Source organism: Saccostrea cucullata, unplaced genomic scaffold, assembly GCF_032062105.1.
Source record: "Saccostrea cucullata isolate Sc308-1 unplaced genomic scaffold, CSIRO_AGI_Scuc_v1 ctg420, whole genome shotgun sequence".
Lineage (NCBI taxonomy): Eukaryota > Metazoa > Mollusca > Bivalvia > Ostreida > Ostreidae > Saccostrea > Saccostrea cuccullata.
In genome coordinates, this window is record NW_026930373.1 from 362,334 (window position 1) to 418,783 (window position 56,450).

At 33.3% G+C, this 56,450-nt stretch overlaps 3 protein-coding genes and 2 pseudogenes across 4 annotated transcripts; all 5 read left to right on the forward strand.

Moving 5' to 3' along the window:
- The window catches only part of LOC134228350 (uncharacterized), a 2,536-nt pseudogene extending 1,988 nt beyond the window's left edge, over nt 1-548 (forward strand).
- Nucleotides 549-7,199: 6,651 nt separating this feature from the next.
- On the forward strand, nt 7,200-9,789 carry LOC134228353 (uncharacterized). The gene is made up of 3 exons (XM_062710013.1): nt 7,200-7,952; nt 8,045-8,173; nt 9,357-9,789. The coding sequence occupies exons 1-3, from the start codon at nt 7,352-7,354 to the stop codon at nt 9,746-9,748; spliced, it is 1,122 nt and encodes a 373-aa protein (XP_062565997.1). The 5' UTR covers nt 7,200-7,351; the 3' UTR covers nt 9,749-9,789.
- Nucleotides 9,790-17,038: 7,249 nt separating this feature from the next.
- LOC134228352 (uncharacterized) lies at nt 17,039-20,056 on the forward strand (annotated as a pseudogene).
- Nucleotides 20,057-30,125: 10,069 nt separating this feature from the next.
- LOC134283896 (uncharacterized) lies at nt 30,126-32,349 on the forward strand. The gene is made up of 5 exons (XM_062766422.1): nt 30,126-30,859; nt 30,950-31,078; nt 31,167-31,237; nt 31,376-31,388; nt 31,436-32,349. Exons 1-5 carry the CDS (start codon nt 30,130-30,132, stop codon nt 31,747-31,749), a joined length of 1,257 nt encoding a protein of 418 aa, XP_062622406.1. The 5' UTR covers nt 30,126-30,129; the 3' UTR covers nt 31,750-32,349.
- Nucleotides 32,350-41,025: 8,676 nt separating this feature from the next.
- LOC134283891 (cullin-1-like) lies at nt 41,026-44,319 on the forward strand. Of its 2 annotated transcripts, none has more exons than XM_062766418.1 (5): nt 41,026-41,152; nt 41,520-41,772; nt 42,114-42,294; nt 43,544-43,711; nt 44,113-44,319. In XM_062766418.1, exons 2-5 carry the CDS (start codon nt 41,630-41,632, stop codon nt 44,302-44,304), a joined length of 684 nt encoding a protein of 227 aa, XP_062622402.1. In that variant the 5' UTR covers nt 41,026-41,152; nt 41,520-41,629; the 3' UTR covers nt 44,305-44,319. The 2 variants fall into 2 exon arrangements, with proteins under 2 accessions (XP_062622402.1, XP_062622401.1); XM_062766417.1 differs by lacking the exon at nt 41,026-41,152 and adding an exon at nt 41,175-41,383.
- Nucleotides 44,320-56,450: the final 12,131 nt, after the last annotated feature.

The window sequence follows — 56,450 nt, forward strand, 5'->3', positions numbered from 1 at the left end:
GCTTTACAGTTGGCGTTACAAGTCCCGACTCCACCTGGTCTGGGAGTACTCTAGTGTTCCCTCACGTTGTCTTCAATAACGGAAATGGATACAACCCCAGCACCGGGATATTTACCTCACCAACGGCTGGTACTTACGTCTTCTTTGTCACCGTTAACACTTATGGTAGTAATTATATTAGATTAAATATCGTTCTTAACGGGAGTTCAAAGGTCAGGGCATTTTCGGACAATTCAGCAAATTATATGACGGGCACAAATATGGCAGTCCTTCAATTAAGTAAGGGTGATAGCGTGTGGGTTAAACGTCACGATGGGAAAAGCTACTTTTCCCAGTCTGTTCCCATAACAACGTTCTCTGGTTTCCTCTTGTGACGAGAACAGGCCTCTGATCACCGTACCTAATTCTGTAATAAATGTCTCCATGCAATTTGGATTTCTATTAAATACCCTGTGTTTAAGTAAGGAATGGGTAGATTGAAAACAAACATCTTCCACGGACTAGATCGCAAATTCAATCTTTTGCGATAAATAAAGGATATTTCATGATTTGTAGTTGGATATGATATTTATCCAACAAGTGTGTTTTTTTAAAACACAAAACGAGAGATGGGAGATCATTTTTATGCCATGTTCATTTTATAGGACTCTGCTTCATTTTACTTCATCCCACTAATGCAAAAACAACGTCAAAACAGTGGAATATAAAAAAAATATCCACTGCGTCATCAAATACAGGACATAGGGTTAAACATGGGATAAAAATAGCAAGTAAAAGCACCCATTACTTGTGTAATAGCCTAGATATAAAAGTTAATTTTTATTATTATTTGTAATGATTCTTTGTTTGCTTTATTTTTATAAAAAAATAAAATTGCTCTAACAAAGTTGGTATTTTGCTTCTTTGAAACTGTTAAATAAATTATAAATTCATGTTATTTTCATATTATGAATAATGTATACAGGTCATACATTACACAAATAAAGTTCTTTATAATCAGGGGCATTGCAACGGGGGGGGGGTTGGTTTGGGGGTGCCCCCCTTTTTTTCCCAACCTTAATCATACCATAGGAAATATTAATAGAAAGCCTGGTTCCCCTCTCCACTTTTAGTGATGTACCGAATAGTATTAGAATTGGTACTGAAAGTAGTTGACACTGAGAAAAAGTTTAACCCCCCCCCCCCTCAGAAATAGGATTTTTGACTTTCGACAACTTTTTTCCGTTTTTTGTTTTTCTTTCTTTATGTGAGAACTTTTCATCTCATATTTACACTGTGAGAAGCTGGAAAAAAAGGCTATTCGAGACAAGAATCGGTAAACTAGAGTGAAATTAAACGCGACATTTAAGCTGCTGTAAAACTTGATAAAGATGCCAAAGAAATATATTTACTGAAATTTGAGAAATCTACAGGAACCAATGCCTGTTTTACAGGTGAATTTCAATGAACAATAATGATAAAATGGGCATCAAAAATGGGTACCGTCCTTGGCGACAAGCAATGTTTTGTTTTCAAAAATTAAACAAATTATCAAATGATGTTTGATTGACTTTAAAACACATAAAAAATGAAATAGGCATCAATTTGGGGGTCGTTCACACTTTTTAAAAAAAAAATTTGAGAGTAAAAATACTAAGTACTCAATGGTCACCCTATGTTTTGAAAAATGAGTGAAAACGGCAGCGTGTAAGAATGTCTAAATTATTATTTCAAAAAGGATATGGAGATAACGAACAGTATTCAATAGTATTCAATATCAAATTTATCGAACAATACAAAATAGGAAAGGAGCAAACATGTACCTCCTAAATATCAGAGGTGGGATCAGGTGCCATGGAGTAGTTAGTATCCCCAGCTGACGGGTCATACCCGCTCCTTGTAATGATCGGGAAATTACGGAAAAATCCGTCGTCAATTCAGTGTATAAATAATAAACAATCAATTTCTTATTCAACTTTTAAGAAAAAGAAATAACTGAAAAAGAATTGCAACTAGAAAAAGAAATCTTTATACTGGAACAGAATTTGTCGCAAGAACATGCTGAAGAATTAGAAAACAAACATGAAGAATTAGAGAATATTAGAAAAATAAAATTTAAAGGTCAATGTATTAGAGCAGAAGTGAAATGGATAGAAGAGGGAGAAAAACCTTCAAAATATTTTACCAGCCTCGAGTCTAGAAACTATCAGAGTAAAGTTATACCTATAATTGAAAAGGAAGATGGAACTATAATTACTGACCAATTTGATATTTTGAATGAAGTTAAGCTGTTCTATGAAAATCTATATAAAAGTAAAGAGAATGTAGAATCAGGAAATATCCATGAAAAATTAAAGATATATGATGTGCTGAAATTAAACAAAAAAGAATTAGAAAGTCTCGAAGGCCCTTTGACTAATTCTGAAGTTTTGAATTATTTGAAAATTATGAAAAATGAGAAAAGCCCTGGACCAGACGGGTTCACCTGTGAATTTTTCAAATTTTTCTGGCAGGATATAGGTGCTTTCATTACAAGAGCAATAAACAACTCGTATGAATTATCACACTTTACTGAATCAAATAAATTAGGTTTAATAACTTGCCTACCAAAACCAGGAAAACAAAAACAATTCTTAAAGAACTGGCGCCCAATCAGTTTATTGAATGTGATTTATAAAATAGCCTCAGGCTGTATTGCTGAACGATTAAAAACTGTGTTGAATAAATTAATAAATAAGGACCAAACTGGCTTTTTGAAGGGAAGATTCATAAGTGAAAATATTAGACTAGTTTATGATTTAATGTATTACACAGAACAAAAACAGATTCCAGGCTTATTAATGTTAATTGACTTTGAAAAAGCTTTTGATACTATATCATGGAAGTTTATATACCAAACATTAGACTTTTTTTAATTTTGGGGAATCCATTAAAAATTGGATACAAACATTTTATAATGGAATCAAATCATGTGTCATACAGAATGGAATTTCCTCTGATTACTTGTTCCCACAAAGGGGATGCAGACAGGGGGACCCAATTTCACCATATCTCTTTCTACTATGTGCTGAAGTTCTTGGGATTCTCATTCGAAATAATAAAGATATAAAAGGATTTGTAATTGATGGGGATGAATATAAACTTTCACAATATGCCGATGATACTTCAATTATATCTGATGGATCACCACAGTCTATGGATGGTATATTAAGAGAGCTTGATTATTTTGCAATTGTATCTGGACTGAAAATAAATTTTACAAAAACAAAAATGGTGTGGATCGGTAGTAAAAAATTCTCTAAAGAAGTCTTTCATCACTCTAGATGGAAGTTAGACTGGAATAATTCTACTTTTGATCTTCTTGGTGTAAAGTTTTCTATTAATTTAGATGAAATGATTGAACTGAATTACCCCCCAAAATTAAATGAAATAAAGCGATTGATAAAACAATGGCAATTAAGAAAACTGACTCCCATTGGTAGATTAACAGTGATTAAATCCCTGATTATACCAAAGATGAACCATTTGATATTGATTACTCCAAACCCCAATAAGGAATTGCTCGATGAATTTGAGAAAGACCTTTATTACTTTTTATGGGGAAGTAAAGTACATAAGGTTAAGAAGAGTGTTATAATCCAAGACTATAAAAATGGGGGGTTGAAAATGATTGATTATATGGATTTCTTATGTGCATTAGAATCAACATGGATTTGAAGACTAATCTACTCAGACACGAAATGGTTAAAACTTTTTGAATCAGAATTAGGAATGAAAATTGAATCTATTTGGGTAAGAGGTTTAGATTTTATAGTTAAGATGTGTAATAAAATAAGCAACAAATTTTGGAAAGAGGTTTTACTTAATTGGGTAAAAATCATTGACTGCAGTGGTAGTCAAAAAACATGTAATACTCAAATTCTTCATGAACATATATGGTTTAATCCAAGAATTAAAATAAATGATTCCTCTGTATTTTTGAAAAGTTATTTTGATGCAGGCTTTGTTTTCATAAGAGATTTGTTTGACGTTGAAGGAAAATTTATAAGCCTCGAGTACCTCAATAATCTGAATATACAAACTAATTTTCTAGCATATACCGGTTTAAAAATAGCCATTACAAAGATATTGAAAAGTATTGATATTGAAAAAAGAGAAGAAAGTGGACCTTTTATCCCAAATTCAATTTACATTTTTTATAAAAGCACAAATGGTTGTAAAGATATGTACAATATACTCATCAAGAAGAAAAAGCAAAGAATTAAAGCATTAGAAAAATGGGAAAATAATGGAATATCTTTTAGAGAGTTAGAATGGAACAAAATATTTGAACTACCATTTAAAGTTACAAAAGAGGCAAAATTTCAGTGGATGCAATTTCAAATCCTGCACAGGATTATTGCAACAAATAAATACCTTTATAAACTTAAACTAATTGATTCACCTGTGTGCTCATTTTGTAAACAAGAAGTTGAAACAATTGAACATTTATTTTTTGAATGTTTCTGTGTAAAAAGAATATGGTGTCATATAGAGGAGTGGTTTATAAAAAACTTCCATTTTACTATTAATTTTGATAGAAAAGATATACTGTTTGGAAAATACAACAATAAAAACATGTATAGATTACACAATATAATAATACTTAATGTTAAACAATTCATTTTTGCCAGTAGGTTTAAAAATATGCCTAAATTAAGTATAGTAATGCTAGAAAAAATAATTGTAGATAGAATACTGGTTGAAAAGGCTATTCTTTTAAGAAATTGTAAATTTTCAGAATATGAAAAGAACTGGAAAATTATTTGTGATTTGCTATAATGTTCTTCAAATTTATACTCAAATGTACCAATATGGTAAAATAGTGAAAACTGTTCCCCCACCTCACTTTGTTTTCCTTCCTCACCCCTCCCCTTTGTTTACTTTTTGTATATAAAGCTTTCATAATGAAGATTCATAATATACATGAATGTCATATATCTTATGCAGCTTTATGAAATGAATTTGTATTTAGCATTTACCAAAGAGAATTTGTTTAAAGTATTTAATATAAATTATATGGAAGAAAAATTATATAGTATATGTATGTATTGAATGTAAACAAATCTATTGTACATAGTCTGTAAATGTGAAAGCAAAAAAAATTCTATGAATTAAAAAAAAAAAATAAACAATCAGTATGAAAAACGTCAGTCAGCATTTGTCTCAGTGATAAATTGTATTTGCTGACAAAATCATTGAAGCGACCATAGAACTTACGAAATGATTACTTTAAACGAGACTGTTGATATTCTTGTTTCATCAACTTATTTGTCAATAATTTACCTGGTTTTAGAAATTGTTCGTACGTAGAGCATGTTCATGCTTATCTAATCCACTGAGATAATTATACTCCGTATGCAGGTGATGAAGGTATATTGCTGCATAAATAAGGGAAGTTGACGATTGAAAAGTCATCACGTTTATCATATAAAACAAAATCAGAAATTGAAGTCATCCACGTTTGTCTGAAATGCAAACAGATAATGAAACTTGAATCCATTGCTTTATTATCCTCAAACATTTTTACATTTTTACATTAAGATACACTTAACAAAAACAGAAAAGGTCTGAAACGAGCATAGAATTACAAGGGGAAAAAGACAGTTTTATATGCCAGTTTCTTAAATATTTGTGGTTATGTTTAAATTCCTATTCGGATAGGCTGCTCAATTTTTGGAGGAGTCTAGAAAGCATTTTTTTTTTACAAAAATTCGAAAGGTTTTTGAGAGGAAAGAACTAAAATCAGGCATCCAATATATTATATTTCTTCATGACAGCGTCCATACTATGGAGAGTAAGGGAGTTTTGGGGATGAACAGAAATGTGATGTTTTTCGAACAATAATATTCGCCAGATCTATCACCCTTTGACTTGGTTCATTTTCCAAACTTGAAAAAACACCTCTCAGAAAGAAGAAACAAGTCCAGGAAATCATACGATCAGCCATAATCCAGTATACGAAGGGTCATACTCAAAAATGAGCTCTAAAACCAATCACAAATTGGATAAAAATTGTATGGACATGTGTTTTAATTAAAAGAGAGTACTTAAGTTAAATTATTAAGACTAAAATATTGAAACGCATCTTTTGCATCTTTCCGAGCATCGAGGATATTATTTATTGAGCAGCCCTCATACAGGTATTATAAAACGTTCAAAAGAATATATTGGTTTTGAATATTTTTAATATCCAAATGAACCCAAATGAATTTTAACTACCATATAAATACAGGATTCCGAAACTTCATAAGAATCCTTACAAAGATATATAGCGGGTTCCAGTAAATGTTATAGTAGATTTGATCTCGTGCCGACTCCATGTCATATACCATTGACACTCGAAAAATGATATTTTATTACATATATTTTTATTTCTATTCACATTACAAAGACAAAATGTTGAATTTAGACTTTGTTATTAAATGCATCACAACGTATAAATACGTCATATGACGTCACAGTTAAGACTTTCCAAATGTCTTGGGCAGTTTGCTTTCCATGCGCAAGAAAGTCTGATCATGTGACCGACTGCATGTAATTGAAAATTGAATTTCATTTTTTTAAGTATTGTCATATAAGGAAAGACATTGGCAAATGTAAATATAAAACGTTAAACGTTCTCAATCAAGATCTGATGCTCTTCCTCTTCCAACAAACAAAATAAGCCTCATAAACCCGCCAAACTTGTAGTTTGATACTGGATTCAGTAGTTTGTAAGAGGTTATATATCTTTGAAAACTCTCTATTCGAAAGTAAAATAAACATTTCTTCATATTGTTATTCAGAGTATAACTGTGATGGATGTACTGACACATTTCCTTATGACCAACAGATTTGATTTAAGAAATAAAGTAAATAAGCTTGGCCTACATGATTCATACATAATATGTTTGAGTGATGTTATTATGTCGAATCTTTTTGAGATAAGATACAAAAAACAACTGTCAGATATACCTACTTTAAAGTCTTTGTGATGTCTTTGTAATAAAATTTGTAAATAACAGCTATAAAGAAAATGAAAGGAAAGATAAGTGTACAAAAGTGTACAAAATCTATATTGTAAGTATTGTTCTCCTCGACATACTGAAGCCCTTCTTTGACGATTTGCATATAAAAGCGCATATTTTTGTAGATTTAGCATCATAGCCATATGCAACGATGTTGTCTGCATGGTCTTCTGTTCACTGTGTATCACAGTCACGCACGGGTTGTCTGCTCGTACCGATGACGACATAAGAACGTTACTAGTTTGCTGGGACAGGAACCAGTTGGTGGGAAACCAAACACCGATGTCTTCAGACAGCTACTGAACCAGGAGACTCTGATCAGAATGGCGCTGGTGAAGAACGTCCACGCTCTGATGAAGGACATGGTGGAAATGAAACAAAGTATGGCTGCCAGCGACGGACGACTCCAGGACGCGGAGAAAGAATTCGTGAATTTAAAACAAGAGGTGCAGACACTGAAGTCTGAAAACCAACAAATGAAGGAGCAGGTTACTAAATTCGAACAAGGATTTACCGATATAAATACAAAATTCCTACAGGTATTTGGCGAAATTGATAAAAAGTTTGAAGAAATTGAGGAAAATTTCACTCTTGTTGCAACTAGTCGCGTAGAATATAAGAGGGAATTGGACTCAAAAAGGCAGGAATATGAGAAAAACACTTCCGGTATACTGGACGATATTAAAACAGAAGTTAGGTTTTTGTCAGTGACTCTTTTAAATCTAAATAAACACACTCTAGAGATAGATAAATCTATTCCAGTCCTCATCGACAACAAAATAACACTTTTGTCAGGAAAGCTGAATGTTTCACTTGAAATGTTGAGCGAAGATATTACAGCTAATTCCATTTATAATGAACAGTTGTCAACGAACGTGTCTACTTTGGAAAAGTATCACACAACCATTATGAGAATGATGTCAGGTACAGTATCTTTTTATGAAACAATTTAACTTTCAGAACAGAGTGTGAAACGGTTGCTTTCTTTAATTTTACTTTTGAACATTTTTTCATAGACGACCTTAATAAGACAGTTAATGGTTTGAAAGCGGAAGTAGAACAATCCCAGAATGACCAGCAAAAGTTGTCGTCTGCTGTAGCGTCCTTGGAAATTTTCAAACTGAACATGTCTTTGAACAGCTGTGGTAAGTTTTAAATGTATGAATAATTCACCTTAAAGAAATATTCTTTCTAGCATGTTACACAGTTCTTACTGTTTTACCACCAAGTTTGCTTTATCAGTAGCGGAATCAAGGGAGCGGAATCAAGGGGGTGAGGATTACACTGATAATTTTTCTCACGTTCAATAATTGATTGATTGTATACTGTTTAACGTCCCTCTCCAGAATATTTCACTGATATGGAGACGTCACCATTGCCGGTGAAGGGCTGCAAAGGCCTATGCTCGGCACTTATGGCCTTTGAGAAGGGAGGGATCTTTATAGTGCCACACCTGCTGTGACACGGGGCCTCGGTTTATACGGTCTCATCCGATGGACCGCCCCATTTAGTCGCCTTTTACGACAAGCAAGGTTGTACTGAAGACCTATTCTGACCCGGATCCACATTGAATTTTACAACACAAATTCCTAAAACAAAAAAATTGAAACATATGTCAATTACTAACAGATCACTTTCTGCTTTAATGTAAACCAACAACCAACAAGATGGCAGGGAGAACAAGAGTATCATGATGATTAATGATTTTTAAGCCTTTATTTTATACCTAATTTGACTACAGAATATTCCGCCTACCTATTTATCATATAAGGCTCATGGCGGTTGTTACAGGTCGATGCTGACCCTTCCATGACAGTCACACCTGATCCCACCTCCATTATCACATGTTAATTGTGTTGTGGACAGACTTCTATTTCTTCAAAGACCTATTATTGTTATTTCACCTTTTTACTTTACTTAATATGGAAGTGATGACCCAAGGTTTAGTTTTGCCATAACTATTCAGTGATATTTTGGATTCATTATACTTCATTGAAATATGTAAAGTATTACTTATTATAACCATAACAGTCAATTGTTTTCTTTGACTATTCACATGTTATGTGCGAATCAAATGTTTTCTCTTTGTCGTATTTCTTTTCGAAGCTGTCAGTGAAAATATGATTTCGTGGAGTTAAAATAGATAATTCTTACTATTAAGAGCATTACTTATTAGAATATTTAGCGGTTGCTAACCGATTAAAAAAAGTGTCGTTGTTTGAAAAAATACACTTCTTTAAATTGCGTATCTTTTCAATCGGTAATGTTCAAATTGCATGATTAAAAAACTTATACCTGCTTGATGATATATCTTCTTTATTATATTAGGTAAGACATCTCCTGTTGGCTTAACAGTTGGTGTGACAAGTCCCAGCTCCTCCTGGACTGGAAGTACCTTAGTTTTCCCTCATGTTGTTTATAATAACGGAAATGGATACAACCCCAGCACCGGGATATTCACTTCACCCACGGTCGCCACTTACGTCTTCTTTGTTAATACTAACGTTTATGATGATAATTATCTTTACCTGGACATTGTTCTTAACGGAAATTCAAAGGTCAGGACAATGTCACACAACACTGCACATTTTATGACGGGAACAAATATGGCTGTCCTCCAACTGGTCAAGGGTGATGGTGTGTGGGTTAAACGTGATAGTGGGACAGGTTATTATTCCAATACTGTTCCCATAACAACATTCTCTGGTTTCCTCTTGTAACAACAATTGTAGGCCTCTGATCATCTACCGTAAGTCTGTAATAATCCTGAATCTATATGCAATTTGGAATTATTTATTCAGATACAGTACATTGTAATTAAGTAAGGAATTGGTAATTTAAAAAAAAAACATCTTTCACAGACTGGATACCAAAATCAAACTTTTGAAATAAACCTCTGATCTTACATGATTTATAGTTTGGATATAATTTTCATCCAACGTTTGTATGTTTTTGAAAAACTCGCAAAGAATTGGGGAAAATGATTATTATATGACTACAAATTATTGGAAATTCTTTTAATCATATGTTTATACATCGCATTCAATGTCTTTAAGGTAGTCCGATCCTCAGGCTTATAAAATTAGCAGTTAAGTAATCAAAAATACTCACAAAAGTAAAAATACTCACAAAAGTACTGACAAAAGTACTCACAAAAATACTCACAATACTCCTCAAAGTTATGTAAATTTATCCAAAGTATTTCTTTAAAGTTAATGATTAAAATTAATAATAAAATTTAGGGAAAATTGTCAAATCTTCAATATTTTTGCAGAAAAAGCGAATTGGAATATGAGCAATGCATTTTCTAATTGCAAATTGATCAACAAATATATTTTTGGTTAAAAACGATAGGTATCCTGGCATTCGAAGAAATTTTTATGATTTTTATACTAATTTGGGATTTTTTGTCTTCTATTTCCGCCATTAATCTATAATACATAGCGTAAAAGGCTTTTGCTATCATTGCAAGACACCACAAATCACTTCTCATTTCATATCATGCTAATAAGCAATGGTATCCATGGCATGATTTACCGAATTCTTATTGCTCTAAAACTGTATTATTTTTTTCTCCTTTTATAGGGTAAAAATGTCAACTTTTATAGGACCTTTTTTAAGACTTCCAAAGACCTTGAATCTTATAAAGATGAATGAAATGAAAATAAAATGAAAATTGTTGCATGAAAAAATTTAATTTTCAATCTTCATTTTAAGAACCCTCTATACACTGACGAAAAATGTCTTTTGGACTTTGAGAAAATAATATAGTGTAAAGGAGGCTATTTTAAAATAAACTAATCCATCTCTAGTATAGGGTGCGTGCCTTCTTTATCCAGGAAAAATCTTTGAAGACAGTGAAGTAATGACAAAGAAAAATTGCTTTTGATTATTCAACTGGAGAAAATACATGCAAATAAAGTTTTCAATTACTCTATCTTGGTCTAACATAATATTTAGAATACATGGATTTATTTAAAATTTTACTATACAATGCAGATTACAATTTACTCTTTTTTATGTCAAATTGTGGGTCGGTCTAACTACACGGAAGTACCCTGAAATTAGGGTGTAGTGTAGAGAGGGTCCTTAATGCATTTCAAATTAAATATAAATTTTTGGAGTTATCCTTCCTGGCTGAGCATCGGATATCCTTAACTCTTTATCTAGGACTTTTCTTGCTATAATGCAAAACCCATTGTGACGTCACAATTATGGGACATCTGAAAATGTGAAAATGTCATGCTGAATATAAAAGTTACTTTATTATTATTATTTGTAATCATTTCTTTGTTTGCTTTCTTTTTATAGATAAATATAATTACTCTAGCAAAGATGTCAATTTGCTTCTCTGAACCTGTTGTAAAATGATTCGCTAATGTAATTTTTATTTTATAGACAATGTAAACAGACCAGACAATTACACAAATAAAGTTCTATTCAAATAGGCTATAATTAAACAATTGCTTGAGTACATCCTCTAACCCGTCATTCATGTATTAAAAACGGCCCGACATATTGCAGGGCACGATATATATTTTTCTTTTCGTTTCTCTTATCCCGTTAACAAATATGTTAATTATATATTTTTCTTAAAAAAAGATCCCCCGTACCTTCCGACCTAATAATTTTACCTTGAGTTGGGAGAGAGTATACTTACACTTATTATCTTAAAGATGTCCTTTTAAAAGTATTTAAAATTAGAAAACAAAGTTAGCGTGGAATTAATTTTTTCGAAGAGTTCCATATTCGTGGGCAATGTCAAGTTTCTTATTTCTGGGGGGGGGACATAATTTAAATCGAATATTTATTCTACAAGCAATAATCCAAATGAATACCTACCGATAGCTCCATTTCTAAGGATGAAATTCTTCAAAACCATGTGCCAGATGAGATTTTAATATGTTTAACAATCTAAACAACCATAATAGATTTGACTTACGATAACGATATTGTATTCCGAAACTCCAAAAAATCTTTTAAAGATATTTGTGAAAATGATCATTCAAGCTTCTTTCTTACGACTCACTAAAATATTCACGGCAATGAAGAAAAGACTTGAGGAGTATTGTAAAACTATATATTCCAGAAGTAGCATGAATCAGATGAGTACACTTAAACATTCCATGGCACTTTCAGAAAATTTGACAGCACAAAATCTTACCACAATTAATTATATCATAAATTTCTTACCCTGTTTTTTCACTTGAAAATTTTTTTGTGATAGTATTCAAAAGTACTCTGAAGTTGATACTAAAAGATACTTAAGTTTACGATTGACATTGTTTATGTTGTTTTTTATTAAACCAGGTCTTTTAACGATCTATTGGAATAAAATATTTGGAGCTAACGAACAGTATTCAAGATCAAAAGTCCATTAAACATTAATATTACAAAATAGAAGCAGAGCAAACTCTGACATGTCTCCAAAATATCAGAAGTCTGGTGCCATGGAGGAGTGAGCATCCCCTACCAACCGGTCACACCCGCTGTATGCTCCTTATCATGATCGAGATATAACAGGAAAATTCGTGGACAACTAAGTGTGTAAATAATGGCCTAACAATAAGTATGAAAAACGTCAGTCAGTTTTTCAGTGAATGGTTAATTTGGTGACAAACAGAATCTTTTTAACATAGTAATTTTGAAAAACACCAATGACAAGGTAAGTAAAAATAAGAGTTCCATTTTTATAGGAAAAGCAGCTGTCAATGTTGTTTGAAAGTCTGTACTTTAACTTATCTTGAGGAAAGGTTGTACGTACTGGTCCCTGACAGAGCAAGTAACAACATTGTCTTCGTTCTTAAGGTTCATTATATAAATTGTATTTTGGAAGAACTTGGATTTTAAAAATTCTACAAGTAATTATGTTTTTTTTTTTTTTTTTTTTTTCACAAAATGAAATTATTTATTAAAAAGTTAGTACGTATTAGACCCATTAAATAAGTTTTTTTTGGTAATAATTATAATAAATTATGTGGAAATGTTTTAGCTACATAATAAAGGGGTTATTGAACTTTGTACTGGTGATATATATTATATTGAACTCGCAAGCTCGTGCATTTGAACAGCCAACTTGTGCCAATATTCACCAATATAAGTTAAATAGTCCAATAATATTGGATATCGAAACTTCATAAGAATCCTTACAAACAAAGACACGTAGCGGGTTCTAGTGAATGTTCAAACATTTTTTTTGTTTACTTCTTACTTAGATACTAGTATAAACAATAGTGAAGAAGAAACATCAAGAGTATTGTGCAACAATTTATTCAACAATACAAAGAGTATGACACACCTTTTTCATAAAACGTTATTAACGTTCTTTTCATTAAACTTCAATATGACAATAAAGGAATTGACGCGGTTAATATAGGAAATATTCTTAATCACAAAAAGGTCCAGTCTTGTATTCCACCATATTTCAAGTGAAAGACTATACCTTGCATTTCCTACAAATATACATCGACCATTGGTTCCAAACTTTTCAATTACAAAAAAACTTTACATGGCCTGGATACCGAGTATCTGAAACATAATCCTCCAAATGCATCGTATTCATGTTCTTCCTCGCCCTATAACTATAGTCCTGCTGGACACGTTATTACAGGTGACGTAAATATAGTTAATAATAAGGACCTTAGATCACTTATTTTAAAAGGTCCTAAATATAGGGAACCCTGATCCTTCAACTGGCGTCGGAATTTTATAAATATTATGGATTCTTTTGAAAATTACGCCAGACAATGGGCCAGAAATGAAAAAGAAGACGTTGACACCTTGTCAGAATGAATCCGATCCCTGTTTTAGTCACGTATTAAAAGATTGAGGGGCAATATGAAAATTACCTATCCTTCTGTGTAAAATAATGAAGAAGTGAAAAAAGAATGAGATAGATTACATGATCAGTACGTACCAGTCCTTGCTGACAAAGCAGGTAACAACATTGTCTTCGTTTGTAAGGCTCATTATAAAAATTATATTTTAGAAAAATATAAAGATTTAATTCTACAAGTGGAAATCCTACTTATACCCATACTTCCCTTTCTAAGGAAAAAATTCTTCAAAATCATGTCAGTTTTTAAACATTTCTAATTTTCCACAGAGCCAAAATGAATTTGAACTACCCTACGAGGGCTGTTTAAAAATTACGCCGACTGTGCTATTAATTCCTCTTACAGACGTCATATAGTAAGTTATGAAATTTTACATTAAAGATTCCAATAAATTTTGGGCAAAATTTCTGTATTTAAAAAAAAACTCTACTAAAATTATCGGTATGTTGATATCCCTGATGGAGAGATACGGAGCACGACAAAAAAATTGAAGCAAAAGCATGCGGAATCCAAAAATTTAACTCATTAATGTTCCATAATTCGCGATATTTTTGACAGTTTTCTCAAATGTATCTTTAAATTGTTTTATTATTATGTATTTAGATTTCTGACGTGATATTTAAAGTACTAACAGAAATAAAGTTATTTTACTCTAATGCGATTCCTGTGAAAACGACTGTGAACATGTCTTCTCCTGAATTCAAGGCGTACCACATTTTTGTTAAATTATGTGTAATGCTCGAGATATCGCCAACATAGATCCAAAATATGCATAATAAGATGTAGTAAACAAGGGTATTCGTGACTTCCGCCCACAAATAGCAAATTGTAATTTTAGACCGTTAGACCTTTGTAAAAAGGCTATACGGGAGGACGGGAAGAAGATTATCGACGAAAACTTTATCCGAACTGTAAAGAACGTGATTGAGAGTCACCAATATCACACTTTATTATATAGCTGATAAATAGTCTCTAATAAAATACTGCAAAATTCCAGAGAATTTTAGCGTTCAATATCTTGACGTTTTATTGAACGCTAACTTTGTATTACGTATATGAGTATGCCCGAAACATTCCGAATACGAGCGTTCAATATCTAACGCCCCGTTGTAAACAAAAAAAGTCGTCTGGTCGAATTCTCAGAGCTGAATTAAAGAAAGGAAGTTGCATCTAGCTAAGTTATGTTTATTTTTCACACAAAAATAAAATTATTTATTAAAATATAGTACGTATTGGACCCATTAAAACCCAAATAAGCAATATATATATATATATATATATATATATATATATATATATATATATATATATATATATATATATATATATAAAAATATATATATATAGGGTTTTTTGTTGGAATAATTATTATAAATAATGTGGTTATGTTTTAGCTACTTCAAGAGTACTGTGCAACAATATATTCAAAAAGTGACGTAAGTCAGATGTGGATACTCAAAAATTCCAAAAAACTTGTTTACAATTTAAAGTCACAGGATTTTACCAAAATCAACAGCTTAAAAACTTACGTCTTTTCAACTTTTTATACAACCATTTCCCACGATAAATTAAAGTCCATGCTTTTTTTATATCAATGACAGCTGCTTTTTCAATAAAAATGGAATTCGTAAATTTACTTATCTGGTCATTGGTCATTTGCAAAATTATTTTGTTAAAATACATTCTGATTGCACACACAAGTACTCTGAAGTTGACATCAAAGAGATAAAATTGCAGTTATTGATTGACAATATCTATGTGTTTTTTGGAATTAGGGATTCCAAAATTTTGGAATCCACACACGGTACAAAATTACTCTCCGTTATTATTTTTTTTTATATTCATATGAAGAAGAATTTGTGCAAAATCTTATGTGTGAAAAGAGATTACACTTGCTGTGACCTTCAACTCGACATTCACGAAAAATAAGATATATCTACAGTAGTACAAAATAAACCAAAGTTATTTTCATTCCTTTCTGTAATGTTTTTTATATATTATGGTTTCAACAAAAATTTAAAAAAAATATTATTTGTGTCAAATATACACTGTCTTGTTTGAATGATTAACATTTTACTAAAAAAACAATTAAATATTAAAATTCTAACAAGCAATGCTTTTCATTTATTTTCAAAACAAGGTCTGTAATTTTTCTGTCAACTTCCATGGTACTTATGCAGTAATATATTCATCATGCATATGAGTATATATTCTCATTAGAATATAGTAATGTTAGCATAACATTTTGATGATAACAATTTCTAAAGCGAGGTATGTTAAAACAAAGCAAGTTGATTAAAAAAGTGGATATTTTAAAATTTTGGTCATAGACTAGTTGCTAAGCAACAGTGATTTAAAAAGTATCTCCATGGTAACCATAAAAATATACTATTTGTGAAAACATGTATGTAACGTTTTTGTAACATTGTTTTCCTATTATATATACTTTCAGCAAAAACTATGAAGAATTAAATTCAAGTTTTCAATTATTTTCATTACATATATTTTGCAATATGGGCTCTTTTTCTGACCAGTCTGCAAAAGGTTGACATGGCAACTCAAATTATTATTTCATTTTTTATGTTGACATCTAGACAAATCTTTTTATATAAAATACATGAATTTTTGTGTATTGTTTCATATGGACTTTTTGAATACTTATTTCAGCCTTTAAATTTCCAAAAATGCCTTCTCTTAATCAAGATCTGATGTTCTTGAAGAGTTCTTCATCTAACAAAAACAATAAACCTCATAAACTTATAGTTTGATACTGGATACAGTAGTTCGTTAGAGGCTATATATCTTTGAAAAATCTTTATTCGAAAGTAAAGTAAACATTACTACGTGTTGTTATTTAGGGTATAATTGTGATGAATGTACTGACACATTTCCTTATGACAAACAAATTTGATTATAAAATATCTTAGCCTACATGATTCATACATAATTTGTTTGAGTGATGTTATTATGGCAAATCCTTTTGAACAGAGACAAAAATCAACAATCAGATAAACGTACTTAAAGGCCTAAGTGATTACTTAGTAATTTTAACTTGTATATAAAACGACTTAAGAAAATGAAAGGGAAGATAAGTCTACAAAAGTGTACAAAATCTATATTGTAAGTACTGTTCGCCTCGAAATACTCAAGCCCTTCTTCGACGATTTGCATATAAAAGCACATCGGTTTGTAGATTCAGCATCATAGCCATATGTAGCAATGTTGTCTTACATGGTCCTCTGTTCACTGTGTATCACAGTCGCGCACGGATTGTCTGCTCTTACCGATGACGACATACAGAACGTCACTAGTCTGCTGGGACAGGAATCAGTTGGCGGGAAACCAAACATCGATGTCTTCAGACAATTGCTGAACCAGGAAACTTTGATCAGAATGACGCTGGTAAAGAACGTCCACGCCCTGATGAAGGACATGCTGGAAATGAAACAAAGCATGGCCGCCAACGACGTACGGCTCCGGGACGCCGAGAAAGAAATCTTGAATCTAAAACACGAGGTGCAGACACTAAAGTCCGAAAACCAACACATTAAGGAGCAGGTTACAAAATTCCAACACGGATTTATCGATATTGATAACAAGTTCGAAAACATTGAAGAAAACTTTACTCATGTCGCAAATAGCCGCGTTGAATATGAGAAGAACCTGGACTCAAAAAGGCGGGAATATGAGAAAAATACTTCTGGCATACTGGATGATATAAAAACAGAAGTTCGCTATTTGTCAGTGACTCTGTTAGATCTAAATAAACACACTCTGGAGTTAGAAAAATCTATTCCAAACCTTATTGACAACAAATTAACATTTCTGTCAGGAAGAATGAACGTTTCACTTGAAAAATTGAGTGAAGATATAGCAGCATCTTTTACTTTTAGTGAGCAGTTGGCAACAAACGTATCTTCATTGGAAAATATCAGAAAAACATAAAGAAAATGATTACAGGTATATTCTTTGAATAAATTTCATCAATTTTAACTAAAAATGTAGAACGATTGTCTTCTCCTATTTACCTTTTTTCTTTATCTATTCCCAGAAAACCTTAATAAGACAATTCGTGATTTGAAAGCAGAAGTTCAACAATCCCAGAATGACCAGCAAAAGTTGTCGTCTGCTGTGGCGTCCTTGGAGATTTTCAAACTGAACATGTCCTTAAACAGCTGTGGTAAGATAATCATTGCGATTTAAAAAAATGTTTTATGCTTCTTGTACAATTGTACTGTTTTACTGTTTCAAGTATATATATTATTTATTCTTATTTTATCACTTTTCTTTAACACATACATGTACATAAATTAAAAGTAAAACTTATCTTTTTCAAAATAGTATACTAAATTAGATATCTTCAGGGGATTTTTGACAGGTAAAAGTGTTTAATGTGAAGTATTTTGTGGTGATATTTTAACAATGAAGTATCATAAACAGAGCAACATTTCCCGATTAGTTTAATTCACATTTACGTTTAATGAAGAAGGAAAACAGTACAAGAGGGAGAAGGTCGAGATGTCATTATGTTTGTCAAATGATCCGATATTTTTTTCCCACAAAACAAGAGAGTCGTCTTGTTTATTTCTATTTCATTCTATTGAAAATTGATGGGCCATCATCTTTCATATCTTAGATATATTAAAGATATATTCTGTTAAGTGTTTCTTTTATTTTGAGGAAATATATCGCAGTTTTTTCTGATCTTGAGATATGTATGGAACATTCATTAAGCTTTATTTCCTTTTGTCGAAGATTTAATACAATTGCTATTCAGTTCTTGTATATATCTTAACACCAACACGTGCTAAATTTGTAATTTTAAATTTGGTAAATATTTCTTTAAGAAACAAGAAGAGTTGTGAAACACTGATGCCCCCGTATGGCAACATAGCGAAGATTAAATTTACTCAAATGAAAAACAAACATGTTGATATCCAAAGTAGGATTTTCTCACAAGAAATAGTTATACAAATATGAAATATAAACCCTAGTACCACCTGTTCAAAAGTTTTGGCCAGAGTTAACGTTTTAAAAGGTAGATAATACTCCGAGGTCAAGGTCAAAAGGTAAATTTTTTTTTTGGTTTTTAAAGAAAGGCATTGTCACAAAGATTACATATGGGAATTATGAAAGTCTTAGCCCTAACCATTCAAAAGTTATTGCCAAGGTTAAAGTTTTTAAAAAGTAGGTCAGAATCCAAGGTCAAAGGGTCAAGGTTATTGGTATCAAATGAAAGATCTTGTCACAAGGAAGTCTTTGTCCTTACCTTTCTAAAGTTATGACCAAGGTTAAAGTTTTTTAAAAGTTGGTCATTCTCCAAGGTCAAGGTCAAGAGGTCAAAGTTGTTGGTAACGAATGAAAGGTCCTGTCATAAGGATTACATATGTGAAGATTAAAAGCCCTAACCCTTATCGTACAAAAGTTATGACCAGGGATAAAGTTTGGAGTTTTGGAGTAAAGGTGTGTCAAACTCCAAGTTTAAGGTCAAGAGGTCAAATTTGGTAGTATCTATAAAGATCTTGTCACAAGGATTACACCTGTGAAATATGAAAGCCATAATCCCACCCAGTCAAAGGTTATTTGCAAGGTGAAAGATTTTGTGGACAGACAGCTAGACAGACAGACGGACAGACACGACAAAAACTTTATACCCCCGAAACTTCGTTTAAAGGGGCATAAAAATAGGTAGGTCATCCTATACACGGAATTTAAAACTAAAGTTTGAAATTACTTTTTCCTTTTTTTAAACAGGCAATACGGTTCACGTAGGGTTTACAGTGGGTATGACGAGTTATCACACGTCCTGGTCTGGGAGTACTCTAGTGTTCCCTCACGTGGTCTTCAATAACGGAAATGGATACAACCCCAGCACCGGGATATTTACCTCACCCACGGCCGGTACTTACGTCTTCTTTGTCAATGCTAACACAAATGGGGCTAATTATATTTACCTGGACATTGTTCTTAATGGGAGTTCAAAGGTCAGGACAATGTCGTACCATACTGCAACGTATATGACGGGAACAAACATGGCCGTCCTTCAGTTAGTTAAGGGAGACACTGTTTGGGTTAAACGCAATGCTGGGAAGAGCTACTATTCCGAAGCTGTACCCATTACTACATTCTCTGGTTTTCTCTTGTGAATAAATGAAACAATCGCTAAATGATATGTTTATACCTGTCGGAAATTACGTATAAAGTTTATAGTTTGTATAATGAATTTCGTGTGTTTTATATAAATACATAATTTGTAATAATAAAAGACAATCTGGTATTCATTGACAAAAATTATATATGTAATAGTATGCACTGGAGAAGAAAAATAAATTCTCGCTTCTTTTTAGAATTAGAGTTGGCATTCTTAATCATGAATCTTTCTAAGGTTTGACCTTTTTTCATTTTTCCAAAAGGCAGAATTTAATATAAAAACTTCTTCATTAGAACTAAACATCTTTACTTCTGAGACCTTCAACTCGACATTTTGATAAATCAACATCGTTTTTTTACGAGGGGCGTTCAATAAATAATGTCATTGGAGCTCGGAAAGAAACAAAAAACGCTTTTCTATGATTTAGTCTGAATGATTTAACTAAAATATTCTATTTTGATTAAAACACATGTCTAACATTTTTATTCCATTTCTAATTGTTTTTAGAACATATTTTTGAGTATGACCATTCTTATACTGGAATATGGCAGATCCTATAATTTGCTGTAATTATTTATTTTCTTTCTGATATATGTTTATCTAAGTTTGGGAAATGAAACAAGTCAAAGGTTGAAAGATCTGGCAAATTTTGTTGGTGTGACAAAACATTAACTTTCTGTTTATCCCCAAAAATCCTTCACTCTTCATGGCATGTGAGTTTGGACGCTGTCATGAAGAAATTTAATGTAGTGAATTCCTCATTCTGTTCTTTCCTCTCAGAAACCTTTCAATTTATTATTTGCAAAAATTTGTTTTCTAGACTCCTTCAGAAATTGAACTTCCTCCCCAAATATGAATTTGAACAATAAGACCGCTAATATTTAAGAAATTTGCATATAAAAATGTGTGTGCTTTTACAATTCTTTGCTCTTTTTAGGCCTTTGCAATTTTGTCAAGTGCATCTTATTGTAAAGTTGTATTGAGGGTTTAAAGCCAAATGGATTCAAGTTTCATTATCTGTTTGAATTTCAGACAAACGTGGATAAATACAATTTTTGATTTTTTAAAAATAGTTCTTGAGATATTCCTAGACGCGGTCGTTTTCACTCATTTTTCAAAATATAGGGTAACCTTTGATAATTAAACTTTTTAACTACCAAATGTTTCTTTAAAACAGTGTGAACTACCCCCAAAATGTTTTCTATCAATTATGCTATGTGTCTTAAAGTCAATAAAACATAATCAGTGATAATTTGTTGAATTTTCGCAAATATACATTGGTTGTTGTAAGTCCTTGTTGCTAAGATGTCACAGATCTTTTGTCAGAAATAAGGAACAGATTTTTAAAATATATTTACAATATTTATTACATTTTTACATCAGTACTTTTTTCTATATTTTGTTTGTTATAATAAAAGTTAAAAATAAAGAGTCTATGTAATTTCACTGTGGACAGTTTCCTTCAGTGTGGACCGCTTAGAATGGCGCTGTGGCCCGTAATGGTGGCACATCCGTCCCGGACTCACATGTGGCGCATTGTACTAAAAAGCCTCGTCTGGTCCTTAAATCCCCACTGTATCCACTTATTACGTGTACTACTACTAGTACTAGGATCTATGGAATATTTATCAAAAACATATTGTAATTGATTGTTAAATGATGTACATATACTTTCTTATTTCATATACAATACTAAATATGCATATTTTCCTATACATATTTTACTCATACTTTGTACTCAACATAGACATGGCCATTTTACTTATACGAAGAATACACATTGCAAGTATTCAACTTACTACTGAACAAACACGTATTACATGTACAATGCTACTGACGCATTATTACTACTTTGAAGATACTTCGAGTACAGTATTACTACTTCCATACTACAATGCTTACGACGCATTATTACTACTGAATATAAGTACATTATACACAAAATTCAACAATATGTTTACTCGAAACAACTTTACCAAAAATATACTGCGGCGAAGTAGCTTAGCAGAATTTGCAGATATATTGTTACTAAAAATAAACAATAAACTGAAATACTCTTACCTCAGAAGTGAGTAGGACTTCTGGTATGAAATGTAGATAAATAACAAATGAAAAACGTGATATAAACTTGCAAAGGAACAACGTGTCCTTCTCTGGTGCCTGCTACGCCCAAATTGACCAGCACGAGCTATTTAAATACCTAACCCGTCCAGTGAGTTTAAACCTTCTATATATAGGACTATGGACATACGTTTGGGATTTAAAATGCTAATTACATGGGTAAGATTCTATGATACACAGTTTGGACATTAAATGTGACATAAGGACGGTACCTTTTTTGATGCCCATTATATAATTTTTGTTTATTGAAATCCACCTGTTCACGTGTCTATAAAACAGACATTGGTAGCTGTAAATTTCACATATTTCAGTTAATATATTTTTGGGATATTAACAAGTTTTACAGCTGCTTCAATGAAGCGTTTAATTTTACTCTAGTTTACTTATTCTTGACCATTCATTTTTAATGCAGTGTCTCGAATAGGCCTTGTTTTCCAGCTTCCCACAATGAATTAATGTGATGAAAAGTGGTCACATAAACTGTAATCAATTCATTACAGATTTAATGATGAGAGAAAGCCAAGCTTAATGTCATATGATTTGTATCTTGTATGTTATCGAGCTAATGACATTATTTATTGAACGCCCCTCGTATTTACAAAATTATTTAGTTTTGAAGAAAATATGAATGTTCACTTAAGTATTCCAAGGATCATATAAAATATCACAGTGTGTTGTGACATCCCTGTCGATTCGATACGCAAGGACAAGCTCTATGTATTGATAATTTCTTAAATGAAGCAAGCTATTGACAAATAAGTTGTTGCAATAAGATAAACCATGGCATCTGTCTCGCTCAAAAACCTCATTTCAAATTCTATGGTGGATACAATGACATTGTCAGCAAATAAAATCTATCACTAAGTCGAATGTTAATTGAAGTCCTTCATACATGTTGTTAGGTCATTATTTTCACCCCGGGATTTTCCCGTTTGCCCGGTCAAATGTACAAGGAGTACATTGCTTGCATTATGCCGACATGTACAGGTAATGCTTACTCTTTATGGCACCTGATCCCACATCTGATGTTGCTCTGCTCCCAATCTGTATTGTTTCAATGAACTTTAATTTGAACTTGTTTCACTGTCCTCCATGTTTATATTTTACCGTTGGTATAAATAATATGCAAATAAAACCTATCCGTGGATTCTATCTTGTCTGTTATATTTGAGACCAACTATTTGGTGTTTAATTTTATTCTACACTTTACTACAAATTATTTTATCTACCTTATCAATACACAGAGCTCACAGCAGGGTTTACCTGTCGACAGAGGATGCGTACTTGTTCCAGTGCACCTGATTTATTAACCGATGGATTTTCTAATGGTTGTGTTTCCTGCTCTGCCCATAGATTTGTATTGTTTGTAATGAAACATATAGAGATAACGAACAGTATTCAAGCTCAAAAGTCCATAAAACAATTCAAAATAGGTGCAGAGCAAACACAGACCTCCAAAACATCAGGAGTGGGATGAAGTGCCATGAAGGGTCGTGCTCTTTGTCATGATAGAATAATAACGGAAAATCCTACGTCAATTCAGTGTATAAATAATGGACTAACAATTGGTTTGAAAAACGTTAGTCAGCATGTGAATCAATATGATAAATTGTATTTACTGACAAGGTGATTGTATCAACCATAGAAATTACGAAATGATGACTTTTAAAGAGATTGCTAATATTCTTATTTGATAATAATTTACAACGTTTTAGAAATTGCATTTAGAAGAGCATTATGACATGAAAGGTCTTGTCACAAGGTTTAAATATGTAAAGTTTGAAAGCACTAACACTAAACCTTTAAAAGTAGGATACGGAGATAACGAACAGTATTCAACACCAAAGTCCAAGGTCAAAGCTCTCGGTATCCAATGAAACGTCTTCTCACAAGGATTACATAAGTGAAGTATGAGATCACTGCTTACCGTTCAAAAGTTACGGCCAAGGTTAAAGGTTTTATCACAAGCACAAGCACGGAAATCTCAAAATTCAAGGTCAAGAAGTCAAGATAGTGATTATCCAATGAAAGGACTTTCAACATAAAATACATATGTGAAGTATAAATGTCCTAATATTTATTGTTCAAAAGATATGGCCAACGTTTAAGTTTGGATTTTTTGTGAAAAGGTGGATCAAACTCCAAGGTCAAGGTCAAAAGGTCAAATTTTGTGGTACGCAAAGAAAGGTCCATACACATTTTTTTCAAAGTGCATTAGTATGGTCGATATTGACACACTTTGAAAAGAAATTTTATTTTTTTCAAAGTGCGTTGATTTGGTCCCAAATTTAACGCACTTTGAATTTTTTTGCGGTGTAACAGAGCATGTTGTTGCGTATCGAATCAACTGAGATGTATAAATTAAACTCCGTATGCAGGTGATGAAGGTATATTACTGCATAGGTAAGGAAAGTTGACGATAGAAAAGTCAAAGTTATCACGTTTATCATAGTTTTTAAAAAAAAAAAAGATCTATGTTCGTTATCTTTTCGTTTTTCATTGTAATGTTTTGGAATGTTGGAATCTTTTATGGGTTAGATACCTAGCAAATTGTTGAATCAATATCTTTTGAGAAAAATAGAATATTAAAGTTTTACACAAACGTTTTACCTTATGCAGAAATAATCTGCGCAGTTTTATACTGGCATATTGTTATATTACTAGTGAAAAATGTTACGTCTTCGCAAGACCATAAATGTATGATTGATGCTACAGTGTAATTTTAGTTTAAATACATTTTAGTTGCTTGTCATAATAGTAAATAATTTGCACTCACAATCCCTTTTGCACTCACAATACCTTTTTAACCAGAAAAAACAATGGAACCAGCAGAAAAAAAAACATAAAGACAAAAAAAAGGTAACCTTGTTCTATCCTAGCGATGGCTGCATAAAAAAAGCAAAAAAAAAAAAAAAAAAAAAAAAAAAAAGCAAAACAGAAAAACAAAGAAAAAAAGGAAGAAAGAAATTCCCTCATTTTATTTTCAATAAAGTAATACTTTTGAAATCGAAATTTCGAAAGGTAGGATTCTTCTCTGGTTTCTGACTAGATGAAACATTCAAAGTATGTTTGCTTATCTGCCTTATATATTGAGGTGTACGGAATTTAAAAGACCATATTTTTCTTTCCTCATCACAATTGTACGACTTTTAAAAGAAATGGTAAACTGCGTTTGAAAACTAGCAGGGACTATATTTTTGGCGGAATGGTGGCGTATGAAAATATCTTCTTTTCTGCCTCTCAAAATTATAATAGAACAATGAATTTAGTTATAATTTTTGCACAATCGAAGATTTGGAGAAATTTTCAAACGTAAGTTAAATTAATAATGAGGGACTAAACTTTCAAAATATATCAAATAAATATGATTTTCTAAACAAATTATAACTTTATTAGCTTTTAAACGCTTCCTATCAAAGTGCAGATTTGAGCCAAAAATCCATAAAAAGTATAATTTTGCTCTTTTAGTAAACGATCAAAACTTATTGTTTTTGTATCATTTTGTACATTTATAAGACTACTTTATTATAGGTGAAAATAAGAAAAAGTTAAATATAGGAAGCATATGAAAATAACTAATATATCCTAAAAAAATTAAGAAAAAAAAAAGAAAATTCGGATTACCCAATATCCAGTTAAGTTAAATTATTTATGTAAATTTGGTATTATCATGCTATAGACCAGATATAGTAATATGTTTTTATGCAAAAAGAACAGTCTTTAAACTTTTGAAATAGAAGTAGGTATCACATGATTGGCTACAGTATTTTTTATTCTTAACGTCAAGGAAAAAGATAATGACCTTGACCTGACCTTGCCTCTAATATAAAACGGTCAAAGAGCTTGAGCCAGAAAGTACACAAATTCGCCTGTTTTCAAAATAGGACAATTTTGCCTCTAGATATATCTAAAGACTGTATATTTTTTCAAACCAACTTTCTTTTTTCAATATCTCTTTCATATTTTCCGTAAGAGGTCTTCAAAATAGCATATATGGCTGAATTTCGTACATTTTACGGAACGTCATGATGTCGATGTGAATTTTAACACTTCTGAGTTCTCAAAAATAAAGTGGTAAGTATTTACATGTATTAATTGATGAGAATTTCACAAAAATGTATTTTACAATATATTACAGATAGTACTTTGATATTTTGTTAATAAAAGATAACTTAATTTGAAATTATAATGTCAGGTGCAAACAAGCATAGGTACATGTACAAGTGAAAATGACAGCGTGTCCGTTCAGCACCCGTGTGTTTATCGCGGTACACGTAAATAATTACATGTAGATACATTGTAACGTTTCATTATTGACATTGATAATGTTTTAAAATAATAAATTCATTAATAAATTACATAAACTTTATGCATTTGATATTTTGATCAACCTGTATATATAAAGCCAAGTCCAGGAACGTAGCAACCCGGGGGATGTTAAATGTTAAAATAAAAATAGTACTGGTCACACAATTGATTGCACCCATGGGAAAAAGGCTCTTTTCAGCTATTTTTATGCATTTTGAGTTTTTCACGGATTTTGATAGAATAAGGTTAAAAGTTGTCAAATATGAATTTTTTTGGTCCTACGTCTACTCTAAGTTGGTTTTTTCTTCATTTTGATCAAAGATACTTTAACAAGTTCATAATGACGTCATGTTTTTCAACAACGTCAAACGTTTTCAGAGTGAACGTAAAATAATTTTCTTTTGTAATTTTACTACGATAATTAATAGTTACATAATATTTAATATTTGCCCATGCGCATTATAAATATTTGCCCATGCGCATTATTTTTTTTTTATCTCATTGTCTCTTTTAATTATTAATAATTATTTAATACAATGTAGTTACCTGTATATATATATATTATGGATTCAGCAGTGGTGTTTAGTATTATGAGCAAGTGTTTGCTTAACATTTCACTTTTTTATGACATCAGGGGGAAACCTGAACAGCTAGCTTGCGACATCCATTCAGTCTTTTTGGAAAAAATTATTTTCTCAAACAAAATATTTACTAGTTATCCATACAAGAGTCATTTGATAAGACTGTAGAATTCATTAGAAAATTATTATAATTTAAACATTGCTCTCAATAGGTCAAGATGTTTTTTGTTTTTTTTTTGCTTGAATTCAGCATAAAACGATATATCTTTGGATACCATATGTGTGAAAATTAATTAAAAAAAACTATATCTGGAACAACAATACGCTACCTCAATGCTACTGCAAAGTGAAAATTTATTTGATCGTTCTTTTTTCTTCTTAATTTCATATACATGTAGATTGTCTGTCTGCATGGGGTGAATAATGACAGCTTTTTGGAAAATATAAAGGATACACGAAATATCTTTCAGTCTAGCAGTTAAAATATTTTAATATTTACAAATCAAAAAGGTGGAAATTTCATAAACAAATGAATGAGTTATAATCCGCACACAATTAAATAATAGATCTATAGACCAAGAATTAATTAATGTGTGCGTTGGTGAGGAAGGGGGGGGGGGTGTAAAAATCTAAATGACAGAAACTTACAATTCCTCTGAACACGACTTAAAATAAATACATATTTTTTTTACCTCCCAAGTTTTAGGTGCACAGGCGTAGAGAGAACACTGCGTATAATGTTTATTCCTCATATGTAAGACAGTACCGGTGTTCCATACACATTCTCCAACAAAGAACACCTCTAAAGAGGGTACCACGTGATATTTTACGCACGGACTTGTGAAGATATTCTTTGTCTCAAAGTAATCATCCTCATGTTCTGGCAAAATGTTATCACTATCATCGGCTTTGCAAAGTTTTTAGAAGAAATAATAAATGGATTTATTTTCAATAATCTATACAGCGTGTTTATTGACAATCACTAGACTTGGTTGAAGTTTCATTTTTCCCTGTCATCTTTCTGCTTTTCAACATTTTCAACTATTTTCGACACTTGTGTATTTTTTAGCAATACCTATACTTCGTTGAACGAATACTTCCGAGAGCAGCATATTAGCTAACTTCTAATGCAAGAACGCCGCTAAATCAGAGGCAGATCCAGTGCAGGTGCCTCTGGTGTGCGCACCCCCCCACGCTTTCGATTTTTTAAAACAATATTTACTAAACTAAAAACACATTATTAAAATCAGGTTTCCTTATTTTGTGTATGTGAGGGTGTGTGTGTGTTTGTGAATTTAACCCTAGGGCAGGGTGCCCCTATTTTTTTTTCTATCTTGAATTATTCCTTACAGCCAATCTATCGAAATATCAAAATTTTATTTAGGGACGGCCTGCCCTGAAAGACTTCTAGGACAAAATTATTTTCTAAATGTCACTTTTTCGGTCTTTTTTTTGTGTGAAAACACCCTATGATGAGCGATGTCGGAAACTACTTTTTACCACTCTTTTTATAACACATGTCTTAATAATTCATACATCAAACACAGAACAGAAACATTTCATCCTTTTTGAGATTATTCTGATAATAAATTGATATTATTTATATATAAAGGCCGGCTAAATATTACAGTATTCTTATGTTACATATGTTGCCTTTTTAACAGGATGCTTATAAATAGACACCCCCAACCCTAAAGCATACACATGGAAAACGAGGCCACATGCAGACTTGGGCTGACATATTTGAAAATCACGATTTTATGAATATATTGGGTCATGTACTATGAATAATTTTTAAAAAGCATAATCTACACATTATCGAAATATTAGTGGACCTCTGTCTCACTCTCGCGCGCGCTCTCTGGAACATGCTGACTACCTTTTAATATTCAGACTAAATGAAAAATATCAATGTCTGAGCAAAATATAACCATAAAAAGATTGAGTAAACATATACATCTGACCTGTAGACATTTACAAGTTAATCGCTCGCGATCTACCCGATGCGCGATAATGATTATGTAACACACAGAATATACATTGAAGTCTATGTACTAACTTTAAATAGTGATAATGTTATTTATTTAAATTTTTCAAAAATTGATATTTTTGAACATCTAGAATTATTGATCTCACCACGAGTACGAAAAATATTGAAGTTCCCTAAAAACTTTGACGTCATTTTCTGTACATTGTGACGTCACGAGACGACTTGTCAAATGTTAAGAAAAAAAAAACAAAGCAAATAGACCTTATGGTTATAACCTGGCCACTTTGGAGGGCTTCTGTTACATGTAAACACTAAACAGTGGTCCACAATAGATATGCAGATGTGGAAAGCATAGACTAACGCAAAAACATTTCTTCATTTTTTTTTATGTTTTTAATTGAACTGAGAACTAGGCTATATTAGAATCTGTTTAGCCTACCCTATTTACCACGCATAAATAATGCATTTATGCTAAAAAAGGATTTATGGTTGTGTTTACATAATTTACAGTAACCTTTCTTATGAAATATTTAATTCTTGCCGTGCGATGTTTTATTAACATGGAATTATATAAAGGTAAATTTGCTCTCTACATGCGCAGCTGAGCAAACGACATTCATAAATATTAAATTTACACATGGGGCGCATTCCTCTCGGAGAAAAAAACTTGTTGAAAAATACGCATAAGATACCAATGTTTGATTTTATACTTGAATTTTTTTCCGAGAGGAATGCGCCCCACTTGAAATTTTAAACTGAATCTGTAAAATCGGTGAAAAATTCCGGAAAAGTCAAAACCCTTATAGGTTTTAGCCGTTACGATAAAGAAGCCAACATCCGGTCTGACTAAAACTAAAAAAATTAAGAATCGAGGTAAAAAAAAGTCTATTCAATTTTTAATCAGTTCTTTAAAATAATCCCACGCCAAATTGGCGCTATTATTTTTGACAAATCTAATTTGAATTAAATACGATATAAACAGTTGAAGTATACTAGTATCTCAAGTAATTTCCACTTCAAAAAATAAATAAATCGTCATTAGAATAAAGTTTTAAAACCTCTATAAAACCTTTGAAATAATTTCATTTTTCATTCAATAACCATGATAACAGCCATGCTGGTCTTCTTTCTGAATTGTCTGTGTATCACGGTCTATATAGGACATTCGCTGGTCACTGATAGAGAATCACAGAACAATATCAGTCTGACAGGAGAATCGGGCAGCGGGAATAAAGATATCGTCCGACAGCTTCTGAACCAGAAGACCCTGATCAGAATGGCGCTGGTGCGGAACGTCCACGCCTTGATGAATGACATGGTGAAAATGAAACAAAGTATGGCTGCCAACGACGTGCGACTCCGGGACGCTGAAGAACAAATCGTGAATCTAAAACACGGGGTTAAGACACTGAAGTCTGAAAACCAACACTTTAAGGAGCAGGCTACAAAATTCCAGCAGACTGTCAATAACTTTATTAAAAAGTTTGGAGACCTGGATAGAAATTTTACTCAAGATTCCAATAGCCGTCTTGAATTTGAGAGGAAATGGAACTCAAATAGTGGAGCGTGTGATCGGGACATTTCCGGTCAACTGGACGACATAAAAGCAGAAGTTCGTAATTTGTCGCTGTCTTTGAGAGGTCTTGAGAAACGCACTCTCGAACTGGAGAAATCTATCCCGATCCTCCTCAACAACAAGGTAACAATTTTGTCAGGGAGGCTAAATAAATCACTCGACAATTTGAGTGGTAGTCTAAGCGCGTCCTCAAGAAAAAGTGAGCAGTTGTTACTGAATATTTCCACCGTAGCAGACCACCTGGACAGCATAAGAAGAATTATGAAAGGTATGTATTTCTTAAGATTTCAAATTTTTTCAGGACAAATTATAAATTATGTTAATATTTTGTCCCCAACCATAAAACTTTTATTTCCAGATAACCTTAACAAGACACTTCATGGACTGAAAGCGGAAGTAGAACAATCCCAGAAGGAACAGCAAAAATTGTCGTCTGCTGTAGCGTCCTTGGAAATTTTCAAACAAAACATGTCGTTAACTAGCTATGGTAAGTATGCTTCACACTTTGACCTGTAACATAGCTGCAAAACAAGAATCTTTGAACATGTTGATGATCTTTTTTTTCATTTTAATAGGTAAGTCGTCCCACGTGGGGTTTACAGTCGGTTTGACGAGTACCAGCTCCTCCTGGTCTTACAGTACCTTGGTACTGTAGATCACTTAATTTTCGCGAAACCTTAGTCATTGACTCTTTATTAGCGAGACAAAATTTTCACGAATTGTGGTCATTGTTCTATATAATCTTAAGGAATACTATTAAACGCGAGAATGAAATTTTCGCGAGCAAATTGTCTCGCGTAATAACGCGAAAATAAAGTTCTCGCGAATAAATAGTGATTTACAGTATTCCCCCATGTTGTCTTCAATAACGGATACAATCCCCACACTGGAATTTTTACGTCACCCACGGCCGGCACTTACGTTTTCTATGTCAATGTTAACGTTCAGGGTGGTAATTTCATTTACTTAGACATTGTCCTTAATGGGAGTTCAAAGGTCAGCACAATGTCACACAACAGTGCAAGATATATGACTGGAACAAACATGGCCGTTTTCCAATTGAGCAAGGGTGATAGTGTATGGGTGAAGCGTTACGATTGGAAAAGCTACTATTCCCATTCTGTACCTATAACAACCTTCTCTGGTTTTCTTTTATAATAACATTAGGTCTATAAATGAATTCAAGAGCGGATCCAGGATGTTTTAAAGGGGGGATCCATGTCAACTTTGTACAAATGTCTCACTCGAAATTTTTTGAGCAAATGGGAAAACAAAACGTTAATAATTTACCCAAACTTGGGGGGGGGGGTTTACATTTTTCTGATATATGATTCCCATTAGCGTTTTAAGAGGGGGTTTTTGTTTTCGGGGGGGGGTGTCAAAAATTATTTTTCGTTCTTTTTTACAAGAATTTTAAAACTCTGAAAATTCCAGAGGGGAGTTCAGACCCTATACCCCCTACGTTTCTCTAGTTCTGACCCTAGATAAATACATAGCTTAAAATACGTACTAAGTATGCCAAATATTTTTAATGTAGTGTTTAATTACTGCTGCCATATTTTACATGTTACAAACTCTGTGTTCTGTTAGAGAGATCGAGTTGATGAAAAAAGAGTCTTTCGTAGGCTGGAAAACATAAAAGTAAGCGCTTGAGATGAAATTATTGTGAATGATTGTAGAAATAGAGTTTGCTATTTGTGTTTTTCTGTAATTTTTATTCAATATTGTTTGTTGCTTTATGATTATATATGAATAAATGCTACGCTTTATAATCTTTTGTAGGTGTTTTTATTCAACAATTATGTTTACAATTGTCTTTGTGTATCCATATTGAAAGCGTGTTCAAATTTTAGGATCCTAGCTTAAATTCAACTGCTGTGCGCACTGCTAGTCTTATTCAGGCAGACACACTAGCTGCACACAACAGCCTGGTTGCCAGACGGGTCAAGAAGCTTAATTACAAGTGTGGTGGCTAACATCCGTTGCTGATTAGCCTCTGAGTGGCTTGTCACTCAGAAAAGATAACAACCTTTTTAATAACAATCTTTGTAGACTAGACCTTACTGTTACTTATTTCATGTCGACCTCTTCTGAAAGCTGACTTTTTTAGTGTAAGTCTCACTTACCACTGTTATGTTCGCACACGTCTTTACGATCTTTTATTTTACATAGCTTGCACTGGAATGGACATACTATATCGCGGATTCAGCCTTTATATACCTTTTAAACCGGATGTTTACACCCGCAATCTAATAACTGAATCTGCATGATAACAATATAAATTTCTGGAATATTTCACTACCCACGCCTCCGAAGATATGCGTCCCGCATGCGAACTCAATAGATCGACATTTTTAAAAAAAAAAATTCATTCATTTATCATGTTTATCTTTGTTTTTTTCTAACGACAAAACTACATTTATGTGGCTGACCAAACAGTCAACGAAACAAGAACAGCAATAAAAGTAACAATCAAAACTGATGAACACTATCTGTGTTAAGTATAAGATTCGTTGAAGTAACTCCTAACTTCCTAACATAATTTCTTACCGTATACTACAGAACAATTTACAAATCTGTCTCATTATCATGCAACCAACTAGGAGGTTTGCGATATCTACTAGGGCGATGGGATAGTGGTAGTTCGTCATTAACGCATAAATCAACATCATCACTTATAGGACCAGGGTCCTCAGAAATTTCACATATTGGCAACGACTCTTCGCTGTCCCCTTACAAAGTATGCGCATGCTTTTTCTGCATTCTGTCAACATGAATAACCTGATCTGATCCCCTTGGACCAAAATTAACCAGATATGTCAAGTCAGACATTTTTTTGACCACCTTAAATGGACCTCGCCAATAACTTGACAACTTGGGTGAAGTACCTGGCTTTCTTCATGGGAAGAAAACATATACCTCTTCACCCACTTCGAAGAAGGATATGGAGATAAAACAGTATTCAATTTCAAAGTCCATAAAACAATACAAAATAAGAGCAAAGCAAACACGGACCCCCGAAACATCAGAGGTGTGCTCATTGTCATGATCAGGAAATAACGGAAAAAATCCGTCGTCAATTCAGTGTATAAATAATGGACTAACAATAGGTATGAAAAACGTCAGTCAGCATTTGACTCAGTGATAAATTGTATTTGCTGAAAAGGTCATTGTATCAACCATAGAATTTACGAAATGGTGATTTTAAACGAGACTGTTGACATTCTTGTTTCATAAACTTGCTTGTCAATAATTTACCTCGTTTTGGAAATTGTTCATACGTAGAGCATGCTCTTGCGTATCGAATCAACTGAGATATAAATAATGCCATTTCAATTTTCGATCTTGGTAATGTTTTTGCCTGATCATTGTCTGATTATCCTTGTTCTCACAAATTTATGAGCATTTTATAGGCGTTCTTGTAAATACCATGTCCATTTATTGTTTGGCACCTCTTTAATGGATGGAGGTATCTCATACATCGACTTCTTCAACAATCTTTGTGGCGACAGTTTCTGCCTCCATGTTTGGCAATGCAAAACTTCCGTCTAATTTGTAAAATAGTCTGCCACTACAAGGATATACTTATTCCCATTGGATGTCATTGGCAGTTCACCTAAAAGATCAGTCGCTAATCTTTCCATTGGATACCCTGTAAAGACTAAATGCATTTGGAGCCTTGTTGTTTTGTCTAGGTGCTTTTCTCTTAGTGCACACTTTACAGCCGCGAACATAGGAATGAACATCCCTTTGGGGACCTGGCCAATAGTAAGATTGACGGATTCTTGCAAATGTCTTGTGAATACCAAGATGGCCCGCTGTCCTCGAGTCATGGTAATGTTGCAAAACATTCCAACGCTCCTGCTTCGGGACAATGGCTTGCAAAGTATCCTGCTTTGTAACAAAATCTGACCATCTTCTGTATAATATTCCATTTTCAATGACCAGCCGGTCCCACTGAGAGCAAAGGAATTTAACAACAACAGATTCGGATGAGATCTCATCTTTCTTCGGTTGCTTTCTCCTTTCGAGCCAATCTTTTACATTTATGATATCCTTTTCTTCATTCTGAAGACATTTCAAAGGCTTTTCTAAAATCAACTTGTCTTCGGCCTCAAGTTTATTAACGGTTTCGTAAGTCAATTCATTATGGCTGACTCCACACTGCTTGCATGGCAATCTACTCAGACCATCCGCATCACCATGTAGTCTACCTGGCCGATGTTGAAGTCATAGGTTGATAAAACATTCATCCACCTTGCAAGCTGCCCTTCGGGGTCTTTAAAGTTCATCAAATATTTAAGGGCGCTATGGTCTGTCCTTACTGTAAATTGTCTGCCATATAGGTAATGTTTTAAAACTTTATAAAGTGTACAACAGCCAGAAGCTCTTTTCGGGTAACACAATACTTCCTTTCAGATTTGGAAAGGCTTCTGTTGGCAAAGGCAATTGGTCGTTCAACACCTTCTTTTATCTGTGACAATACTGCATTAATTGCATGTTGACTGACATCGGTAACCAGGATGAATCTTTCATTAAAATCCGGATGAGCCAAGACAGTTGTTGATAACTGTTTTCAAAGATTGTCAAATGACACTTGACATTCATCAGACCATGTGAAATTAATACCCTTCTTTGTCATATAATTCAATGACTTGGCAATATTGGCAATGTTTTTGACAAATCACCTATAATAACTACAGAATCCTAACCAGAAGTCTCTGTCGAGACTAAAGCTCTACTGGTTTGAACTTATAGCAAAGGAAGAGAAAAGTACTTAAGCAGCTGGGATTTGAAACTACAACAGCAATCAATAGAATAATGATCGTTGATAAAGTCTCTTTATGTTCTTAGTGTATTCTACTTGTGTGCCAAGTTATATTGAAATCAGACCAAAACTGTAGAAGGAGTAGCATTTTGAAACAATTTTACAGATATTTCTAATTTTAGTAACCACAGCTACACCGTCCATCGAAATCAAAAACCGATATTCAGAATTATGTATCTTAGTGTAGTCTACTTGTGTGCCAAGTTATATTGAAATCAGACCAAAACTGTAGGAGGAGTAGCATTTTGAAAGAATTTCACAGAAATTTCTATTTTTAGTAACCACAGCAACACTGTTCATCGAAATCAAAAATCGATACACAGAATTATGTATCCAAGTGTATTCTACTTGTGTGCCAAGTTATAATGAAATCAGACCAAAACTGTAGGAGGAGTAGCATTTTGAAAGAATTTCACAAATTTCTATTTTTAGTAACCACGGCAACACCGTTCATCGAAATCAAAAACCGATACACAGAATTATGTATCTTAGTGTAGTCTACTTGTGTGCCAAGTTATACTGAAATCAGACCAAAACTGTAGGAGGAGTAGCATTTTGAAAGAATTTCACAGAAATTTCTATTTTTAGTAACCACGGCAACACCGTCCATCGAAATCAAAAACCGATACACAGAATTATGTATTTTAGTGTAGTCTACTTGTGTGCCAAGTAGACTACACTAAGATACAGTCTACTTGTGTGCCAAGTTATACTGAAATCAGACCAAAACTGTAGGAGGAGTGGCATTTTGAAAGAATTTCACAGAAATTTCTATTTTTAGTAACCACGGCAACACCGTTCATCGAAATCAAAAACCGATATACAGAATTATGTATCTAAGTGTATTCTACTTGTGTGCCAAGTTATACTGAAATCAGACCAAAACTGTAGGAGGAGTAGCATTTTGAAAGAATTTCACAGAAATTTCTATTTTTAGTAACCACGGCAACACCGTTCATCGAAATCAAAAACCGATATACAGAATTATGTATCTTAGTGTAGTCTACTTGTGTGCCAAGTTATACTGAAATCAGACCAAAACTGTAGGTGTAGTAGCATTTTGAAAGAATTTCACAGAAATTTCTATTTTTAGTAACCACGGCAACACCGTTCATCGAAATCAAAAACCAATACACAGAATTGTGTATCTTAGTGTGGTCTACTTGTGTGCCAAGTTATACTGAAATCAGACCAAAACTGTAGGAGGAGTAGAATTTTGAAAGAATTTCACAGAAATTTCTATTTTTAGTAACCATGGCAACACCGTTCATCGAAATCAAAAACCGATACACAGAATTATGTATCTTAGTGTAGTCTACTTGTGTGCCAAGTTATATTGAAATTAGACCAAAACTGTAGTAGAAGTAGCATTTTGAAAAATTGTTTACAGACAGACGGACAGACAGACAGACGGACGGACGCCGGACGCATTACTATTGCATAAGCTCTTTTGGTCTCTGACCAGTAGAGCTAAAAATGATCTAAAGTAACTCTGATACATTAGAGGGAACTTGCCAATTTTTAACAAACTTAATTTTATCAGGGTGTGTAGCAATCCCCTTTTCAGATACGACGTGTCTTAAATATTCTGCTTCTGTTGAAAATAGAGTGCATTTGCGAGGTTGAGCATTAGTCCCGCAGCTAGCAATCAATAAAACACTTGTGTAAGGTTTGAAATCATATCGCCTACCGTTTTCCCAACAACAATAATGTTGTCAAGATATACAAGGCATATCTGCCATTGCAGACCTCATAGCACAAGCTTCGTGAGACGCTCAAACATGGCTGGGGCGTTACAAAGCCCAAAGGGCATAACTTTAAAACTATAAAGCCCTTTTCTGGTTGCAATGCAGTCTTGATTCGATCTTTTCCTTCAACTTCCACTTGCCAACACCCGTGTAAATCTAACGTGGAATAATACTGATCTAGGGAGTCATCTATCTTAAGAAGAGGATTAGCACCTTTGACAGTTGCGTTGTTTAGCTTCCTGTATTCAACACAGAACCTAGTCGTTCCATCATTTTTCTTGACTAGGACAATTGGAGACGACTAGGAACTGGTGCACTCTTCTATGATTCCTCTTTTCAGCATGTCATCAACATGACGATCTTCCTCTTTCTGCATATGTATTGGTTATCGTCTCGGATGCTGCTTAATCGGAGTATTCGTACCAGTATCGATAGTATGTTTCGTCATCTTGGTTTGACCAAGGTCAGCATCAGTTGCAGCAAATAGACTCGAATACTTTCTTAACAGTCCTCTGACTGCCTTGATATCCTCTGTGGTCAAGTCCTGAAGTCACTGATCGCTGATACAAGTCTTGTAGATGAGTAGGCAGTTCTCCTACTCTTTTATTGTGACTGCTCTCTTCATACACACTGTCAACAGCTGACATGGTGGCAACAGAAGTCCCTTTATACAAACTCTTTGTCTCAGTAGATAAATTCATAAGTCTGACAGGAGTGACTTTGCTACCTCTAATCAATGTTCTGACTACTAAACCCCGATCTGATTCCATAAAACGATCTGACGGTTTAATAACACCAAAGTTTGGCACTTTCTCATACACAGGTGCAACAACATTACACATGGCAATAATTTCACTACATGGAGGGATAATGATATTAGCAGCTGAGGTTACCCTACAACAACTTATCTTCCCTTCGAATGACAATTTCACCCGTTTACTTCCAATCAGCAAAGAAGAATTTGGCAAATCAAGCGAGTAATTATTGGAGGTAAGAAAATCAAGCCCTAGTATTTCAGCAATACCAACATCAATTACTGTAATTTCTGATTGATTGTCAGGGTAGACAACAAGAAATTAATGCAACAGAACCTTCTACATTAATGGCAGTACCATGGTTGACTTTGTCAAGAACTGGCTTTGTATCACCCATCACAGAATACAATATTGATGGTGAAATGATGCTAACGGTTGCCTGAGTGTCGATTAGAAACATCACTTTACCACAGCTTATTTTAGCATCAAAAAATATACCGGCTTACCCTGTATTCCGATTTACACCAGTTCTACTTGCATCTTTGCCTGTCCCCTTTTCTTATTGTCTTGGAAAAGATCTGGGTTTTTTTTTCTCTTTTAACCTTAACTTCTTCTGCATATTTTGATAAGAGTAACAATCTTTCTTCAATGTGCCCTTCTTCTTGAAAAAGTTATTATGTTTGACGATGTACGCTTTGCAAATTTTGAGTTCTGTGCTGCCATCTTGATTTCTTTCATTTCTTCTTGCATGTCACGTACTACCTTCAACAGCGTAGTTACAGTGTCTTTGTCTGATTCCAATGGCTGGTTGGCCTTTCTCAAATGCCGTTTATCTTCCTGTATACTTCATTTCCTCTTGCATGTCATGTGTACTACCTTCAACAGCGTAGTTACGGTGTTTTTGTCAGTTTCCTCGTTTGGAAACAGCTAAGTACATGCCTTTCTCAGAGGTGTCCAACCATTCAATTCAGCACATACATCAAAATGAGATTTGAAGTCTAGCCATGAGATAGTGCCATCAAACTTATCTGGCTTTACATGAGTACACTTATGTTGATTAATGATTGCTCTTACCTCTTGTCTGCATGTTGTGATATTTGTAAACAGAGGGTCATCCTGTCTATTTCTAACATAAGGTGTACTTGTAAAGGAAAACCTATCTGGAGTCTTGTCATCCGACCTACCTAAAGCTGCGCTCAGGCTCTCTTCTCTCGTATGTATCATTTGGTAGGGTGGTCGTCTTAACTGATTTAGGTTTCGCACCCAGTGCCTCATAATATTCATCATCTAAGGTTGTCCGCCTGCTTTCAGGTAGACCTGAATCTTTGGTGGTCTTCCTTCTAATTTCATCGAAGCTAGCCTGAAGCTTACTTAATTAGCTCTCTTTAAATTTTAGAAGGGTCGTCCATACTAACAAATACGATTATAGGTAGCTACTAAAGTTAACAAAGTATAAAGAAAAATCATGCTAGTACCCCAAATCCCACCGCTGCCACCAAATTTTGGAACGTGTCGAGCTGAATGTTTATAGCAATCGGGGGTCGTACCTTGTCGATTCAAAGTTTTTGGGGATGATTTCCAATAACAATTTTTCTTAAGAAATGACTGACAAATGATTGATACAAAAGCCTGCAAAATATACAAATAAATGACCTAACCTTATCTATGTTAATAATCACAGTGAATCAAATAATTACAGATGATAGTGTAAATGGCAGTGGGTAGACCCTAATGCTGGCCAACCTCGGACTGACGCTTGTACTGCAGCCTTATTCGGGATTTAAGAATTTTGTCAAATCAACCAAGTACATGTACAACAGGCGCGGATCAAGAAATTTTTCAAAAAAAGGGGGGGGGGGTGAAGTATTTTCCAAAAGGAGGGTTGAAGGCGAACACAGTTAAAATGTACGTTGTACACATACATATAGTTAAAACTCAATGGAATATCGATACAGGGTGTAGTATGGTTTTTGAAAGTGGGACATTGATCAATCTGCGAAAAAGAACTTGTATACATTACCAGAAAGTTTTTGAAAAAGAAAGGAAAATAAATCTCCGAACCTGAAAATCCTATTTTGTAAAGGGATGGGGTTTTATTTTGTTTTTACAACCGAATTTCTTTATATATTACAACATTAGCCTTCCACCTTACCTTTTATAGTAAAAACACAATAAAAAAATTGAAACTTTCTTATTTCTCTTTCTTTTTTGCAAATCCAAAGGGGGGTTGCAACCCTCGTAACCCCCCCCCCTCTGGATCCGCCACTGTACATTCAATATTACTCTCAGAGGATATATTTTTTCACTTGTACGAGTATATCCTTGTGTTTTTTCTAGCTAACGTCGTCGTCGCAAACCGCCCCGGGTTTTGAGTCCACAAGTTTCCTCAAATGATGATAGAAAGAATTTACGTGAATCACCCGTGGGTTACCAATGATGAGCTACGCCATCAGAATTATATTTCATCCAGAGACTGCAAGGAGTATATGATATCGTTTATAATGTGTAGAAAGGGGAACAATTCAATATAGAAATCTTAACCGTGTGGTAATTAATTACTGTCAGATTTGGAAAATTCAGAGCCTGATTACTCTTTGAATATTTTGAAGTTTATTAAACCTACTAGGCTAGTGGGTCTTAAAATTACAAACTCTATCTCTAAAGTAAGGAAGATACAAAAGAGCTTGATATATAAATACAAGTTTATCAAAATAACAAGTATTCTAAATATACAGCACTGTATATTGTGACATGCATGTTTCTAATTTATTATGATCATTTGTATGTGCGTTCGACCATTGTTTTAAAAAAATATCAGTTTGACACTATTTTTTAAAAGAAATTGTAATATCCCAAATGAGTTAAAAACTCAACATGCTCAAGGGCTGTAAATTTATAAATAAATAAAATAAATGAAAGAAGGAATGAATGAATAAGAATAAAAAATGCACTAGCACATATTTATCATAGAGTTTTTTTATGAAGATATTCTAAATCATAATGCATGAATATATGAACTCCTAGAGCGAAAACAAATCTTGGTATAAAATGCTTTGAATTTGCCCGAATGATCCATGGTACGAGTTATGAATAAAACGAAATAAAAAGCGCCGTCTTGTGGCAAAGTTTCACACTAAAGATGAAATAAATCTTGATGAATATTATGTCACTCACTAGAACAATTCGGTATTGAAAAATGTGGAACAAATTCTTTTCTTATTATTTGTTTGGTAAGTTTTATTTCTGTTGTGATACTCTAGTCGAACGATACCCATCTCAATGAGTTCCGTTTGAATAAGACACAATTTATTATTGAGAAATCTTTTGTGATGGTCGCCATCTTGGTCACGGTGAAATGTGTTATTTTTTGACATGATCAAAGACGTCGTTTAAATTATACCTTATATGGAAATGTTGCTATAAAACTGCTGTCTCTTTGGAACACATTCCAGAGAAATACAGTAAGAGGGATTTTATTTCTGTCATTTTTACCAAACAAAGAAGTTTTTAAAAAATGACTAGTCATTCTACATGTTCTCAGAAATGAGATTTTGAACAGATTTTTTATCAAAAAAATGGTTGATCTATTTATTTCAGTCAAATTCACCATTCAATGAAGAAATGGGAAGGCTCACTTGATAACTGCATTTACAAGGGAGACAATTATATGATAGAGCAGTTCAATTAGAAGTGTATCCATAACCATAATGTCAGGAGGCGGTCGAGGTGCCAACCCCCACGGGCTAAAACAGATAGGCCTGGATCAGATCTGGGACGATTTGAAAGAAGGAATTAAAAATGTGTACAGCCGACAAAGCATGCCTAAAGTCAGATATATGGAACTGTATACGTATCCTTGTTATAAGCTAATGTGTTTTTTGATTTCTCAAATAAGAATACATTAAGAATATGCATTGTCAAAAAAGAAAAATCTTATGATGTGGAAATATACACTCCATATTTTATGTTTTTTTTCCTCTTTTTTCAAATTTTATAACATTATTTCATTTTCAACATGTTTAATGCCACCACATGTTCACATTATATAATTAAGCATTTTAAAATGTAATCATGGTAATTGAAGCTATTCTTGTGTATTGTTTGCATCATTTGTTAATCTAAAGGTGGTATATACTTTGAAAAGGCAGTTAAGCTTTCTCCCCTAAACTGACTTCTCCTTAACCCAATAAGCCATGTGTACAATTACTGTACAAGCGTTCACCAATCAAGTCCCAGTGGACAGAGACAGTCCCGCGTGCCGACCAATCGTCGCGGCCCAAACCAGCCAACAGGTGGCGCTCAGTTTGTCGGGTTAGAGCTCTACAAACGACTGAAAGAGTTCCTCAAGCAATATTTAGTCAATCTCCTCACAGTAAGTTCAAATACCCAAATTACCAAAAAAAAAAGTACACACAGTATATAATTTCAAACATTTTGAGATAAAGATTCCCAGAAGTTTCAGTTTTTAGAGCAGCTACGTCTATGATAGTGATTTAAATTTCTGTATGTGCTGCTGTTTTAGATGTCTGTGTTTACATAACTCTTTACTTTTTAAAAGTCTGTGGTTACCATACATGTTAACCTATTGTGATGAAAAAGAGGGAGATTCAGACCTCAAAAGCGGTAGCATTGCGCGCGTGTTGTTTAAAGCTTGGATTATCGATATCTTTCATGTAATATACATGTATATTATAAGCCTTAAATGAAATCAGGTACCTACACTAATTAATCTTAAATATCAACAGCAAAGAAGAAGACAGAAACACCTTAAGTTTAACATAAATTGTACAAATTCAAATATTTTTCATGCTCATCATTTTGCTTGGATTGGCTGCTTTACTTAGCCTTTTGAAGAGTGATCTTTGCTGAAATAGCCTAGAGGCAATAATTCTGAATGTTCATTCAGTTTTTAAACAAAACAAATGATGGCATGGTTTAATCTAGATCTAAAACAAGTTCGTATCTTTCGTTATATAAATCAGATTTCCCGCGATGATCGAAAACGAAAGTAGAGATGTGCCACATGGCTTGGTCAATCGAGTGATTTCTATTGACTTTATTGATAAAGTTGTGAGCTTCTGTGCTTTTGAAGACGATGTCAAATGTTTTCATCTAATTCTTAAAAGCTGTATCTCCTTTTTCATGGCAGGGATGTTGATTAATTTATCGTAACCAATGTAATCAATGGTAGTCTTATGTTGTTGTCGTTTTCAAATCCGTGCTTGAAATCTATGTACAAAAAAAGCGTTTGTATGATTCCGAGTCAAATCATGCGATATCTAGCAAGATTTTATGAGAGTGGCTTTAAAAATGGATACCCAAGCGAACCAAAAATACTTTAGACGCAGCTTTTGTAGAAAAGCGGTAGATTTCTGAATTAAATCGGAAGGCGGGAGATGGAGTGAAAAAGCGGTAGACTCCCGCCTAAATCGGGAGAGTTAACATGTATGGTGGTTACACAATTCTTAACATTTTATATGTCTATGTTTACGTAATTCTTTGCATCTTAGATGTCTGTGTTTATGCAATTCTTTACGTTTTATATGTCTGTGTTTACATAATTCTTTATGTTTTATATGTCCATATTTACGTAATTCTGATTTCGAGGTTCACTGTTACAGGATGGGCAGGATCTACTAGATGAGCAGGTTCTGTCGTTCTACACGAAGCAGTGGGAGGACTACCAGTTCTCTAGTCGCGTGCTGAACGGGGTCTGTGCGTACCTTAATCGACACTGGGTCAGGCGCGAGTGTGACGAGGGAACAAAGGGCATCTATGAAATTTATTCAGTAAGAATTGATGTCTCTGATCTATAAATATCAATGATGAAATCTTTATCATTCTGTAAAAATTTTGTCTCGGTCATTTATATTTATGATGAATCTTTATTGAAAAGCGTTTATTTACTATTATGTACTGTTTTCTTGTAAGTGGTACTTAATTTCCAATTCCATTATGTTTCAGTGAAATTATGTTTTTTGTTTGTTTTGTGTTCAAACTTATAAACAATGTGTTATGTAGAAAACATGTAAGATGATACTGAAAATTGACTGATGCATTTTAAGATAATCCTGATGATATAATATTTTTATGATTTGTCAAGTGATGATAATTTCACTGACAGTTTTGAGTTCACTGTTTTGTTGACACATGATATTTTTCTGATTGTAAGACTTTGCTGCTTTTGTAGTTGGCATTGATTACATGGCGAGAACATTTATTCCGGCCATTGAACAAGCAAGTGACAAATGCAGTCCTGAAGCTGATAGAGAAAGAGAGGAATGGGGAGACAATCAACACAAGGCTCGTCAGCGGCGTCATAAACTGTTATGGTAAGTTCAACGCTTTGTGGATTAATTATTTGCTATCAGAGTTCTTGTAATCTTTTTTTTGCTGTCATTTGGACTGACTGCCACGCAAAGTTTGTCAGCCCAGACAGATTTCTATCAGTCCAAAAAAATTCTGTAAAAAGATGAAAACTTTGTTTCATTTTATTATCAATACATTGTGCACCATGTTTCAAAAAAACACTGCACACTTCATGCTGTATTGATTGTCAATTTTCTTTGAATTATCTCGTGGGTCGATTTTTGTCATACGTTGTTAATCTAGTTTGATTTTCTCACCTGGATTACCATAGCACCATCAACAAACCTGTTTTATCAGTCTACCAATCATAGTTTGACTTTTGTGTTCATCGAAGAAGCCATTACAAGATTGCAGAAAAGAGTTTGAAAGATTAAGATCAGACGGTCAGAGCTCCAGATAATTTTTTACCCCAAAGTGTATTTACTCCCTGATTTTCAAATCAATGCAGATTTTGATTTTCAGCAAAGTGATTGAAGAGTATTTTGTTTATATATAAGTGTTTTGACCTTTATTTTGATTTTGAGCTTGTAATCGAAGTATGTGTTTTTGAAGACGGAAAAAACTTTAAAGGTCCGTTCCTGCATTTATTCAAATAAATTTTGCAAATACCAACAAAACTTTTTGCTAAGATTGGGAAGCATTCTTTTTTGACAAGGAAGATTATACAGTAGGTCAGGTACCATAGAGTCAGAGAACTTTTCCTTCATTTAAGATATCGTATCAAGAGTAAACTGAGAGAAAAGAAGTTTCGTTAAAATGGCAAGTTGAGAGAGATGAAAAATTGGCTATGAACCCATAGTAAAAAAACTTTTTAAAAGTTATGCCAAGTGCATTGTCTTTTTACGTAGAAATTGATTTTAATCTAAATCTCCGATGCTTCCTTCCGAAATAGAAATCATCGTCGTCATTACTAGAATATTCCAGGTCACTAAAAGGCTTTTAAGGTAGGACAAAACACCCATGTATTCTATTTTAGCCCATTTCTTAAAAAGTACTGGAGGAAAAAAGAATAATATTACTATATTGACAACAATGAATGATCCCTGAAAGAAAAATAATAAGTTTTGGCAAATTTGTGTTATATCTTGTGAAAAAATCAGAGAAACCTGTATATTGGTCACTTGGGAGCTAACATTTTTGTAATCTGTTTACGCTATCTAAGGGCAATGAACAATTTTAACCATGTAACAGTCTGTTATAAAATGCAGTGCAACTTTTGTTCCATAAATAATAGAGCGTTCATATTTGGACACATATATAAGGAGTCTCTATTCTTTATGTACTACAAAGGTCAAGGTCATATCAAGAGGTCAAAGGTCAAATATTGTGACGTCATCTACTGAATCTTTAAGTTTTTTTTGCCATTGAATTTTTTTTAATCGCCAAAATATCTGAAACCATCGGTTCAATTTCCTTAATTTAACACATTTTATTCTAAGACCCATTTGAATCATTCTGTTGATTTTTTGTAAAAATTGAATTGTACATTTTCTTTTAAGAAAGCTTAAACTGTCGGATATTTACATGGGAATTTTCAGTTTCTGACACATTGTATGTTCTATTTTACTTAATATTTTACCCAAATTTTCCAATATCAATGTGACTTACTGATTTAAAGTAACAAAAAGGTTATCTTTATGAAAAGTATCACACAAATTTGCAATAGATTAATAGAAAATTCTAAAATAAGGTTCATTCTCAAGTCGAATGTCTGATTTCACAATCTTCTTACAGGCCATATTTCAGACTATGTGGGCAAAAAATGTGCAGTTGAATTTCTTCCATATTATGTATAAAGAGAGATTTTGTTTCCAAGAACAAAATATCAAAGTTTCAGAAAAATTGAATTTGAGGAAAAAATTGAACTATCTATTTGGTCCTACCTTAAATCTGTACTTCGTTTTAAGAAATATCAGACACTGAGTTAACCTCAATTCGTATCATAAAGTAAGTCGTACCTGTATTCTTCAACTTGTTGTACACAGTACTTTTCAATTTTCAATGCGTATTTTGTAAAATTTAATGCGTATTTCTGCAAATACGCACCTTATCTGGAGCTCTGGGACGGTTATAGGGAATTGGTACGAAATTAAGTCATATTTTCACAAGTTCCACTGTCAACATTTTAATACCAGTCATTTGGACTGACACAAAACACAAAATAATCGGTCCAATTTTTATCGGTCTTGCCGACAGGACCTAAATAGAATCACAAACCTGAACTTTTCGCACCATTGTCTTTCACTGAACTTTTAGATATACTAGAGTTTGACTTGTCATTTTCGATGGTCTTGAGATGCTTCTCGTAATCTGTGAAGATTGGTGTCAGGATGCAGAGGTTTTTTCTCCACGTGCTGCTTTATCCGGGCGAGGCGCTCTCGTTAGACTTCTAGATTAGACATGTATTTACTGTTGTCCTCCTTCTCATTTTATCCTTTTTCTCCTCTGGTTTTTCTGGGATTCCGTTCAGCTTTGTAGCATTGTCCTCCATAGGCTTTTCTGTTTTCCATTAGTGAAAGACTTGACATTCATGTTAAATGGTGTACTCGTCTGTGTAGGCTTGAAGGCAAACCCACCAAAACCAAAAAATCCGAGCTTCCACCAGTACCACCCTTGAATAGAAAAGCAAAGATACATTATATACACTATGCTCATCATTTGTTATTTAAGAAATAAAATATATTTTTAGAGTTTCTTTGGGGATATACATGAAGTTGGTCACATGATCAAATTCTATAATGCTATCAACTTCAATGAAATTCTAAAAAAAAAAGGGTGTTAAAGAATACAAAAGTTTTAAGATTATCCCTTGGTGTGCTTTTTTGTTAAGAAGGGGGGTTTTTTCCGCATTTGATAGGTAAACAGTTCATTGCATCATCGACAAACTATCATAACTGATTCAGATTGTTGTGATGCACTCTTCAACTAAAATTACATAATTTATGTAGAGACATCAGTTTTTCTTTTACCAAAATATAAACACAAGAAAATAGTGGGTGTAAGATGTTTCAGTTGAGAGGGGAAATATGGATCTTTAATAAATACACATGCATCTGATTAATGGAAAGCCAGCATTTTGATTAACACAAATTCTTTCCCTTATTATTACTTAAAGACCCCCCCCCCCCAACTTTTTAAAAAAAGGTTTGTACAATAAAAAAATTCATTTATTTTAACAAAGACCATACTTTTCTTTTTTTTCAAGTATCCGTACATAAAATAGATTTTGTAAATATGCATACTTGAGTTTAATAAAATCATCAAAAGCATCACTGGTTAGCATTATCTTCTTTCTATAACCATGATAACAAATAAATTTTATAAGCCAAAGCCATTGTTCATTTTAAATATATGCACGTTTGTCTACATTAACAACATGTACAACTTCCATGTTGCTATTCATACTTTTTGTGCCTCTATATAAGAGAATTAAATTGAAACTTGCATATAAGAACATCTCTAAATTTTAATCTGAATTTAATTTTTCCTGTAACAGGAAAGGAGAAAATGTATGGCTGGAATGGGAATCGAACCCGGGACCCCTGCATCTCTAGTCAGGTGCTCTACCAACTGAGCTATCCAGGCCGATATCAACGGCCCAAACCATTACAATCTCATTAAATGCTGGATAATGGTTCTGATTTACCTCATGTAGAATTATTTCATGTATATTTGTTCTGATGACGACCGTCTCTGGTCGAAACCGGTCAACTAAATAAATTTCTGTTTCTCACAAAGTGTTGTGATCTTTTTTATATCTTCTAGCTTGATTTAGAATAAAGAAATTTCAAGCCATCTAGAGCCACCTGTATATATTTTTCAAAACAAAAATTACCACAGATCCTCTACTCCTTTTAGCTGTCTTTATCTGTCTTTTTTCTAGTTCTGCTTTAGATGCCACAGAAAATGTTCCAGCCTGTAAGATAGAAACACATTATTGTTTATTTAATATAATATTGACCTCATATTTGTACACTGTAGGATGGAAATTCCTCATTTTACAGAAAGTAGAGAACTGTTACATTTAACAAAAACGGTTTGAAAAGAGAGATTGTGGTAAGGGACATCGAATGGGAATCTTTTAATTAAAATGATATTCCAAAACCAAACAGGACTATTTCGGACCATTGAAAGGTAAATGAAGTATAAGCATAAGAGTAAAATATATGGTTAATTATCCGATGCCATTTTTAAACCTGGGGAAGGCAAAAAATAAAAGAAAAAAACTGAAGTAGCGACAAAAAATTCTGCAGCATAAATCAAAGGTTTTTAAATGTTTGGACCTTTAGGTCTCTGCTTTATCTGTCCAAATTTTCTCAAGCAGAGAACTACAGTTCTTCAGCTAGCTACGAGTTAGATATAAATTTGACAGGTTGGGCACAGCCTACCAAATGGTACTTAATCCCCCGTTTGGTAGATAATCTACCATATCGGTAACAATTTTACTAACCAAATGGGGGACAAAATTGGTTGTGTTTAATTCCATGGACTGGAGTGGAATTTCGCATAATTTTAAACCATGTGGAATAAGATATAGATATTTATCGGTGGTCTGGGTGAAAAAAATAAAAAATTCTATGTGCAATTTTTTCGCACAGTCGTTCAAAAATTTGACAAAAAACGTAGCTTATGTAAACAAGTGCAATGTTTCTCCGTTTTTTACTTTAAAAAAAAATTTTTCCCCTTCCCAACGATGCTGCACCTGTCACTCATGTCTTTTACTTTCTTTTTCCATTATCCGGGCAACCAATCAATTAGTAAACCAATCAAAACGATGATCTTTTTTAAGCCTAATGAAAAGTCGGATGTAACTAGGGAAAACCCCTTTTGTGTAATTTTCAACTAGGAAATCGGAAGAAAGATAAGTTTTGCCTTATTTCTTTTTATTTTGAAAACAATGGCTTTGTTCTTCATAGAAATAGTAAATGTAGTTGGAATTTGACATAATTATTGTTTTAAAACGATGTACTTGGAACAATAACAAGAATAATGGCAAACGTCATTTTGTACATTTTTTATTGAATATTATTTTTCGATTTTAAAAAATTACCAGAAATAGATTTAACCCCAAAAGGTCGCATGGAATCTGCAACTTCATCCTCAGTTTCCGAAAACTCACTTCCAAAGACCGAGGCCAGTGAATTTTGAGGTCGGGTAGTGAAAATAAAATTAAGAATCCGAGGGGCTGTTATCATAAAAATCATACAGTCAAAATTTATTTCAACTGACTTACTTGTGTAAATTTCATTAATATATAAAATAAAACGAAAAAGCTGTGTTGTTGAATCCTATTATTATAACCCTATTATAACATGGATGTATTACGTAACAACCGGAAGTAGCTAGTAATTATTAACTAGTACGTAAAATGTGCAAAGTTCCAACGAACAACTTACCGAAACGCGACAAAGCGCGAAAAATGGGGCATTTCAAAAGTTGAAGTACGTAAACATGTATAAATTTACAGTTATGAAAATGTATTTATTTTCTTTTTTTATGAAAGGGACCAGTAAAAATTTTGGTGGGCTAGTATATTTTGAAAGTTCACTGGTCCGACTGGCCAGTTAGTTTGAAAAGTTTTCGTGAAGACTGCATCCTAAAAGAAAAATGACAACAAATATTACGTCCTCTGGAAAAAATCTTTAACAGGAAGTGCCCACCATACCGGTAAGGCATGAGGAGCTCGTGTTCAACAGGGTTTTTTGGGGATAAACATTGACGAAATCCAAAAAAGATTGAAAGTTAACTCATCAAGAGTTAAATCACTGTATAAAATTGGATTTTTATCCAAAAAGACACAATAAAGATTTTTTTTTGGGCGTTTGATCAAGAAGTTCGACTGTTACAGAAACTATGGGTATTGTTTTTCGAATTAGGAGAAATTTCACATAGAAAAACCCATTTTTGTTAATTGTGCGAGGAATATGTTCACTAAAATCCCGCAATGCCTAAATAAATGCGCTTTTGTTTTATTTTAATAAACATTTCAATAGAATAAAAAAGTCCCCCATTTGGTTAGTAAAATTTGCTACCGATATGGTAGATTATTACCAAAAGGGGGATAAAGTACCATTTGGTAGGCTGTGCCCAACCTGTTTGACTCATGAGTTAATATGAGTCAGTCTGGTTATGAAATGATTAAATGGGTTCATCAGATAACTTGGATATAAGTGGGTCTATGTAATTGGTTCGATAAAACCTGGTTATAAGTAGGTCTGACTACAAGTTGACCAGGAACCTTACCTCTTCCACATCATCCTCCTGATCCCAATTCCTGTTTCAGTTTTCTCTCAGCAACACGTTTAGACATTTTGTAGATTAGAATATTTTCACCTACAAACACAAACATATTTTTTTTTACTAATATTATTTCTCTAAGAAATTAAAAATTAATTTCTTTGCAATCACATAAACACTTCTAAAACATTTAAAAATGCATTAGTGTCTTTTAAATGTACTTTCCACACAGAAATTTAAATCCAGACAAAAAACAAGGCCTCGACTCTTATCTTTGATATCATTACGCATTGTACCTTTGTTTCTGCTGTATATGGAAAAACTTTTTTGTTCAAAATTGGTTCTTTGTTCTATTCTCTTTTTAGCACATGGAGGCTGACATTTTGAACTACTTTTTTTTGGCGGATATAATCATCCGCCTCTGAAGAGAAACGTTGCAATATTTGGAAATTTCTCGATATGTAAATCTAGTTGAAACAGTGTTTTATTTTAAAAGTTTTCTTATTAATTAGAATGACAGTGCTTATCTTTTATAATAAGGGAAACTATGGAAAAGGAAAAAAATAGTCCTCAAGTAACTCGTATTTAAATGTTTGTCAATTAAAGAGTAAATTTTACAGAGGCCCATGGGGATATCGCTTACCTGAGCAAATTGGCTAGAAAATTAGTCTTAAAAAGATTATATGTATGTGATTACATATACCCCTCACTAGTGAAAAGGGGCTATGATTTATTCACACTTGAAGCTTTCATATTTCTTTGACTAAGCATAGCTTTTAAATTTATAGAAGCTTTTTTCACTATAAATGTTTGATCTTCTATTGTGGTTGCGCCCTACCCACAGGGGGCATAATTGAAAAATTTTAACATCCCTTACCTGAGGGTCTTCTGAATTTATATATCTCACGCCTGCTAATCGATCAATTGCACAACCAGCAGTTGTGTATAAAAATCAAAAGAGATCGATTTCCGGTTGTGCAATTGATGCGAATAATTCCAGTACACAGGTAGTAAATGGACCCGATTCATTCAATAATTGATATTTTTATTAAAATATTAGAATGTGATTCCTTGAGCAATTTATTTTTCTTTAATTTTACACTCTCATAAAATGCAGTGATTGTCGATTAGCGACGATATATGTTTTGAATCAAGGGCTGGAAGAGCGAAAACTCTGATTGAAAAAAGTATTCGCCGACTAAAATTCGTTTTAAACTCAACTAACCTTGAAAATTCAATGTCCCCCATGAGTATGCTACAAGTGCATCCTATCCACCAAAATTGGGACTTCGATATGTGTATAATTTGACAAAAATTTTGTAGAAAATAACATTGCTTATGCATGCGATCATTCAGTTGTGAAAGAGATCTCGGGTTATGCATGAGATGAAGGATAAAAATTAGATAGTATTACACAATCTCCATAATTCACTTCTTATACTATTTTATTTTTGGTAATTATAAAATTTTAAATATTGGCTATAATATGAAGACGTTGGCAGTGGCAGATCCAGCAATTTTTGAAAAAAAAAAGGGGGGGGGGGGGTGTCCAGGTGTCCAACACTCATGCATAGAGGCACTTCAAACCTGGCAACACTGAGTTTTCAACAGTTCTATGGGGGACTTTGACAAGCCAAAAACAAACAAACAAACAAACAAACAAATAAAACAAAAACACAAACAAGCAAGCAGTAGATATACCAAATAGTAGATATAGCCATACTTCTAGTACTAGTACTGGTAATTTTTGAAATTTAAACTTTGTGGGGTTTGATGCTTTGCATCAATTTTATTTGGATAAAAGATGGAAAGGATCAAGAAGACAACATACATTCAGGTGCTATAAGGGCCCCCCCCCCCCCCCATATTCAACCCCCGAACTGTTGGACACTGTTTTTTCTCACAAATTTATTTTTTACATTTATTCATCATGTATACCATAGGGGAAAAATCGTCAAAAAACAAAAAAATAATCGTTCAATAAAAATACCACTATTAAAAAATCCAAATAAAATTGATGCAAAGCATCAAAAAGGGCCAAAAGTTATAATTTCAAAAATTACGAGTACTTTCTTATTTTCAAAAAATCAAGAGTCATCAATGAATCAATAAAAAAAGTCAATGATAATGATAAGAATTATGAATGAGGATGTAGACCTCTCAAGATGAACCACATGCTGAAACCCTGCAAGGATCTTTGCCTAACGTGATAAAACCCATGGTTTTTGCAGAATAGGCTACTCAAGGCCGTAGTATGATGGAAAAAATGTAAGAAAAATCTTTGTTGTCACATCTGTAGCACATTCAAAACAATTTTTACTGCAGGTTTTTGAAAAACTTTTTATTCACCTTGCAACTTTTACCACTTCATTATTATCCGGAAAATCACGACGATTTCCTTTCATATCTTGAACACTCCCTGTTTGGGAGTTTTGTACAAAATCTTTCTATATAACCATATATTATTAATATCCAGTTAGAAATGACAATGAAATTGAAACAACAACAATAAAGCTAGTTTAAAGCAATTTTTTTAAAATTAAAATTTTTTTACAGAACTGATGAAAAGTAACGTTTCATTTCCCTATAATAGAGATCGGCCGCTGCTGCTGAAAAAGTCAAAATGTGCTTGCAAAAAGGACTGAACATCATTGGCGGATTAGAAGGTGGTTCCTGGGGGTTTATCCCCCCCGATTTTTGCAAAAAAGAGAGAGAGAGAGAGAGAGTTATGTAACATGGATATTTTATTACGTCTTATATTTTGAATAAAATAAATTCTTTGAATAAAAAAAAATAATTTCGAATAAAATAAATACACTGTACATGTTGTTCAATCTCTGTCCTTTCTGATCGCTATAAATAGAGTTCCCTCCTTTAATATGCTTTCCTCCGAGTACCGTCACGTGACATGCAATCCCAGCCCTGCGTGGACACCAACACGTCCTATACAATGTTTCACTTTGAAACCAATGGAAGATCCCAGCGAATTCTAGCAACATGTATATCTACTGCTTGCTTGTTTGTGTTTTTGTTTTATTTGTTTGTTTGTTTGTTTGTTTGTTTTTGGCTTGTCAAAGTCCCCCATAGAACTGTTGAAAACTCATGTTGCCAGGTTTGAAGTGCCTCTATGCATGAGTGTTGGACACCTGGACACCCCCCCCCCCCCATTTTTTTCAAAAATTGCTGGATCTGCCACTGCCAACGTCTTCATATTATAGCCAATATTTAAAATTTTATAATTACCAAAAATAAAATAGTATAAGAAGTGAATTATGGGGATTTTTGTAATACTATCGTAACTTTTTATCCTTCATCTCATGCATAACCCAATTTTTTCACAACTGAATGATCGCATGCATAAGCAATGTTATTTTCTACGAATATTTGTCAAATTATACACATATCGAAGTCCCAAATTTTGGGGGATGGTGCCTTGACTACTATGGTGGGCATTAATTTTTAAGGTTAGTTGAGATTAAAACGAATTTTAGTCGGCGAATACTATTTTCAATCAGCGTTTTCCTCTCCCGCCCCTTTCTTCAAAACAAATATGTCGCTAATACAATACTGCGTTTTATGAGATTAAAATTAAAAAAAAAAAATTGCTCATGGAATCACATTCTTATATTTTAAAAAAAATATCAAATTTAATCGGGGAACTACCTGTGTACTGGAATTATTCGCATCAATTGCAAACCGGAAATGATCTCTTTTTTATTGTTATACCAACTGCTGGTTTTGCAAATTTATCGATTAGCAGGCGTGTTTTATCCTGTACACACAAACACTCTGAAACTGATTTTTAAACAAAATGTTTGATTTTTTAATTGATAAGATACATGTTGTTTTAAAGTCTAAGTTTTTAACAATTATTGGCGTCATCAATGGTATCAACTGCACCCAATTGTTAGCAGACTTTTTTTTTTTTTTGCATTTTAATGAAGCAAATCCCTTTTTATCAAAACCTATAGGATATCAATCTAGAGAGAAAAAAAATTTTAAAGGCGTTATAACGCCTTTCGAAAAGGCGTAATAACGCGAAAAAAGGCGTTATTACGCCTTTCCCCCAAAAGGCGTAATTACTCCCTTTTAAAAGGGGTTTTAACGTCTTTCTAAAAGCGTTATTACGCCTTTCCATTTAAAAGGCGTTATTATACCTTTCCAAAGGGCGTTATAATGCCTTTCCAAAACGCGTTATTACGCCTTTCCAAAAGGCGTTATTACGCCTTGTATTTTCAATACATGACTAAATATATTTAGCCCAACCGAAGGGGGGGGGGGTCTTACCTTTGGGACATGAATTTCACAATTTGATATAAGACTAATTTCTCAAAAAATAATTTAAACAGATAATAATTAGATTTCCAGGAAAAGAGATTTTTAAATGCGTCATATATTTTCAATGTTGAACCAACTAAGTCCTTCTTTAATCCCAGACACACCTCTACCAAGGATCATTGATTTCAATTGCTCATTATACCTATGCAAATAGTTTGCCTGCTTTTTTCAAAGAAGAGAGAAAAATATCTTCGAATGATATGAATTTTAATCCATGGAAGCAAAGCTCCAAGATATATCTGTCTATATCGTATCTTCACAAGTAGAGTGTTGCCTTCTCTTAATACGAATGCAAACGGTTGTCAGTGAGATGTACAGGAATATAAAGAATTGCATAAATAAAGATGGTTTTAATTAAATTTTTCATATATTTATTAACATAAAATAACGCCTTTCCATTTTCCTTTTCAAGTAGGCCAAAAGTACGAGTGCGAATGGGGTAAACCCCCCCCCCCTCCACACATACACACTTTTGGGGAAAAGCCTTCAGTGCTACAGTTTAGATATTATAATTAACTATTGGGTGCTTGGTTCCTGAACATTTTGTTGCAGTATGTAAAACTGTGGCAAATTATTGCATTTAAATAAAGTTTTACCGAGAAGTCCTCCCACGAGTTTGGCCAGTAGAGTGGGGGGGGGGGGGCTATTAAAAGCACGGGCCTGTTAAATGCAAAATAATGCTTATTCAAAAAGCGTAATAACCCTTTTGGTAAGGCATAATAACGCCTTTTGGAAAGGCATAATAACGTTTTGGAAAGGCATAATAACGCCTTTTAAAAGTGTAATAACACCTTTTTAAAAGGCGTAATAACGCCTTTTTGAATGGAAAGGCGTAATATAACGCCTTTCAAAGGCGTTATAACGCCTTTCTACGCGTTATTACGCCTTTTCAAAAAGGCGTTATATAACGCCTTTTAATTACTCAAGCCCTAGAGGGGCTTGAGTTATCTAAAACGATGCTAGGTCATCGATTTACTCAGTTTAGAAACACAAAAATATATTATTTTTGTAGATAAAAATATTTCTAGAAACAAAAATGAAGCTTATCTTGAAAACCTCTGTATATTCAAAGATATTAAGTGTCAAATATCGGATTCTATTCTATGGCGAATGAACAATGAGTGTCGCTCCGCTGCCGCAACAGTTTCTATACAGAGATTTCGCGCTTTCCTTTGCGTAGGAATCTCAGGTAACTTTTCACAGTCACCGACAAAGCATCAATCGGCAATCCTCGGCTGACTCCGCTATGCTCCATTCAAACCTCGGATGTGATTAGTGGAGGAATACGCAACAGATCCTTACATTTCTTCGCCGGAAACTGCCTTATCACTCATTTCATATTTCGCTCTGCATAATACGACGGCGTATTAGTGCCATTTTAACAATGTAGATTTTTTTTTAAATCGTTTGTACGATTTAATAAATCGTTTGTACGATTTAGTAAATCGTTTGTACGATTTAGTAAATCGTTTGTACGATTTAATAAATCGTTTGTACGATTTAGTAAATCGTTTGTGCGATTTAGTAAATCGTTGTACGATTTAATGAATCGTTCGTACAAATTTTTAAATCGTTTGTACATTT

Coding starts and splice junctions, on each gene's coding strand:
- LOC134228353 (XM_062710013.1), top strand. CDS start 7,352: ATGGCGCTGGTGAAGAACGTCCACGCTCTGATGAAGGACATGGTGGAA. Junction 7,953..8,044: donor CATTATGAGAATGATGTCAG/GTACAGTATCTT, acceptor ATTTTTTCATAG/ACGACCTTAATAAGACAGTT. Junction 8,174..9,356: donor CATGTCTTTGAACAGCTGTG/GTAAGTTTTAAA, acceptor TTATTATATTAG/GTAAGACATCTCCTGTTGGC.
- LOC134283896 (XM_062766422.1), top strand. CDS start 30,130: ATGCTGGTCTTCTTTCTGAATTGTCTGTGTATCACGGTCTATATAGGA. Junction 30,860..30,949: donor CATAAGAAGAATTATGAAAG/GTATGTATTTCT, acceptor TTTTATTTCCAG/ATAACCTTAACAAGACACTT. Junction 31,079..31,166: donor CATGTCGTTAACTAGCTATG/GTAAGTATGCTT, acceptor TCATTTTAATAG/GTAAGTCGTCCCACGTGGGG.
- LOC134283891 (XM_062766418.1), top strand. CDS start 41,630: ATGTCAGGAGGCGGTCGAGGTGCCAACCCCCACGGGCTAAAACAGATA. Junction 41,773..42,113: donor AGATATATGGAACTGTATAC/GTATCCTTGTTA, acceptor TAACCCAATAAG/CCATGTGTACAATTACTGTA. Junction 43,712..44,112: donor GCATCTATGAAATTTATTCA/GTAAGAATTGAT, acceptor CTGCTTTTGTAG/TTGGCATTGATTACATGGCG.